Source organism: Toxorhynchites rutilus, chromosome 3 (genome assembly GCF_029784135.1).
Source record: "Toxorhynchites rutilus septentrionalis strain SRP chromosome 3, ASM2978413v1, whole genome shotgun sequence".
NCBI lineage: Eukaryota > Metazoa > Arthropoda > Insecta > Diptera > Culicidae > Toxorhynchites > Toxorhynchites rutilus.
In genome coordinates, this window is record NC_073746.1 from 144,329,652 (window position 1) to 144,401,740 (window position 72,089).

A 72,089-nucleotide genomic window follows, 5' to 3' on the forward strand; every position below is an offset into this window, starting at 1 on the left:
TAGTCTAAACCACAGACTAAAATTATGTCGCAGTTCAAAAGAAGTGTGGGACTGGTGTTGTCAGGTCATTCGAACACGAATCGGTGTAAAATGTAACAATTTGGAAGATATTCTCTCACGAAGGATATGTGCAAAATCCCAACAGCAGAAGTCAGCGTTATGGTTAACAGTGCGAGTAATTTCGTTTAATTTAAAGTATCCTGGTGCCAGTTTATTCATGTTTAAAAAACAGTTGAGAGAGATAAGATGGAACAACAGTAAAATTTTAGCAAAAGAATTTGGAAGTTACCTAAACATATGCTAATGCAATATTAATATTGTAGTAATTGTAGAAATTATACTGAAATCAATGTTATAAATAATGTGTTCAAAACGCTAGGATTTGTAGCAGATTATAAATTTAGCAAGAAGCAATATTGATTGTAAAATAATGAAATTAGATAAATAAAACCTTAAAAAAAAAAAAAAAAAAAAAAAAAAAAAAAAAAAAAAAAAAATTGGTTCTCAAATGGGGATCAACATAGGGTAGGAGCCTGCCTGTTGGTCTCAAATGTTCCTATCTCACGCCTCCACGAAGATCATATGACGACATTTTTAGATCGGGCGTGAACTGGAAACACACACCTGGTCTTGGCTCCGAGAACGGGTGTCGAAAGTGGCTAAGTGAGGGGGTGCGAGCGAGTCAGAGCGCTATATCTCTCCCGGGGAAGGCCTCCCGGGTCATGGAGGCCTTGCCAACCCGCTGTCTCCCGGGCAAAGGAGATACACCCAGACAATGGAGCTAAGGTCAAGACGAATACTACGAATGCGATCACCCGAGGAGGGTCCCCGAACTGGAGCTGGTCCTGGAACGGGCGTAAGAGCGAGCGGCCAGCGGCTGGAGGGCGATGTGCAAGAGCGGGCCACCAGCCGGGTTCAACCCGAAGAGCTACCGCCACACGGAAACAGCAGCCATCGACATCACCCAAGAAACGCTGCGCCTACGAGACGTGTTGCGACTGCCAGACGACAGTCGTCCACACTTGTGGGTACCACTAGGCGCCGGATCATGTGGACACACGAAATGAATGAATTCGTGATCCGCGCCTATTACATCTGCACTGCTTTGGAGACGGACATGAGCGGTCGCCCTCGAATACTAACAATGTTCGAGGAAGCGTATCCAGAGTTCGTCGGGAGGCTTGATCAGAACGCGATGAACGCGAGGCGTAGAGCGATAGTACGCAACAACATGCTCTCCCAAACGCAAATCGACGAGATCAAGCAGCAGGTGCAGAGAGAAATAAGCTCCAGGAACAACAGAGCAAGCGATGTGTCGAGACGAAGTTCAGTACGGCTGAGCAATTCATTCGCGAGTGGGGCACGCGAATCAGCACCAGTGGAGGCCACAGTACAACAACCCCCTGAGCCGGAAGACCCACAGCCAGATCAACAACTACTACGCGATCTGGTCTTCCACTACGACGAGGCGATCTCACAGTTCCGCGACACAGACCCATTGTCGCGCCCCAGGATCCCGAAGTTGCAGTATTCCCGCAGGCTGACAAGTGCAGTAAAGCTCATGAACGAGCACGTTCTTCCGCTGCACTTGGTTGATGCTGAGAACATGGAGGAGCTGCAACTGAAAGTTTACTGTGCTGCTGTGGCGACTGCCAAAAGTTTAGGATACCGTATTAGGCCAAGAGGCGGACTGCTCCAACATCTCCGTGAAAGGCGTGAGCCTCCATGGCGAAGGAGATTGGAGCAACGGATCCTAAACAAGCGCGCCGCAATTGGAAGACTGATGGCGTACAAAAGAGGCAGCAGATCGGCGAAATTATGTCGCCAAGTTGCTGTGATCGTGCGGCCTACTGAACTTCGCCAGCTGGGAGCTCACCAGCTGACGGAAAAACTCGACACACTGGTACAGCAATTGAGCGTCCTAACTAAACGGCTGAAACGTTACTCTGACTCTGCAAAGCGCCAGGAACAAAATCGGATGTTCAGAGATAACGAAAAAGCGTTCTACGACCACATTAGCGACGAGAAGCCCGACTACCGCGAAGGTTTGCCAGATATTAGCGATGTGACGAACTTCTGGGCTGGTATTTGGGAGACCCCAGTACAACATCGCGACGGGCAAATGTGGTTAAGACGGGAGGAGGAGAGTTGTGGTGAAATTGGAGAGATGCCAGCTATCATCGTCGAAGAGAACGATGTCCGCGAAGCCTCGCGGTACCTGAGGAACTGGGCAGCACCGGGCCCCGATGGTGTTCAGAACTTCTGGCACAAGAAGCTGACCGTCGCACATCAAAAGATAGCTGAGTGCTTCAACAAGGTGCTACGTGACCCACACAACCTCCCTGAATTCGCCACCCGTGGCGTCACATTCCTCCTCCCGAAAGACAGCAACACATTGAACCCATCAAAGTACAGGCCGATAACGTGCCTATCGAGTCTGTACAAGATATTAAGCAGCATCATAACCGCCAAAGTTTCTGCCCACTGCGAACAACACCATATCATCGTAGAAGAGCAGAAAGGATGCAGAAAAAATACGCATGGCTGCAAAGACCAGGCCATCATCGACGCAACCATAGTCGGCCAGGCGGTTTATAATCAGCGGAACCTAAGCATGGCCTATATCGATTACAGGAAGGCTTATGACTCCATACCTCACTCGTTTCTCGTCCGGGTATTGGAGCTCTACAAAATTGATCCCGTCGTCGTTAGGTTCCTGCAGCATGCGATGAGGCAGTGGAGCACGTCTCTGCACCTTAGTGATGGGGAAAATGTGTTGCAGTCTAGAACGCTGCAGATAAAGAGGGGGATATTCCAAGGCGACTCTTTCAGCCCGCTTTGGTTTTGTCTGGCACTGAACCCCCTCAGTAGGACGCTCAATAGAAACGGTCATGGCTATAAAATAAGGTATGGCGACGGCGCCCACGAAGAAGTGACCCATACCTTTTACATGGACGATCTCAAGGTCTACGCTGATTCACGTCAGCGTCTAGGTGTAGCTATCCGGGTTGTCGAAGACATAAGCAGGGACATCTGTATGGAGTTCGGCCTCGACAAGTGTCGCTGTGTCCACCTGCTGAAAGGACAACTTACCGAATCCGGAGGCTACGAGGTCTATGACGGCGAGTTTATAAGAGACATGGTTCGTGGCGAATCCTATAAATATCTTGGATTCCGACAGCTCACCGGGATTCGCCACTCCGACATCAAGACGGAGCTGCGAGACAAGTTCTTGAGTCGAGTGAACTGTGTCCTGAGGACTTTCCTCAACGCGGGGAACAAGGTACGCGCGATCAACACATTCGCGGTTCCCCTGCTGACCTTCAGTTTTGGTGTAGTCAAATGGAGCAAAACTGACCTAGAGGACCTTGAGAGGAGGATGAGGAAAGCATTCAAAGAGGCCGGAATGCACCATCCTCAATCGGCACTGGAGAGAGTTTCACTACCACGCAAAGAAGGGGGACTTGGAATCGTCGACATTTCTGCACTGTGTGTTGCCCAGGTACGACAACTGCGCGAGTACTTCGCAGAACGCGCCAACCAAAACGCGCTATACCGGGCTGTCTGCGCCGCCGACAGAGGATACAGCGCTCTGCACTTGGCGCAAGCGGAGTACCAACTCAACTGCAATCTGCAGACAGTGGAGGAGAAGATTGCAGCTTGGAAGCAGAAGGCAGTGCATGGTGCCCACCCCCATCAACTGGACCGGCCACACGTCGACAAGGCCGCATCTAATCTGTGGCTAACGCGTGGTGAACTCTCTTCAGTAGTAGAAGCCGACATGATAGCCATCCAGGACAGGATAATGCCGACGAGAAACTGCAGGCGGTACGTCTGGCATCAAGACGTTGATGACATTTGCCGGATGTGCCATCAACCAGGTGAAAACATAGAGCACATTATGGGAGGCTGTCCCGTTTTGGCCAACGCAGCCTACACCGAGCGCCACAACAACGTGGCCCGTATTGTTCATCGACAACTGGCGCTCCAATGTGCTCTACTGGAAGACAACGTACCAAACTACCGGTACCTGCCTGCACCTGTCCTGGAAAATGACCGTTTCAAGCTGTACTGGGATCGCACTGTTCTGACCGACCTCTCGATCCACCACAACCGCCCAGATATAATGGTTTACGACAAGAGCGACCGCAAAGTCACCATCATCGATGTCGCTATTCCACTGAACCAGAATCTGGAGGAGACCCACGGTCGCAAAATCTGCAAGTACCGACCATTGGCCGTGGAGCTCAAGGAACTGTGGGGGCTAAGGGAGGTCCCAAGAATTGTTCCAGTCGTTCTCTCTGGAACTGGAATTATCCCGAAGACACTTCTGGAAGCGCTAAAGGTGTTGAACATCGAGAAGGAATTGGCCGGCATCCAAAAGTCGGTCATCCTTAGCACCTGCGCGATTGTCCGACAATTCCTCGGTCAGGACTAAAACAGCACGAGCATGCAGATACGTGCATTCCGCAGAGCCTAGTCCCCCTTTGGCATTCAGAAGCCCGGGGGCAGGTGAAAATTCTGGCTAGGTTCGCCTAGTTAAGAAGTGAGATAAGTCTAAAAAAAAAAAAAAAAAAAAAGGTTCAGGTTCTCAAATGGGGATCAACATAGGGTAGGAGCCTGCCTGTTGGTCTCAAATGTTCCTATCTCACGCCTCCACGAAGATCATATGACGACATTTTTAGATCGGGCGTGAACTGGAAACACACACCTGGTCTTGGCTCCGAGAACGGGTGTCGAAAGTGGCTAAGTGAGGGGGTGCGAGCGAGTCAGAGCGCTATATCTCTCCCGGGGAAGGCCTCCCGGGTCATGGAGGCCTTGCCAACCCGCTGTCTCCCGGGCAAAGGAGATACACCCAATAAAATGGAGCTACGATCACGAAGAATAATTAGAATGCGATCACCCGAGGAGGGTCCCCGAACTGGAGCTGGTCCTGGAACGGGCGTAAGAGCGAGCGGCCAGCGGCTGGAGGGCGATGTGCAAGAGCGGGCCACCAGCCGGGTTCAACCCGAAGAGCTACCGCCACACGGAAACAGCAGCCATCGACATCACCCAAGAAACGCTGCGCCTACGAGACGTGTTGCGACTGCCAGACGACAGTCGTCCACACTTGTGGGTACCACTAGGCGCCGGATCATGTGGACACACGAAATGAATGAATTCGTGATCCGCGCCTATTACATCTGCACTGCTTTGGAGACGGACATGAGCGGTCGCCCTCGAATACTAACAATGTTCGAGGAAGCGTATCCAGAGTTCGTCGGGAGGCTTGATCAGAACGCGATGAACGCGAGGCGTAGAGCGATAGTACGCAACAACATGCTCTCCCAAACGCAAATCGACGAGATCAAGCAGCAGGTGCAGAGAGAAATAAGCTCCAGGAACAACAGAGCAAGCGATGTGTCGAGACGAAGTTCAGTACGGCTGAGCAATTCATTCGCGAGTGGGGCACGCGAATCAGCACCAGTGGAGGCCACAGTACTACAACCCCCTGAGCCGGAAGACCCACAGCCAGATCAACAACTACTACGCGATCTGGTCTTCCACTACGACGAGGCGATCTCACAGTTCCGCGACACAGACCCATTGTCGCGCCCCAGGATCCCGAAGTTGCAGCATTCCCGCAGGCTGACAAGTGCAGTAAAGCTCATGAACGAGCACGTTCTTCCGCTGCACTTGGTTGATGCTGAGAACATGGAGGAGCTGCAACTGAAAGTTTACTGTGCTGCTGTGGCGACCGCCAAAAGTTTAGGATACCGTATTAGGCCAAGAGGCGGACTGCTCCAACATCTCCGTGAAAGGCGTGAGCCTCCATGGCGAAGGAGATTGGAGCAACGGATCCTAAACAAGCGCGCCGCAATTGGAAGACTGATGGCGTACAAAAGAGGCAGCAGATCGGCGAAATTATGTCGCCAAGTTGCTGTGATCGTGCGGCCTACTGAACTTCGCCAGCTGGGAGCTCACCAGCTGACGGAAAAACTCGACACACTGGTACAGCAATTGAGCGTCCTAACTAAACGGCTGAAACGTTACTCTGACTCTGCAAAGCGCCAGGAACAAAATCGGATGTTCAGAGATAACGAAAAAGCGTTCTACGACCACATTAGCGACGAGAAGCCCGACTACCGCGAAGGTTTGCCAGATATTAGCGATGTGACGAACTTCTGGGCTGGTATTTGGGAGACCCCAGTACAACATCGCGACGGGCAAATGTGGTTAAGACGGGAGGAGGAGAGTTGTGGTGAAATTGGAGAGATGCCAGCTATCATCGTCGAAGAGAACGATGTCCGCGAAGCCTCGCGGTACCTGAGGAACTGGGCAGCACCGGGCCCCGATGGTGTTCAGAACTTCTGGCACAAGAAGCTGACCGTCGCACATCAAAAGATAGCTGAGTGCTTCAACAAGGTGCTACGTGACCCACACAACCTCCCTGAATTCGCCACCCGTGGCGTCACATTCCTCCTCCCGAAAGACAGCAACACATTGAACCCATCAAAGTACAGGCCGATAACGTGCCTATCGAGTCTGTACAAGATATTAAGCAGCATCATAACCGCCAAAGTTTCTGCCCACTGCGAACAACACCATATCATCGCAGAAGAGCAGAAAGGATGCAGAAAAAATACGCATGGCTGCAAAGACCAGGCCATCATCGACGCAACCATAGTCGGCCAGGCGGTTTATAATCAGCGGAACCTAAGCATGGCCTATATCGATTACAGGAAGGCTTATGACTCCATACCTCACTCGTTTCTCGTCCGGGTATTGGAGCTCTACAAAATTGATCCCGTCGTCGTTAGGTTCCTGCAGCATGCGATGAGGCAGTGGAGCACGTCTCTGCACCTTAGTGATGGGGAAAATGTGTTGCAGTCTAGAACGCTGCAGATAAAGAGGGGGATATTCCAAGGCGACTCTTTCAGCCCGCTTTGGTTTTCTCTGGCACTGAACCCCCTCAGTAGGACGCTCAATAGAAACGGTCATGGCTATAAAATAAGGTATGGCGACGGCGCCCACGAAGAAGTGACCCATACCTTTTACATGGACGATCTCAAGGTCTACGCTGATTCACGTCAGCGTCTAGGTGTAGCTATCCGAGTTGTCGAAGACATAAGCAGGGACATCTGTATGGAGTTCGGCCTCGACAAGTGTCGCTGTGTCCACCTGCTGAAAGGACAACTTACCGAATCCGGAGGCTACGAGGTCTATGACGGCGAGTTTATAAGAGACATGGTTCGTGGCGAATCCTATAAATATCTTGGATTCCGACAGCTCACCGGGATTCGCCACTCCGACATCAAGACGGAGCTGCGAGACAAGTTCTTGAGTCGAGTGAACTGTGTCCTGAGGACTTTCCTCAACGCGGGGAACAAGGTACGCGCGATCAACACATTCGCGGTTCCCCTGCTGACCTTCAGTTTTGGTGTAGTCAAATGGAGCAAAACTGACCTAGAGGACCTTGAGAGGAGGATGAGGAAAGCATTCAAAGAGGCCGGAATGCACCATCCTCAATCGGCACTGGAGAGAGTTTCACTACCACGCAAAGAAGGGGGACTTGGAATCGTCGACATTTCTGCACTGTGTGTTGCCCAGGTACGACAACTGCGCGAGTACTTCGCAGAACGCGCCAACCAAAACGCGCTATACCGGGCTGTCTGCGCCGCCGACAGAGGATACAGCGCTCTGCACTTGGCGCAAGCGGAGTACCAACTCAACTGCAATCTGCAGACAGTGGAGGAGAAGATTGCAGCTTGGAAGCAGAAGGCAGTGCATGGTGCCCACCCCCATCAACTGGATCGGCCACACGTCGACAAGGCCGCATCTAATCTGTGGCTAACGCGTGGTGAACTCTCTTCAGTAGTAGAAGCCGACATGATAGCCATCCAGGACAGGATAATGCCGACGAGAAACTGCAGGCGGTACGTCTGGCATCAAGACGTTGATGACATTTGCCGGATGTGCCATCAACCAGGTGAAAACATAGAACACATTATGGGAGGCTGTCCCGTTTTGGCCAACGCAGCCTACACCGAGCGCCACAACAACGTGGCCCGTATTGTTCATCGACAACTGGCGCTCCAATGTGCTCTACTGGAAGACAACGTACCAAACTACCGGTACCTGCCTGCACCTGTCCTGGAAAATGACCGTTTCAAGCTGTACTGGGATCGCACTGTTCTGACCGACCTCTCGATCCACCACAACCGGCCAGATATAATGGTTTACGACAAGAGCGACCGCAAAGTCACCATCATCGATGTCGCTATTCCACTGAACCAGAATCTGGAGGAGACCCACGGTCGCAAAATCTGCAAGTACCGACCATTGGCCGTGGAGCTCAAGGAACTGTGGGGGCTAAGGGAGGTCCCAAGAATTGTTCCAGTCGTTCTCTCTGGAACTGGAATTGTCCCGAAGACACTTCTGGAAGCGCTAAAGGTGTTGAATATGGAGAAGGAATTGGCCGGCATCCAAAAGTCGGTCATCCTTAGCACCTGCGCGATTGTCCGACAATTTCTCGGTCAGGACTGAAACAGCACGAGCATGCAGATACGTGCATTCCGCAGAGCCTAGTCCCCCTTTGGCATTCAGAAGCCCGGGGGCAGGTGAAAATTCTGGCTAGGTTCGCCTAGTTAAGAAGTGAGATAAGTCTGCCAAAATAAAAAAAAACACCATATCATCGCAGAAGAGCAGAAAGGATGCAGAAAAAATACGCATGGCTGCAAAGACCAGGCCATCATCGACGCAACCATAGTCGGCCAGGCGGTTTATAATCAGCGGAACCTAAGCATGGCCTATATCGATTACAGGAAGGCTTATGACTCCATACCTCACTCGTTTCTCGTCCGGGTATTGGAGCTCTACAAAATTGATCCCGTCGTCGTTAGGTTCCTGCAGCATGCGATGAGGCAGTGGAGCACGTCTCTGCACCTTAGTGATGGGGAAAATGTGTTGCAGTCTAGAACGCTGCAGATAAAGAGGGGGATATTCCAAGGCGACTCTTTCAGCCCGCTTTGGTTTTGTCTGGCACTGAACCCCCTCAGTAGGACGCTCAATAGAAACGGTCATGGCTATAAAATAAGGTATGGCGACGGCGCCCACGAAGAAGTGACCCATACCTTTTACATGGACGATCTCAAGGTCTACGCTGATTCACGTCAGCGTCTAGGTGTAGCTATCCGGGTTGTCGAAGACATAAGCAGGGACATCTGTATGGAGTTCGGCCTCGACAAGTGTCGCTGTGTCCACCTGCTGAAAGGACAACTTACCGAATCCGGAGGCTACGAGGTCTATGACGGCGAGTTTATAAGAGACATGGTTCGTGGCGAATCCTATAAATATCTTGGATTCCGACAGCTCACCGGGATTCGCCACTCCGACATCAAGACGGAGCTGCGAGACAAGTTCTTGAGTCGAGTGAACTGTGTCCTGAGGACTTTCCTCAACGCGGGGAACAAGGTACGCGCGATCAACACATTCGCGGTTCCCCTGCTGACCTTCAGTTTTGGTGTAGTCAAATGGAGCAAAACTGACCTAGAGGACCTTGAGAGGAGGATGAGGAAAGCATTCAAAGAGGCCGGAATGCACCATCCTCAATCGGCACTGGAGAGAGTTTCACTACCACGCAAAGAAGGGGGACTTGGAATCGTCGACATTTCTGCACTGTGTGTTGCCCAGGTACGACAACTGCGCGAGTACTTCGCAGAACGCGCCAACCAAAACGCGCTATACCGGGCTGTCTGCGCCGCCGACAGAGGATACAGCGCTCTGCACTTGGCGCAAGCGGAGTACCAACTCAACTGCAATCTGCAGACAGTGGAGGAGAAGATTGCAGCTTGGAAGCAGAAGGCAGTGCATGGTGCCCACCCCCATCAACTGGATCGGCCACACGTCGACAAGGCCGCATCTAATCTGTGGCTAACGCGTGGTGAACTCTCTTCAGTAGTAGAAGCCGACATGATAGCCATCCAGGACAGGATAATGCCGACGAGAAACTGCAGGCGGTACGTCTGGCATCAAGACGTTGATGACATTTGCCGGATGTGCCATCAACCAGGTGAAAACATAGAACACATTATGGGAGGCTGTCCCGTTTTGGCCAACGCAGCCTACACCGAGCGCCACAACAACGTGGCCCGTATTGTTCATCGACAACTGGCGCTCCAATGTGCTCTACTGGAAGACAACGTACCAAACTACCGGTACCTGCCTGCACCTGTCCTGGAAAATGACCGTTTCAAGCTGTACTGGGATCGCACTGTTCTGACCGACCTCTCGATCCACCACAACCGGCCAGATATAATGGTTTACGACAAGAGCGACCGCAAAGTCACCATCATCGATGTCGCTATTCCACTGAACCAGAATCTGGAGGAGACCCACGGTCGCAAAATCTGCAAGTACCGACCATTGGCCGTGGAGCTCAAGGAACTGTGGGGGCTAAGGGAGGTCCCAAGAATTGTTCCAGTCGTTCTCTCTGGAACTGGAATTATCCCGAAGACACTTCTGGAAGCGCTAAAGGTGTTGAATATGGAGAAGGAATTGGCCGGCATCCAAAAGTCGGTCATCCTTAGCACCTGCGCGATTGTCCGACAATTTCTCGGTCAGGACTAAAACAGCACGAGCATGCAGATACGTGCATTCCGCAGAGCCTAGTCCCCCTTTGGCATTCAGAAGCCCGGGGGCAGGTGAAAATTCTGGCTAGGTTCGCCTAGTTAAGAAGTGAGATAAGTCTGCCAAAAAAAAAAAAAAAAAAAGTTGGTTCATGGCCATGGCCTCCCGGGTCATGGAGGCCTTGCCAACCCGCTGTCTCCCGGGCAAAGGAGATACACCCAATAAAATGGAGCTACGATCACGAAGAATAATTAGAATGCGATCACCCGAGGAGGGTCCCCGAACTGGAGCTGGTCCTGGAACGGGCGTAAGAGCGAGCGGCCAGCGGCTGGAGGGCGATGTGCAAGAGCGGGCCACCAGCCGGGTTCAACCCGAAGAGCTACCGCCACACGGAAACAGCAGCCATCGACATCACCCAAGAAACGCTGCGCCTACGAGACGTGTTGCGACTGCCAGACGACAGTCGTCCACACTTGTGGGTACCACTAGGCGCCGGATCATGTGGACACACGAAATGAATGAATTCGTGATCCGCGCCTATTACATCTGCACTGCTTTGGAGACGGACATGAGCGGTCGCCCTCGAATACTAACAATGTTCGAGGAAGCGTATCCAGAGTTCGTCGGGAGGCTTGATCAGAACGCGATGAACGCGAGGCGTAGAGCGATAGTACGCAACAACATGCTCTCCCAAACGCAAATCGACGAGATCAAGCAGCAGGTGCAGAGAGAAATAAGCTCCAGGAACAACAGAGCAAGCGATGTGTCGAGACGAAGTTCAGTACGGCTGAGCAATTCATTCGCGAGTGGGGCACGCGAATCAGCACCAGTGGAGGCCACAGTACTACAACCCCCTGAGCCGGAAGACCCACAGCCAGATCAACAACTACTACGCGATCTGGTCTTCCACTACGACGAGGCGATCTCACAGTTCCGCGACACAGACCCATTGTCGCGCCCCAGGATCCCGAAGTTGCAGCATTCCCGCAGGCTGACAAGTGCAGTAAAGCTCATGAACGAGCACGTTCTTCCGCTGCACTTGGTTGATGCTGAGAACATGGAGGAGCTGCAACTGAAAGTTTACTGTGCTGCTGTGGCGACCGCCAAAAGTTTAGGATACCGTATTAGGCCAAGAGGCGGACTGCTCCAACATCTCCGTGAAAGGCGTGAGCCTCCATGGCGAAGGAGATTGGAGCAACGGATCCTAAACAAGCGCGCCGCAATTGGAAGACTGATGGCGTACAAAAGAGGCAGCAGATCGGCGAAATTATGTCGCCAAGTTGCTGTGATCGTGCGGCCTACTGAACTTCGCCAGCTGGGAGCTCACCAGCTGACGGAAAAACTCGACACACTGGTACAGCAATTGAGCGTCCTAACTAAACGGCTGAAACGTTACTCTGACTCTGCAAAGCGCCAGGAACAAAATCGGATGTTCAGAGATAACGAAAAAGCGTTCTACGACCACATTAGCGACGAGAAGCCCGACTACCGCGAAGGTTTGCCAGATATTAGCGATGTGACGAACTTCTGGGCTGGTATTTGGGAGACCCCAGTACAACATCGCGACGGGCAAATGTGGTTAAGACGGGAGGAGGAGAGTTGTGGTGAAATTGGAGAGATGCCAGCTATCATCGTCGAAGAGAACGATGTCCGCGAAGCCTCGCGGTACCTGAGGAACTGGGCAGCACCGGGCCCCGATGGTGTTCAGAACTTCTGGCACAAGAAGCTGACCGTCGCACATCAAAAGATAGCTGAGTGCTTCAACAAGGTGCTACGTGACCCACACAACCTCCCTGAATTCGCCACCCGTGGCGTCACATTCCTCCTCCCGAAAGACAGCAACACATTGAACCCATCAAAGTACAGGCCGATAACGTGCCTATCGAGTCTGTACAAGATATTAAGCAGCATCATAACCGCCAAAGTTTCTGCCCACTGCGAACAACACCATATCATCGCAGAAGAGCAGAAAGGATGCAGAAAAAATACGCATGGCTGCAAAGACCAGGCCATCATCGACGCAACCATAGTCGGCCAGGCGGTTTATAATCAGCGGAACCTAAGCATGGCCTATATCGATTACAGGAAGGCTTATGACTCCATACCTCACTCGTTTCTCGTCCGGGTATTGGAGCTCTACAAAATTGATCCCGTCGTCGTTAGGTTCCTGCAGCATGCGATGAGGCAGTGGAGCACGTCTCTGCACCTTAGTGATGGGGAAAATGTGTTGCAGTCTAGAACGCTGCAGATAAAGAGGGGGATATTCCAAGGCGACTCTTTCAGCCCGCTTTGGTTTTGTCTGGCACTGAACCCCCTCAGTAGGACGCTCAATAGAAACGGTCATGGCTATAAAATAAGGTATGGCGACGGCGCCCACGAAGAAGTGACCCATACCTTTTACATGGACGATCTCAAGGTCTACGCTGATTCACGTCAGCGTCTAGGTGTAGCTATCCGGGTTGTCGAAGACATAAGCAGGGACATCTGTATGGAGTTCGGCCTCGATAAGTGTCGCTGTGTCCACCTGCTGAAAGGACAACTTACCGAATCCGGAGGCTACGAGGTCTATGACGGCGAGTTTATAAGAGACATGGTTCGTGGCGAATCCTATAAATATCTTGGATTCCGACAGCTCACCGGGATTCGCCACTCCGACATCAAGACGGAGCTGCGAGACAAGTTCTTGAGTCGAGTGAACTGTGTCCTGAGGACTTTCCTCAACGCGGGGAACAAGGTACGCGCGATCAACACATTCGCGGTTCCCCTGCTGACCTTCAGTTTTGGTGTAGTCAAATGGAGCAAAACTGACCTAGAGGACCTTGAGAGGAGGATGAGGAAAGCATTCAAAGAGGCCGGAATGCACCATCCTCAATCGGCACTGGAGAGAGTTTCACTACCACGCAAAGAAGGGGGACTTGGAATCGTCGACATTTCTGCACTGTGTGTTGCCCAGGTACGACAACTGCGCGAGTACTTCGCAGAACGCGCCAACCAAAACGCGCTATACCGGGCTGTCTGCGCCGCCGACAGAGGATACAGCGCTCTGCACTTGGCGCAAGCGGAGTACCAACTCAACTGCAATCTGCAGACAGTGGAGGAGAAGATTGCAGCTTGGAAGCAGAAGGCAGTGCATGGTGCCCACCCCCATCAACTGGATCGGCCACACGTCGACAAGGCCGCATCTAATCTGTGGCTAACGCGTGGTGAACTCTCTTCAGTAGTAGAAGCCGACATGATAGCCATCCAGGACAGGATAATGCCGACGAGAAACTGCAGGCGGTACGTCTGGCATCAAGACGTTGATGACATTTGCCGGATGTGCCATCAACCAGGTGAAAACATAGAACACATTATGGGAGGCTGTCCCGTTTTGGCCAACGCAGCCTACACCGAGCGCCACAACAACGTGGCCCGTATTGTTCATCGACAACTGGCGCTCCAATGTGCTCTACTGGAAGACAACGTACCAAACTACCGGTACCTGCCTGCACCTGTCCTGGAAAATGACCGTTTCAAGCTGTACTGGGATCGCACTGTTCTGACCGACCTCTCGATCCACCACAACCGCCCAGATATAATGGTTTACGACAAGAGCGACCGCAAAGTCACCATCATCGATGTCGCTATTCCACTGAACCAGAATCTGGAGGAGACCCACGGTCGCAAAATCTGCAAGTACCGACCATTGGCCGTGGAGCTCAAGGAACTGTGGGGGCTAAGGGAGGTCCCAAGAATTGTTCCAGTCGTTCTCTCTGGAACTGGAATTGTCCCGAAGACACTTCTGGAAGCGCTAAAGGTGTTGAATATGGAGAAGGAATTGGCCGGCATCCAAAAGTCGGTCATCCTTAGCACCTGCGCGATTGTCCGACAATTTCTCGGTCAGGACTGAAACAGCACGAGCATGCAGATACGTGCATTCCGCAGAGCCTAGTCCCCCTTTGGCATTCAGAAGCCCGGGGGCAGGTGAAAATTCTGGCTAGGTTCGCCTAGTTAAGAAGTGAGATAAGTCTGAAAAAAAAAAAAAAAAAAAAAAAAAAAAAATCATATAATAATTCCAAAAGAACATTCTTTACATCAGAAATGGCCTTTGACTTAATTGGTTTCATTTTGAGATATTTTGAAAATTTGTCAAGTGAGGATATAAAAAGGAAATTGGCATTGTAACAAAATATATCGAGATGTATGATCTCGCCAGGATAATTAGGGATTGGAGTTCTTACGGGGATAAATTTCTGAGGTTGTCGTTCATATTTTTCCATTTTGCAAATTTCACAAGTTCTTATATATTTCTGGAAAAGTTTATGTATTCCTGGGAAAAAGTATTTCTTTATGAGTTGAAGTGAGTTTTCCTTTGCATTCCGATGAGCGAAATTATGCACATCCTTGATTGTTTCTAACTGTTGTTCTTCATCTTGAATATCTTCTACTTTTGTTTGCGAAAATCTCACTTTCAAAATTTTTGAATTATAGTTTGTTTTATAAATTTCTTGTATAATTCCCATGGTTCGTTCATCTGTCATAATTCCGTTCAATATTCCTGGGTTGAGAAATTGTTGTAGTTTGTCCTTTAGAAAGTTTATATCAAAATTTGGTTCAACAAAAGTGTGTCTGTTGTATTTTTCAAAAAGAACATTAAATTCATAGGATGAATTAGGCCCAATCTGAAAAATTAATTGGTTCCGAAAAACGTTAATGGGAGCCTCAGTTGAGGGTATATAGGAACTGTCATCTTCTTCTGCCGAATGTTGAGTAGGGGTTAATGAATTTATTTGGATGCGTGAAAGTGCGTCAGCTACTACGTTGGATTTCCCTGGTTTATAGAACATTTCATAATCATGTTCCTCAAGGAAAGCTTTCCATCGTTTTAGCTTTGCATTATTGTTTTTGGGTGATAATGTGAATGTGAGTGGGAGATGATCTGTGTAAATTTTTAGTTTTGCTCCGTAGATAAAATTCCTTAAGTTGTGAAGAGCCCATACGACTCCAAGCATCTCTTTTTCGTTTGTTGCGTAGTTTTCTTCGGTCCTGGAAAGAGTTCGAGAAATAAATGTTATTGGTCGTTCGCCGTCCTGGAATTGCTGTGATAACACTGCTCCTATTGCTTTATCTGATGCGTCTGTGGTGAGAATGAAGGTTTTTTCAAAATCTGGAAATGTTAAAACGTCTTTAGAAGATAAAATTTCTTTAAGAGTATTAAATGAATTTCGTGCATCATCATCTAGATTGATGATTGTGTTTTTTGACTGATTTTTCAGAATTTGGCGATGGCCATCCTCCCCTCTTAAAAGTTTTGTAAGGGGTTTTGCGATTTTAGCATAATCTCTTACAAAACGTCTATAATATCCAGACAGTCCTAGAAATGCGCGTAAATCTTTCAGAGTTTTTGGTTCAGGGTATTTACGAATACATTCAACCTTCTTATCGTTTGGTTTTAGACCTTCTTTTGAAACAATAAAGCCAAGAAATTCGACTTCGGTCCTTAAAAATTCTGATTTGTCAGGTTGAATTTTGAAATTAGCTTCTCTTAATGTTTCCAAAATTGTTCTTAAATTTTTCAAATGTTCATCAAGTGTTTTACCGAATATTATGATGTCATCTATATAGACATGACATATTTTTCCTAAGTGTTCTCTTAAAACGTCATCCATTACTCTTTGGAAGATTGCTGGTGCATTCTTTAAGCCAAAGGGTAAACGAATGAATTCATATTTTCCATTATTAACTGAAAAAGCTGTTTTTTCTATATCTTTTTCAGACATTGGGATTTGATGAAATCCTGATGCCAAATCCAATGTGGTAAAAAATTTGTTTTCTCCTAAGTTAGATAGGACTGTGGATGTATCCGGAATTGGATATCTGTCACTAATTGTTTTTGAATTTAATTTTCGGTAATCTATAACCATTCTGTATTTCTTTTCTTTAGAAGCATCCTGTTTCTTTGGTACTATCCAAACTGGTGAGTTGTAAGGGGATCGTGATGGTCTAATAATTCCATCATGTAAAAGTTTTTCTAATTGTTTATTAACTTCAGATTTTAAAGCTTGAGGATAAGGATAAGTTTTGCTATAGACTGCATTTTCGTCAGTAGTTCTGATATCGGCTTTGACCTTTGTAGTAAATGGTAATTTTTCATCCGGAGGTTGAAATAAATCTTGAAAATCTTTTAAAACTTTTCCGAGTCTGTCTTTTTGTTGCTTGTCTAGGTGATCATCTCGAATATTTATTTTGTTGATTTCCTGTAGTTTGTATTGGAGTAGAGGAATAATGAATTTGTTTTCTAAAATTAATTTTTCATTTGAAGTATCTATTACTGCTTTCAATTCTTTTAATGTGTCGTGTCCTATGATTGCATCAAAAGATTTTAATTCATTTAAATGAAAGAATTTAATCAAAACATTAGAATATGGTTTGAATAATTTTCCGCTGGAATATTTATTAATTTTTATATCTCCGCCTACTGAAGATACATAAAAAGGTTTTTTTATTTTGTGGCTGATACTTGCGTATCGAGGGTGAATGAAATTTTTGTTTGATCCTGTGTCAATTAGAATTTTTAGTGGTTCTTTTGCCTTACCAAAATAAAGAAAGTATGGTAGGGCAGATTTTAATCTAAAAAATTTAGTTCTGCTTTTTCTATGTCTTCTTCTTCAGGTGTTTCCCGTTCTTGTGTGTCAATTGTTTTCATATATCGTTCATATTGAGATGATTCTTCGGTTTGTTCCTCTTCATTATATTCGTTATCTATGCATGGATAATCGTGATCATTGGGATTAATTTCAACGAAATTTTGGGGATCTTCATATTGGCCGGTTTTAATGTTGAAGAGTCTTGGTCTCTTCATTGGGTTTACCTGAGTTGTATTTTGAGGTCTATTGCCGTAATTTATTTGTCTAGTCCTAATGGATGGATCTACTTCCATAGGTTCTGGTGGAGGTTGTCGGAAAGGATTTCTGGGAGGTAATTGTGGTTTTGGTTGAAAGGAATGTTGCGGAAATTGTTGGAAATTTGGTTTTGGAGCATTCCATTGAAATGGGGGCCTAAAATTATTGTTGTTATTAATAAAGGGCTGGGGTTTGAAATTGTGATTTCTGAAATTTTGAATGGGATTTGGTTTTAACATACGTGGTGGTAATTTTAGAGGATTAATTGGAATTAAATTTCTGGGTGCTGCTGTATGTTCAAAATGTTTTGGTTTAGTTAGCATTTTTCTGCATTCTACGTTTTGGAATGCGATACAATAACTGTATGCACTTGCTAAAGAAGTTGGTTCATAATTTCGGATGAATTTATAAATGTCTCCATCAAGCCCTCTTATGAATGCATCTATTGCCTTTTTATTGTAAGATTCTATTAAAGCTTTTGAAGCTTCTGGGTGACTAAATCTGTGATCTGTTTTGATTTGATTTGCTATTAGTGATAGCAATCTGTTTACTTCGTCGTAATAAATTTCTAAAGAGTTTCCTCTTTGTTGTACGGTCATTAATTGATAATCGAGTGTTTCAAGATCACGCTTTTCACCATAATAAGTGACAAGTGTTTTCTTGATCATCGTCCAGTTGATACCAATGTTGGAAGCGACTAAAGCGTCATTTGCTTCTCCTCTAATTTTCCGTCTGATAGTTTTGCATACCATGTGGAATTTATTTTGCAATTCAACACTATGGTTTGCAGTAGTATTATATAATTGGATTAGACTGTCAACATCACTGATCCAGTTATTTAATTCACTTGGATCGCCTGTGAATATTGGCAAGTCTTTGACTAAATCGGGAATTTTCTCAAAAGTATCTGGGTTTACGGGAGAACCGTCTTGTTTTGTGAAAAATAGGGGTGGATCACTGTAATCAGGAATATTTTGTGGAGCGGAAGCGGCTTCCAGAGCGGCAATCCTGCTCAGTAGTTGGTTAACGTCGAATTGTTCCATATTATTTATTCTTAATTGATTAAATGCTTCTAGCAGGTTATCCAGTTTAAAAAAATTATTGAATGTTAAAAAATGTTGATAAAATAAATGTTTATTTTAATATAAAAATAAATGTTTGTTTTAAAAATATTTGTTTCACAAAAAGTTTTATCCTAAAAATATTGTTGGAAAATTATCAAAAAATTTTAACCTTACCTGAAAAAGAATTAGTATATATATTTTTTTTAAATAATATGATTATTTTCAATGAATATTTTGGAAATTACCTTTATTTTTTTCTGAAATTAATTGTTTTGTTATTTTATTTGATTAATTAATTGTCACACTATATTTTGGAATTATACAATTATTTGCACTACTTGTATTTGAATCTTTGTTAAATTATTCACTTTATTTCACTTTGTGATATTTCTGTTTTTGTTTTTAGTACTTACATGTAAATCCTGAACATCTTGTGGGAACACCACAAGACTGCGGAACAACGTACTTTCGGATGTCAATCCTCTTTCAGTGACGTCTCGAAAAGCTTCGGTGCGCGTGTCCAGTACTTTTGTCTCGATGTCCTATTATCACCTTTTGATTTATCCAACCGCTGGCGGGTTCAGCGAGACTGGTTGGTCGGGATCCTTGAAGTGTCTTCCTTCCTTCCCAGTGTGGCGGCAAATTCCTGTTCGGTCCACAAGCGAGCTCCTAACTGTTGTGGCTACTGAGGGGCTCTTCCACACGGCTGCAGAGGTCCTGCGGTCCAGAGAGGCTTCGTGCGTTCGGATATTTTTTTCGGATAGTGTGGGTGGTAACTCTATCGTTCACCCTATCACTTCACTTGTCTCACTTCCTTGGCACTACTTTCACTTGGCAAGGTCCCTATTCGGGCGCCAGTTAATCTTAAACACTAAACTTTACTTAAAAAAAACAATTTCTTCTTTTCGAGCACACGATGTGCATCTATTCACTATTCAAATTTAACTCTAACCTTACATTCATTGTCCCTGCTTATATATATCAATGATTTGTGTTTACAACATCTTGAATGTGGGAATGTTTATTCATGGCATCAGCGTGATGCTGATATCGATTCTTGTGAACGGTTGATTGTTTATTCTTGGTCTCCGGGTGGTCCGATAAGTTGTGATTGTTGATGATGATGCAGCTGGATGGTGATTCGGATGTTTATATTCCGCTTATCGGCTATGCGGTCTCGATTTGTGCTAACTGTGCTAACTTATGTTCATTAAACTCACACCGCATTACAATAATGCATACAGGTTCTTTCAGATTAAACGCTCACGCAACAAGTTTTAATAACTTTTACAAAAGTGAGCCGATTTTTATGTTTAAAAACGAAAATAAAGCTTATTTTCGGATATTTTCGATGTGACCACCCCTTTTTTCTTCATGCACAACTCTAACATTACGACTTCGATGCTGTTGAAAATCCGAGTTATTTCTTCTTTAAGTTCCTTCAAATTTTGTGGCTTATTAACATAGCAACGGTCCTTCACGTACCCCCAGAGGATGTTATTTACGACGAGAAATATTGAAATTCTTACCATAAGAGGAAGAGAGTTTCATTAAGACTTCGGTTGCTCGAGTAATACGATAAAAATACTAAAAATACACGTTCTTGTAAATTGTACATCTTGAGACTAAAAATCATCCGATCAGACTGAACGAGTAGAAGTGGGGAATGCAGTGTTACCATCGACGGAGCGAAAAAAAAATTATGAGGAACTATTCGATATATTGCGTGAGCGTTTAATTTGAAAGACCCAATATAAATTTATAGAAGGGAAAATAAGTCAATATTTAATAAAATTTAAAAAAATGACAAACAATGCATTTGTTAGTTTATTTTCTCGATCTAGTTTAACAACACTGTTGGAATTTTTTTAACTTTCAGAATAGACAAAATTGATGCTTTTCAAAAAATTGAATGTTCAATGATTGTTCACAGTGCATTTATTAGTTTTCTCGATTTAGTTTAATAATATACCAACAATTCCCGATTGACAATATTGAAACTTTTGGAATTTTATAAATAGACGCTTGTGTTGGACGTATCATTATAAAAATAATCTCAACTAAAATAATCATATTTAAATCATAATGAAGTGATAATGAAACTGGCTTTTCAGGCAGCCACCATCGTATGAAGAATATCTGAATATGAAAATCGGAACAGTCGTTCGCTATTCATGCAAGTACGACATTTCATCAAGCTGATTCTCAAGTTTTTAAATATGCCCTGAGGTTTTTGGAATGAGGTCATACTTATCATCGTTTTATAATTATTTTATTTGAAGACGCATAGATGCAATAGCCCATACACTGTTCCATAGTAACTAAAATGACGTGGATCAAATATCCACCGATTCCATTACCTTTCTCGCCCTTATTCATAAAAATGTACATGCATAAAAACATTTTTAGGAAAAATCCAAATCACGTTCTGGAGTTAGTTTTGATGTCGTAAATATGTTGGGTTACATTAAGTATTTCAAATCGCGTGAAATTTAAAACGCACAAAACTATCTGTTTAGTGAATACAAATCGTATGCTTTCAAACCGTGTATTTTATTTAAAAAACTCGTCAATAGCATCTTCATTACAAGGTTCGAAATCCTACAAAGAAGCGGAAATTTTTTCACTTATTGCAAGTTACTAAACCCGCGAATCAGAGCCCATTGTAAAATTCATGAGCTATTACCTAATGGCCTAATAGTTTTTATCTAGTGATAACACTACAACATCATTAGTCTTCCACTATTGGCCTTCACTCCCACAAAGTGATCGTGCACTCATGATTTATTGATCATCATCGAGGCTGCACAACTGATGTTTTTTTGTTCTTCTCTTGTTTTTCGTTTAATTTTCATCTGCCAAACTTCGACATGTGTTGGAGTTGTTCGATATCATCGAAAATGATAACGGAAATAGTATTTTTATGGTGAGATCAAGATGAAGAAATTCGCTATATATATGGTCGTTGGGTGCAGAAAATGGACATCATTCACTAGTGATTGTTCACCAGCTTTGGTAGCCAGCAGACGGAATAAGTGCGCTCGGGACCAGCATGAAGGTTTGTTTAATTTGTTTAATTGAAAAGACTGGGTTGATATAATTGTCGTGATAATAATTTGCTTTTGATTTTTCGCAGGGATTTGTGGTGATTTCAATGGCATTGGCCATTGCATTCGGAGCAGCCATACCGAAGCCAGTAAAGGAACTAAATGGGGAATTGGATTCTGTACTGGTGCAAAAATATCGACTGGGTCATTATGCACATCGATTTAGTCAACCAGAACTTTTGGGAGGATTTAAGCCTTCGTTTGGTGTGAGTGATTTTAAAGTTTCGGACAATGCAGAACATCTCCAGCATCTCATCTTTCAGCATAAGCTGCAAGATTGGGATGATGAAAAGTTTACTAGTTCACTTCAAGATTGGAAAATTGAAAAGCCACATCAAGTTGATATAGAAAAGCATACTATCATTGAAAAGAAGGTTCCAGTCCATGTAGATCGCTTGGTTCCTTATCCAGTCAAAGTTCCATATCCAGTGGAGATCGAAAAGAAGGTTCCTGTGTTCTATGAGAAGAAAGTTCACGTCGATCGTCCAGTTCCATATGCAGTTGAAGTAGAAAAGAAAGTACCAGTATACGTTGAGAAGAAAGTTCATGTAGATCGCCCGGTACCATACCCAGTGAAGGTCCCTTACCCGGTTGAGGTTGAAAAGAAGGTTCCCGTGTACATCGAAAAAGAAGTTCACGTTGATCGACCCGTCCCATACCCAGTCGAAGTGGAGAAGAAAGTTCCAGTCGTCGTCGAGAAGAAAGTCCACGTGCACGTCGATCGATTTGTTCCAGTGGAAGTCAAGGTTCCAGTAGTCCACAAGGTGGAAGTTGAAGTTCCAAAGCCATACACCGTTAAGATCCCCAAACCTTATCCAGTGTACATTGAGAAGGAAGTCATCAAACAAGTCGACCGTCCAGTGCCTGTTGAAGTTGAGAAGGAGGTTCCCGTTCCAGTGGTACACAAGGTTGAGGTTCCAAAACCTTATGTCGTTTATGTCGAAAAACAACAACATCAAGAGCATGAAGATGAGCAACAGTTGATTACGCTAAAGCACAAGCAGAACGTTTACCAAAGTGAAAATGATCATCATCAGCATCAACAGCAGGAGGAAAATAATGCCCATGCTGTTGCAGAGCAGCTTGTTCAGAGCAAAGATGAACATGATACCGCAGCTGAGCACTACTACCAGCAGCTTCATCACGAGCATCACGAACAGGAGCATAAGGAGCAAGAACATCGTGAACATGAGGAGCACCAGCAAGAAGTGAACCACCATGATCACGATGGTCAACAGTTGCAGCACCAATATGAGCAACACGATTACAGTTCGTCTCACCAGAAACGTGAATCGAAGCCAGAATGATAGTTTGGAAGACTGTTGATTGTAGAAATAAGTAGCTAATCTGTTGTCATATGCCTAGTCGAAACTGTTGTGTTTGACAAAGAATATTGAAAACATAAACTAATACGTGAATATCTATGATGTGTCTTCAATTTCGTCGTCCACATTCCCTACCTCCGTTTCAATGCAAAATGTCCGACTTCGCAATGGAGTTCCACTCCTTTTCTGGCCCTGCAGTGCAATGCTCGTGAAAAATGTGCTCTCGTCCCATTGTGGTTGATCCATTACTAACGCATCAACATCCTGCTATTTCTCCAGAAGTAATAATTCAATCCGCGATCTGGAATACGCGCGCGCCAGGGTATGCAAATGAATGCCATTCCTCGCATTCCAGCGTGCAAACAAACAAAAAAGACCAGCCAAAAGAATGGTCAGCCACAATCGGTGCCACTGCAAGAATGCCAATTTCGGGGCAATAAATTTATGTGGAAATGTGGAAAACAGAGCGATAAAGGGAGCCATAATAATTGCTGAGAATGGAGAAGGAACGCATAACCACTATCCTGCAGTTACTACTACACCATGTTGTGCCGTAAAAAGTTAGTGGGATCTGAATGTGGAACGGTTAGAGAGAACCAAAATATGGTGCTTTATAATGACCGGTTTCAGATGTATTACAAGGACGAAAATAGTCTGCCGGCTCGTACAAATAGCCGACATGGAATAATTTTTATGAATTGGAGGAAATACTTATTCATATCTAGTGTTGCAACAACGATGAGCCAGTGTGGAAAAAAAACATTCGTTTGCCAAAAAACCATGGCTATTTTTTTTATTTTTTTTTTATCCAAAATATATATTTTTATTAAGGCTCATATGGCGTCAACCTGACGGGGCCGGGAGTTCAATATTTCGACAATGTTTGCCTTATAACTATGTTAGTAATATGTAACCGATTACTCGTGGTTGGCTCGAGGTTAGTATTACAAGTGTTTTCGTAATTGTGATGTTGCTGTCTCCAATGCTCTGTACCTGTGCCCGACACGGGATACTTCCTATTGGGATGCAGCTGTCCATTAATCAGCAACGCCCCCTAGTCTGTACCCCATATCTAGCGTGGTGCGTCTTCTCGACTCGAGGAATCCAGGATAGAATGGTCACTAGCCGGCGCAAACATCAGCTCGTGTAGAGTTGTCATGAGCGGTACAACCTTTGGCTCTTGTTGAATGATCAGTGGACTGCACAACCTTTGGCCCGTGTATCTGTAAAGAGTGTGTGTATGTATTGCCACGACTAAGTAAAAGTTTATAGATCGGATAGGAGGGATATGAAACGGGGACACAACGAAGGAAACATCATTAAACGTTGACATCGGCGTTTCTGAGGAACAGGTATAGATGAAGCAGAAGATCAGGATCACGGCTACCTAAGATATCCCGGACGGGGATATCCGATTGTCTGCCTTTTGCTCTCAGTGCTCTAGAGAGCTGAGAGCGAGCAGCATGGAACCGGATACACGACCAGACAATATGCTCGATGTCGTGGTAGCCATCGCCACAATCACAAAGATTGTTTGCTGCGAGCCCAATGCGATAGAGATGCGCGTTTAGGTTGTAGTGATTGGACATAAGCCGAGATATCACGCGAATGAAATCACGACCTACATTCAATCCCTTGAACCACGGCTATTTGTTATGATGCATTTGGTTTTGATTTTTGTTCTGGTTTGGATTACAGAATACAACGTATGTTGTTACTATCCATGTTCTTTTCGATATGAATTAAAGATGTTTGAAATTAATTTCATTCAAAATTCAAGAAAATTAAAGTGTACAGAAATATTGTTCTAGAAAAACATGAACTTCAATACAATGTCAATGAAAGTTATGATATAGAACCAGTAACGATCATTACAATATACACTCGACAGAAATAAATAACGGAGCTGAATGCAACATCGAAAGTCTTAGTTATATTTCGAAGACCGCAAATTTGTGATATTAGAACACATATAAAGGGTGTGTCACATCAAATTGCATCACGGAAAAAACGCTGTAGAAATTTAATTTTTAGGAATTATATCTTCAGCTTTCGCTTATAATCAGATAAGAGTGTATAGATCACGTTGGCCCATGGCCATGCTTCACTGTCAATTTTTCGTAAATTTGGAAAAATGTCGTCGAACGAAAAAGAGCGTCGTGAATTAATCCTGTGCACTCATTTCGAGAATCCGGAGTTGTCACATCGGGACATCTGTAAGATGCTGGGAATCGTCCAATCCACGGTCAGCAGAGTACTAAAACGATACTTCGAGAACCTAACCATCGACCGGAAGGTGAAGAACGGCAAAAATGGATGCTCCGTCTGTGAAAAAGATCACAAGCGCGTAGTTAAGCAGTTTAGACGTGATCCGAGAAGTTCGGTCCGGGATGTCGCCAATAAGCTGAATTTGTCAAGTTCATTCGTCCAGCGGACCAAGCAGCGGGAGGGTCTGCGTACATACAAGGTTCAGAAGGCTCCTAAGCGCGACGAAAGGCAAAACATGGTGGGGAAGACGCGAGTCCGGAAGCTGTACACCGAAATGCTGACGAAGCCGCATTGTCTGGTAATGGACGACGAAACCTACGTCAAAGCGGACTTTCGTCAGCTGCCGGGTCTGTTGTTCTTCTCCGCAGAGGACAAATTCAGCGTTCCGGAGGAGATTCGCAAGCAGAAACTATCCAAGTTTGCCAAAAAGTACATGGTGTGGCGAGCGATCTGCTCTTGCGGAAAGCGGAGTGCCCCCTTCGTGATGACCGGTACGGTAAACAGGCAGGTTTACCTTAAGCAGTGCCTACAGAAGCGCTTACTACCACTATTGAAGCAGCACGAGGGCCCGACCATCTTCTGGCCGGATCTCGCTTCGTGCCACTATTCAAAGGACGTTTTGGAGTGGTACGAAGCCAACGGGGTCACCTTCGTGCCAAAGGAAATGAACCCGCCCAACGCGCCGGAGCTTCGCCCAATAGAGAAATATTGGGCGATTATGAAGCAGGCCCTCCGGAAGAACCCAAAAGTTGTCAAATCGGAGGCGGACTTCAAGAGAAAATGGATTTCTGTTCAAAAAAAACTACAACCTGACGTTGTACAGAACCTTATGGACGGGGTAAAGAGGAAGGTGCGAGCATACGGGCTTGGGCTCGAAGTATGAATAAAAAGAAAATGCCAAAAGTTGTTTAATAGTTTTTATTTTACTGTCTAAAATTTTCAAAAGGACCGGTCTACTGGGCGAATTTCTACAGCGTTTTTTCTGTGATGCAATTTGATGTGACACACCCTTTAGTTTAAATACGAAACCGGTTTTTTTTCACGGAATGTACACGTTTATTTTTCACGAATGGTTTGAAATATTTCATTCGAAGCAATGGTCATTGGAAGCTGCACTTTTCCCATAGAGACAATTTTAATTTTGGGGTGGTACGAAAACTCAACCCTTTTTTCCCAAAACTGACTTTTTTTTGAATTCATTACTTTTGATCTGTTGGACCGATTCAGATGTATGACATATCAAATTGACGCTAATAAGCTAGTCGTCTTCGAAAAAAAACATGTACAAATAATTCGGATTTTGTTTCGTAATCATTAATTGTATTCATTTACCAAAGTTCACATGGTTTCGGGGCGCTATTTTTTTATATTTTTTCTTGAAGGCGGAAAAACCTTTTTTTACATAACAGCATTTCCAAATGAAATCGGCCAATGACAAAACATGAGTATTTTTGAATCAAATGAATGTTGAATTTGTTGTTTGTTTGGGTTGGAGTAAATATGAGCAATTGGGAATTTTTTAATTCAAGTGTAACTTTTGAAAAGGGCGTATAGATTTTTGTACGAGAAATCTTATAATTTTCAACAACTTTTTCAATCACATCATTATGGTTAAAATATATGTTTAGGAGTTACGTTCAAAAACATTTGAAGACATGTGGGTTTGAATGTTTTTCAACGTAACTCCTAAACATAAATTTTTACCATGATGAAATATTTGGAAAAGTTGTGTAAAAATTATAAGCAAATTCATAAAATTTCATGAACGTGACGGTATTACACGACAAACATATTAAAAGAGTATATTTACCATAAAAAAGACAATAAGCCAATGAACCAGTCTTCTTCAAAAACATACTACAGGTCCTACAAAATCGGTTTTGTATCCGTAATTATTGATTGTATTTGTTTTTTATAGTTATCATGGTCTCGGGCGCTTTATTTTTTTCGTATTTTTTTCTTGAAAGCTAAGGATTTATAAAATAACATATCCAAGCGTTATTTTTTGTTCTTGAGTTTTGATTTTCCAAAATTAACCGATGGTCCGAAAAATCAATTTTTACTTATACAATTTTTACACCGAATATCCGGCAAGCTTCGAGGCCGGATAGCTGGATATCCGGAGGCCGGATAGTCGGCTCTTTATTTGCGAATACGAGTCTGAGAGAAACTGCGTGTGTGCATTAAGCAAATGAAGGATTGCATTTTAGGAAGTAATAAAAGTTTTACATAAAAAGTAATCAACTATGATTAAATTTTCCGTATATAATGAATAGTCTTAATAGAGTATCAAGTTTTTTGCAAGGAATATTGAACAGATTTTTGTTTTGAAATAATTTTAATACCAGTCGAGAAAAAGTAAGTACTACGAATTCAAATAAGCAAAGAACATCAATCAATTATTTAATTCAAGATTATAAAACTTGAAACTGTTTTCAGGGATGAAAATCTGAGAGCGAGTCCACTTGCTTCACTACAAATCAAATTTAACGAAGCAAAAGAGACGAAACTGAATTAAGCCTTACAAGCGAAGCTCACGACACCTTTTGGGACTGTTCCAACGAAGAGGCAAACGAAAATGATGGTTAGCATTGCGTTAGTTAGCATAAAATATGGGAAAGTTAGATCTGATAAAATGTTCTTTACTGACGGTTCATACATAAACGGGTCCACTGGCTTCGGCATCTTCAATGAAAATTCCAGTGCCTCTTTCAAACTCAAAGATCCTTGTTCCGTGTATGTCGCAGAAATGGGTGCGATATACTATGCTCTAGGGATCATTGAAACACTGCCCATCGACCATTATTTTATTTTTTCAGACAGTCTCAGCTCAATAGAGGCAATCCGCTCAATGAAAGTTGATAAACGCTCATCTTATTTCCTAACAAGAATAAGACATCTATTGAGTGTTTTGGTCGAAAAATTATTCAAGATTACCTTAGCATGGGTTCCCTCTCATTGCTCGATACCGGGCAATGAGAAAGCGGACTCGCTAGCTAAGGTGGGCGCTTCAGAAGGCACACTTTTTGAAATGCAAATTGCCTATAATGATTTTTTTCACATTCCTCGTCAGGACACACTCATTAGTTGGCAGCGCATGTGGAGTGAAGATGAGTTCGGTCGTTGGTTACACACGATTATCCCTAAGGTCTCGACGAGTGCATGGTTTAAGGGATTGAATGTAGGTCGTGATTTCATTCGCGTGATATCTCGGCTTATGTCCAATCACTACAACCTAAACGCGCATCTCTATCGCATTGGGCTCGCAGCAAACAATCTTTGTGATTGTGGCGATGGCTACCACGACATCGAGCATGTTGTCTGGTCGTGTATCCGGTTCCATGCTGCTCGCTCTCAGCTCTCTAGAGCACTGAGAGCAAAAGGCAGACAATCGGATATCCCCGTCCGGGATATCTTAGGTAGCCGGGATCCTGATCTTCTGCTTCATCTATACCTGTTCCTCAGAAACGCCGATGTCAACGTTTAATGATGTTTCCTTCGTTGTGTCCCCGTTTCATATCCCTCCTAGCGATCGATAAACTTTTACTTAGTCGCGGCAATACATACACACACTCTTTACAGATGCACGGGCCAAATGTTGTGCAGTCCACTGATCATTCAACAAGAGCCAAAGGTTGTACCGCTCATGACAACTCTACACGAACTGATGATTGTGCCGGCTAGTGACCATTCTATCCTGGATTCCTCGAGTCGAGAAAGACGCACCACGCTAGATATGGGGTACAGACTAGGGAGCGTTGCTGATTAATGGTCAGCTGCATCCCAATAGGAAGTAGCCCGTGTCGGGCACACGTATAGAGCATCGAAGACTGCAACATACCAATTATGAGAACACTTGTAATACTAACCTCGAGCCAACCGCGAGTAATCGGTTACATATTACTAACATAGTTGTAAGACAAAATTTGTCAAAATATTGGACTCCCGGCCCCGTCAGGCTAACGCCACATGTGCCTTAATAAAAAATATATTTTGGGAAAAACAAAAAAAATTGCGTTCAGGAAAAAATTCCCATTGCTAACGAAATCGACTGTTATGTGAAAATACTTCGAATCAATCGCAATCACGTTCCTTACATTTGATGGTCTTTGGACTCTAAGCAGTACCCCAATTGACAAGGTTTGTTAGAGTATAACATATCCGAATATATTATTTTGTTTTCGAGCTATGATTTTTCAAAGTTAACATGTTTTCAGTTTTCGTTCAATATTTCTAAGCGACAATTCTGAATCCAATTTTTGCGCAAGTGTGGTATTTTTTTCAACAAAGACCAACTCATTGCACAGTGGTGAATCGCTGGCTATCGGACAAAAAACGAAATTGGCATCAGCTGTTTCGTAGCATTTTTCCTTTCTTATTATAATATCCAAGTGTTTGAATCCCACATTTGAGCGCAATATCATCAAATCTGATTTTTTATGACTTTTCAAAGCTTGGCATGTTGATGGTTTTTGCAAATTTTTGAAAGAAAGTACATGACTTTGAATCGCTCTGCAGCTTCAGGGGGTGTTCTAGTGTAGAGACACGAATTTCGGACGTTTTTCCGAGTTCCATAAAAATAGAATAAAGAGTATTGTTACTATCCATTATATCACTATTTGTTCATCTATCTTTTAACAATAAAACGAAAATTGAACGGAGAAAAAATATTCATAACTAGAATAGTTGAAAATTGATGAAGTGAGAAGTTCATTGTTATGGTCGTAACAGGTTAGATACCGCATCACTAAAATGGCTACTACTCGGTAAATAATAGGATTATCGATAAGTCCTTTCTCGGTTATACTTCTAAATGCCTAAACTACAGAAATATGAAAGATTTTACTTTTTTTTTCATATTTCTAGACTAGAATACTCCCCTAAATCAAAAAGATAATAATCCATTCATTAAAATTTTCATATCACAGTAATCTGTAGAGGATGAAAAAAATTGGAAATTTGGGCTGAAGATCGCAAAATTTATCATTCAAAAGTTATAAAAAGTGTGTGATTGAAAAAGGAATAAATTATAATTGTTTTGATTTGTTTTTTTTATTAACTGTATTGTATTAATTTGTAATCTAATAAAAATCTTTTATATTTATAGCAGAATTTGTTGATTTGAGGGGTCGTACAGAAACTACGTGATCTTTTCAAGTTTGTGAGTTTGCTTGTGCTCAAAGATCATAAAATTATATAGAAAAGCATAAAATCCCAAAAAAAAATTAATAACATGCTTTATGGACGGACCCAAATAAAAATGGATGCTAGATTCGTATTCAGCATCCCGAAATTATGTAAATACCATGTTTTTTCGCATTTCACGACACTTTTTTGACGTAGAACTACGTCTTTCATTAAGGGTGCCAAATCAAAAAACAGGTCACGTTTTTATGAAATAAAGTTAACGTTAATAATTATTTTTGCCGCGAACTGATTTTGGCGATTTACATACTAAACGAATCGGAAATTCCCTAAGATTTGTTTTATATGCTGTACATTAGAATCTCCTGGTTTGTAAATGGTTAAAATACAAGAAAACTTTAAGCGTTTCCATTTTCCCATACATTTATTCTGTCCATTTGTGTGCTTTCCCGAACAGAGCTGTCAATAACGAGCAACTTATCGACGAGCAGCGAAGAGGAAATCGTAGGATTTAAAGTCTCCGTGAACAAAGGAAAAGAAGAACAATGAAGGGGAATACTTGCCTAGAGTATAAACAGTGGTTCTCGCTGAGGCAAACTTTCATTCGGCATCGTGCTGTTGAGCAATCCAGTTAACTTTGCTTTCGCTGCGCTTCGATCAGGGATTAGACCTCACCAGTGGTAATCTAACATGGATATCGTCGTGTGCTTTTTTCAGTTCATTTTTGGCGTTATTCGTATTGTGTGTTTTTCTTTCCGCGTCATAAATTGGACGCATCGCGTAGTGTGTGAAGAGCACGAAGAAGAGGAAGGCTGACTCGAACACTGCAAAAAGCGAACGCATTGCCAGGGACAATCAAATTTCGAGGCAAGCGTCATCTAGTGAAGCACGCGATGTTGGTGCAGTGAAAAGCGCTCGCACTGAACCGAGCCTTCGCGAGTGTGACACCGCATCGAACAACAGCGAAGTAGGCGACTTCAGCGCGTCGGTCGAAAATGTAAACGCCTTTACTCAGGCAGCAACCAAAATCAAGCTCCCCCCGCTGGTGGTGAAGGCGGGTGCTCTTGACAAACTCATCAGCGAATTCGCATCGATGGGTATTACACCGAAGTACAAGCTGTGTGGCATAATTCAGTCTTTTTCCAAGCAGTTAACATTATTTGTTTTTCGTCATCTTAAGGGCTTCGTTGGTGCCTTGAATGAATGCTAATCTTGATCATAATAAAGCAATGCTACTGTTTCCGAGGTTGTTGATATTAACAAAAAGAGTTTATTTCCCTTGTTTAGACACCAAGAAAGTAAATTTCGTTCGGGAATGTTGTATGTGATTAGGTTTCGCTTGCCAGTAGAAAAACTTCCTTCACTAAGGGTGGTGGCGCTTATCTCGAGCATGAGAAAGTGATGAAACTTTTTTCGAAGCCATTAATATAAACAGAATCGTTTCTTTTGAGAATAACGCAAAATGATTTATTTATTTATTTAGCCACCAATATATGGCTCGGTATGCGTGCTATGGCGAACGCTTGTTTGGCGCTTGATTTACGTTGTACAAACGATGCCTAGAGGTGCAATTCCACTGAGACAATACAAAATAACATGTAGCTCGATATTTGATACTTGTGTTGTCATTGTTGTTGTTTCCTCGTGGTGCCAACGATATATTGATGTAATTATGAGATGTGGAATAATGGTGCTGGTGCAACATGTATATAATCGTCTGTAGTCGAGTCTATGTCAATTGCGAAAAAGGCCACCGGAATAGCGTTCGATGTAAATTTTCAATGCATTGACATGAAATTAATTGCGACATATGATCGCTAGTGTATTGTTCTGCGAGGGCAAGAATGAACAGAATGACATCAATCAATTATCGTCAACTGATTCTACAATGAAAAAACATTTCAGAGATTATTCTACTAAGCAGTTGTTTCTAAAATTTCACAGCCCTATAGAATAATATTCGAAGGTATAAACAAGCGCGTAGTTCTACGTCAACAATGCGGTCGTATCTTGGACACAACCTCCTATAATTTTTTTGCTTGGCCCCACTGTGCATTGCCTCCAAATTGATGTATCGATCATCAGAATCGGTTCAGTAGTTCAAAAGTTAATTTTTTTTTTTTAATTTAATTTTTGAAAAAAGTTTAACACGGAAAGGCTGTTTCATGTAGAATAGCATATAGATTCAGTTTCTGATGTTACTTTTCTTAAATGGTTAGGACTTCGCAAAGTATTTAAATTTCATAAATTTTTTAAAACTCATAATTTTTAAATTTTAATTTAGTGAGTCCAGCATGACACTGTGCAATATAAAAAATATGCAATATACAAAATATCGTAGGGGAGTTGTTTTGAGATATAAAGTATTTTAATGTTAAATAAATTTTCTAATAAGATTTTTTAAGAGTGTATTTAAAGTGTTATTAAAGTGCATTAATTTCCCTACAACTTTACTAAACATCATATTTTAAACAGACATCAGGATTTCGTGTTGAGATTTTTTTTAAATAAATTTTGTTTTCGATGAAAAATTCAAATTTTCAATTTTTTTTTCTGTATAAAAAAAATCTCGCTGCACTAGAAATATTGTTTTGATTTTTGCATAACCAAAGGCGCAATGAAGTGATTTTACAAGACAGCGGCAAACAGTGTTATTGGGGTTAACGGGCAGTGGCAACTATATTGTCACCATTTTCTTCAACTGTTTCAATAGTTAATTTTGTACCAAAGGTAAATATGTGTTCTACCTCATGTAAGGATTATTTTCTCTGAAGTTGAATTCGATATACAATTTCCACGACCTTATGAAGGGTTAATAGTTGATCTTCCAAATATTCTGTTCACCACTGATTAGGTAGTGACAATAAATTTATTCAGCCTCAAATTAGTAATCAGCTATTTCGACCAGCTTTTGTACATACACAACTAAACAGTGCTCAGTGATTTTCTCCTTTCAACAGCCAGATCGACCCCAACGGAGCAATCCAGCCTCAGTCACGCCTCAGTCACGCCTCTTCGATTTGTTGTAGCACTTGCAAGTGCTACAACAGGCATTCGGCCGCAATCGCAAAAAGTAATAAAACCGACTGCTATGAATCAAAACTTTTATTGGACAACCACCCACCAAAAGCTCTATTCAGTCGCTCCCGCTATCACGAGCTTGCGGTATGCGCTGTTGGTCGTTACGGCCCTTTTTTAGTGCTCGGAAACGTCATTTCATTCCAGTATTCGCCTATTTCTTTCACTATACTTGCGCTCCGAATTCGCAGCCTTTTATTACCACCCTCACACACACACCCACTGTCTACAACCGTACATCACATTTCCGTATTCGCAAAACTCGTCCTCTCACTGACAGAAGTTGTATGCTGAAAAGTTCTCTGTTCTCAGTCAAATTTCCAGCAGAGAGGGGAAGTTCCCCACACCCCCGTTAGTGGTTTGTTATTCATTAACTATATCCAAACCTACTTTCCTTTCGATGTCATCGAAAGCATTGTAAAACAGATGTATGACTGTCGTATATAATTCAACAAACAAAAATTTTATTCATAAAAACCTCCATTAAAACACCGAATCTTTCGCGCTTTCGGATTCAGCGGGGGATCAACACCATCATTTTGGTGTTTTTTTTCATTCTCCCACGAAACGAGATTTTTATGCTGTGCAACATTGCACCGGATTGTTATTCGCGTTTGCACCCATTTTTTTGCTGCCTTCTTTCTTTTCATTTTTACCAGCAAACGCTGTTCCGTCGGTTATTAGATTCTGTTTTCCCTCTTATAAATTATGAATTCATTGTTGGTTAGAAACAGTATTTAGCGTATATTTCATTGCTACGGTCCCGGAAGAATCATTCTCCGTCTTTTGTTACGTTCAGGATAGTGAAAAAAAAACAAAAAGCGCTGCGCGACTGCGCGTTATTTAACTACTTTTTAGCACGCTGGTCTAGTGCTGAAAACCACGAGGTAGGTTATTTATTTCCCTTCAACAATCGCGACGTTTTAAAATTGCTGATTCTGCGATAACGAAAGAGTCACCGTACGTACGTACATGAGCAAATTTGGCACAAGCGTGTTTCTAAACAAAATTTTATTGTCTGAAGGGACGAAACTTAAAGTGCATACCGTTTTGTCTCATATTCCGAACAGTCTCAAATTCCGAACACTTCATTTTTAAATGTAAATTTACTATAACTCAATGTTATAAATGATTGAATAATAAAGGCCCAGACATTCTTTGGGGTATATCCTAGACTTTAACATCGTTCACAGGTATCGATACAGCCTATAATTTATAATATTAAACATTTGCAAAGAAAATGACAATCAAAACCAAAGATAAAATGTTATCGATAGCAAATTCCGCAAAAAAACAAGCATCGTTAATTTTTCAATTTTTGTACTTCTTTCAACTATTTTGTTTGTCTTTTTTCATGTTAAGTGCTAGAAAAGGTATGAATCTACAGTAAATGGATGAAAACAATGATATTTTATGCATAAATACTCATTAAAATTAGTATTGATGTAGTGTTCGGAATTTGAATCAAGTTTCGACGCATGATTCAAATTCCGAACACTTGATTTTAAATGTAAATTTACTAAACTTTAATGTTATAAATAATTGTATAATAAAAGCCTTAACATTGTTTGGGTTATAGGCTTCATTTTAACATCATTCACAGGTATCGGTGCAGCCTATAACTTATAATATCAAGCATTTGCAAAAAAAGTGACAATCGAAAGCAACGATAAAATGTTTGCGTTAGCAAATTTCGTAAAAAACAAGCATCGTTAATTTTTCAATTTTTGTACTTACTTTTCCAACTATTTGTTTCTTGTTTTCATGTTAAGTGCTAGAGACGGTAAGAATCTACAATAAATGAATGAAATAAAATGATATTTTCTACAGAAATCTTCATTAAAATTAGTGTTTGGAATATTAATCAAGTTTCTACGCATGATTCAAATTGAGAACACATCATTTTTAAATGTGAATTTAATGAACTTTAATGTTATAAACAATTTAATATTCAAAACCCTGACATTCTTTAGGTTATAGACTTCATTTTAACGTCATTTACAGGTATCGATACCCTTGGTCCCGAAACCATGTAAACTATAAGAAACAAATACAATCAAATATTACCAAAGCAAAATCCAATTTTTTTTTGCGAGCATAACATTTTTCCAAAAAAGACTAGCTAATTGATTTTTATTTGATATATCGATCTTATGAATCGGTTCAGTAGTTTAAAAGTTATGAGTTTTGTTTTAAATGCATTTTTGCTGTTCGGAATTTGAGACAAAAGTGTTCGGAATATGAGTCAGTGACAAAAATGGTGTTCGGAATTTGAGACAAATGTGATTAGTGTAATTTTCAGTTTTTCACCATGAAAACATATTTGTAAATCAATTTTTTTTTTGTAGTCAAATGAAAAAGAAGGCTCTATTGTATCCAAAAATTAAATGAATTTCGCGAAAAAGTACCATTTTGAGTGATGAGACACAGTTTAAATGCCATCATTTAAGCCATCAAAGCTTAAGTGTTCGGAATTTGAGACAAAACGGTATATGGTACGCATTGCCATTTATACTATTCTTCGGATTCTGGAGTCGTCCCAATCAATCTAAAGTATGATTTGCACAAGTCATTTCACTTAGTATTGAGTTAGCGGGGGATCAACACCATCATCCATTTATTCGCGTGTTAAAACTCAAATAACTGACACATAGGACAAACTGTTAATTTCACAAAAGCGCTCAGAGTAGTCGGGTCTGCAATGTTTTGACAGCAGATTGTAAGGAAAGTCTTCTTTCATCAGGGAGAGTTTCTATACGATTTGATTTGAGATGAATAGATACACGAATAAGACGGCTACTAAGGGTGGTCCAACCGAGTGTTAAAAGACTATTGCGAGGAAAGTAAAATCGGATTCTTGCTCGATGTTCAAAAAAATTTTTAATTGAGCCTGTAAAAATAAACAAATTCATAAAAAAAATAAAAATCCTGTATTTTGCTTGTATTATGCTTTCATTCCATCAAAACTCTCTCCATATAGGGCTAATTTTTTGCGTTCAAATTCAACTGAATCGATTATGAGTGTATCCACATAGTCTACTATCACAATTGTTTATTAATATGTTCTTAAAGATGATTTCTACTTCCTAATGTTTGCGCTGTTTGATATGCACCGTCACGTCGACAGGCTTCTCAACGTAGACCTTTTCTTTGACTAATACGGGATAAGGTTTCTCAACAGGTACGGGATATGGTTTAGGAACGGGTATGTATTCCTTGTGAATGACTGGAACCTTCTTCTCTACCTTGTACGGAACTGGCACTGGTCGATCGACTGGAACATGAACTGTTTTCTCGATAAATACAGGAACCTTCTGATTAATAATCACTGGGATCTTCTTCTCCACAGGAACTGGTACTGGGACGGGCACTTTTACGTGCTTCTCGACTTCTACTGGGTAAGGAACTGGAATCTTCTTGGTGATGGTCTTAGTCACATGAACGTCCTCCCAAATGTCACGCTTATCAATTGCTTTACTTTGCTTTTCCGAATCCACAGGTGCACCGGCCGAAAAGGCAATTGATGCCAATAAAATTATGGAAAACTAAATAATAGAAAGAAGAATTTGTATAGTATCTTGGTTGTCAATAAGCCTTCTAGAACTCACCTTCATTTTAAATCACAATTTGCTAAGGGGCCACACGTGTTGACTGAGAAAGGAACACCGAACCACTGTTGAAACCTGTGGAAACAGCCTCGCCTTTTATAATAGATCATTTGACATAATCATTGAAACTGTTTTATCACGAATCGTGAACATATCTTATAAACAATTCATAAAGTCCAAAGCAGGCCACACAGCCGCGTTCAACCATTGACCCCAAAGTGCAGATTTGACCACATAAGCAAGCATCAGTGTGTAACATTGCAACATGTTCAACGTTGAATGCTATGTATTAACACATGCTCAATCGAGTTTATTCGAGCATCTGTGAGCAGTGAGATAAGCTAGCTTTAGGGTATATGGACAAACTGTTGTATACAAGCATGTTAAGGATACATTATCAAATATTTTCAAGGTCATTTTAACTTATACTTGTTATACACTTTAATTATTCAATCCCTATTTTTCAATCGGCTGGAAATAATCTTGAGCAAAAAAACTTGCAAAACAGTGCCATCTTCCGTTGCGCAATAATTGACTGCATTGTTTTGAAAAACTAGGTGGAAATACTGGTTGATTGGTCGTTTCCATTATAATTTGTTAGACTGGCTGTGGCGTTGTCCTCAATTAGCTGAATTTCTACCAAAACTTCACAATGTAAACCAATGTATAAGTAAAACTGAGTTGTATTATACAGACGTTTGTGTGAAACGACTCCAGAAAACTAGTGAAAATTACATCTCGATAATACTCATGCTTCACTGCTGATTAGTGGATTTTCAGCAGAAAGCAGTTTTGTTACACTGTGATTTAAAACATGCATCTGTTATATGATGTAATGCAGATGTTAAGTATGATCGAACACAACACAAACTCGAAGTTATATGGGTTTTTCGATTCAACGGATGTAAAGAATAACATTACGACGTTCAAGGTAGGCTGGGTATTTAGACGCAGTGTGAAAAATAAATTCTTCGCCAACAGAGTGCGAAGTAGAAAATTTTAGGTGATTTTTTGAAACGCTGTGGCTTCGTAAAAAAAAATCTAATGATTGACATCGTTCAGATTAATTTCAGCGGTATTCGATTTTCTATGGAATCTTGGTGTCTCTAACAATTTCTTGCTTTCCGAAACCTTCCGAAATTTATTAGTCGATGTCAGATGCTGATAACATGTTCCGAGCAAATATGGATAAATACGGCTACTTCTTTGGTGATTCTGGCCGTTCTTGTAATGTCCAACGAAACTGATCAATGCACTCCAACAATTCCACCCTTTTCTTCCCCTTCATTGTTAATTCGGGTCCGGAAAGTCTTTCCTAGCTTGATTTTCTTATCCCTTATGATTTTGTGATTATGATTATGATTTTGTCTAGCTTGATTTTCTTATGACGAATTCTCTTTCCAGTAGCAAATTCGTAATCGTTGAATTTTTAAAAAGCCTTCTGAGTGACTTTTTCATCTAGGCTGTTCCTTCAGCAGCAAGAAAAATAATCTGTGCATTGTTTCAGGTCACAACGTTACCCACAGATCTAAGGCTATTCTACCCTAGATTCCTCGAGTCAAGAGAGATGCACTACGATTGATATGAGGTACAGACTAGGGGGGCGTCGCTGATCAATGGTCAGTTGCACCCCAATAGGAAGTATCCCGTGTCGGCCACACATACATAGTACTGGAGACTGCAACATCCCAATTATGAGAAACCTCGAGCCAACCGCGAGTAATCGCTTACATATTACTAACATAGTTGTTAGACAAAAATTGTCAAAATATTGGACTCCCGGCCCCGTCAGGCTAACGCCACATGTGCTTTAATATATATATTTAAAAATGGATTTCTATCTGTCTGTCTGTCTGATTCTTATGGACTCGGACACTACTGAACCGATCGACATGAAAATTGGTATGTAAAGGTTTTTGGGGCCGGGGAAGGTTTTTGTGATAGTTTGAGACCCCTCCCCCTCTCTAAAAGGGGGCTGCCATACAAATGAAACACAAATTTCTGCATTACTCGAGAATTAATCACGCAAATGGAACGAAATGTGGCATGTGGAGGTTTTAGGGTGCAATAAATGTTTCTATGGGGGTTAGACACTCCACCCTCTCTCTAAGGGGGGGGCTGCCATACAAATGAAACACAAATTTCCACATCACTCGAGAATTAATCAAGCAAATGCAACCAAAATAGACATCTGGAGGTTTTAGGGTGCAATGAATGTTTCTATGGTGGTTAGACACTCCACCCCCCTCTCTAAAGGAGGGCTGCCAAACAAATGAAACACAAATTTATGCATTACTCGAGAATTAATCAAGCAAATGCAACCAAATTAGGCATTTGGAGGTTTTAGGGTGCAATAAATGTTTCTATGCTGGTTAAACACTCCACCCTCTCTCTAAGGGGGGGCTGCTATACAAATGATACACAAATTTCTACATCACTCTAGAATTAATCAAGCAAATGCAACCGAATGCATCTGGAGGTTTCAGGGTGCAGTAAATGTTTCTATGGTGGTTGGACACTCCACCCTCCTCTCTAAGGGGGGCTGCCATACAAATGAAACACAAATTTATGCATTAATTAATTAAGCAAACGAAACCAACTTAGGTATTTGGAGGTTTTAGGGCGCAATAAATGTTTTCATGGTGGTTAGACACTCCACCCCCCTATCTAAGGGGGGGCTGCCATACAAATGAAACACAAATTTCTGCATTACTCGAGAATTATTCAAGCAAACGTAACCAAATTTGGTATTTGGAGGTTTTAGGGTGCAATAAATGATTCTATGGTGGTTAGATCCTTCTCCTCCCTCTCTTAGGGTGGGCTGTCATACAAATGAAAAACAAATTTATGAATAATTCGAAAACTAATCAAGCAAATGGAGCCAAATTTGGCATGTGAAGATTTTAGGAGGCACGAAACGTTTCTATGGTCAATATACACTCCTCCCCCCCCCTCCCCCTCTAAAGAGAAAAAGAGAGAGGGGTCTGTGTCCGAAAATAATCTGATATTATAATGATGAGTTTTGGTAGAAGTACTATGATTTTTTTAGTAAAAGGTAAATTCAACGGGGTCAATTAGAAGACCAATCAATGAACAGTTCTGCAATTGGACTTATGAACTAGCGTTTAGTAAGAAAACGTGAATGTTTGAAGGTATTGATTACAAAAAACAAATTTTGGGCGGGACGAAGTTTGCCGGGTCAGCTAATAAAGTATGAATTTTGGGAAAAAAACAGCAATAACAAATAGTTGTCTCATTTTATATCCGCAAAATTTAAAACTTTCTGATTGAAAAGTTCAATTGACTCGAGCGGTAGAACAAAGTTTAGGAATAGCATAATCGGTTCAGTCATAGGATCATTCAAATGAGTCAATATACGATTAGCGGATTTATTATGGTCATACTTTATTTGGAACGAAAAGAATAGTTTAAGCTCTTCAAATCGCTCAAGATTTAGTTTAACAACCGCCTCCAACGAAAGCCATCTTTTTTAAAATCGTTCGTTCAACTTTTTTATAAATCATGGTATCTATGGATGCGCTGTAAAAAATTCAACATTTAAAATTGAATTTTAAAAAATCTCTAAATTTTGTATTTTTGCTGAAAATCTGTAATTCTTTATACACAGATTCTGTATCTGAAATTCGGCGAAAAATCTGTAATATACAGAATATGCCGTATATGTGGCAGGCTGGGGCGTTGTCCAAAATTGCGAACGGCACTTCATGAAATCGAAACAAATCAGCAACCTTTTTCCCATCTAAAACGAAAAGAAAACAAGAATGGTTCTTTCACATGAACTTTTTCGTGGTGAAATTTTTCACAACCTGATACACTTCTCTTCTTCTTCAATGGCACTAACGTTCCTAGAGGAACTTCGCCGTCTCAACGTAGTATTACTTGCGTCATTTTTATTAGTACTTAGTTGAGATTTCTATGCCAAATAACACGCCTTGAATGCATTCTGAGTGGCCAGCTCTAGAGAATACGCGTGATCACAGTGCAAGTCGGAGGAAATTTCATTGACGAAAAATTCCCCCGACCAGAACGGGAATCGAACCCGAACACCCGGCATGTTAGTTATGACGCTAACCACTCGGCCACGGGAGCACAACCTGATACACCCAATCATTGAATAAAGGTGAAAAGCTTTGAAGCTTAAAGCCTCTATAAAACAAACAAAGCCGAATCACTAACGGCTGACGTTCATATAAAACGTAAGCCTCTATAAAACAAACAAAGCCGAATCACTAACGGCTGACGTTCATTAGATTTTTTTTTCGAAACGATATAATTATCATGGTCACGGATGTTATTCCTTAGATGGTGACACCCGGGGCAGACCGCCCCTCTCGACCACCGTACACTACGCCACTGCGTTTAGCAATTTTTTGAGCCGACCGATCAAAGTTTGGAGTAAATTAGAGCAGCACTTTATTGCAAATTGTACCAGGAGTAGAAAATGCTATGCGTACCCTCGAAATGAACGATTCATAACTTTTTTTTTCATGAGTTTGTGATTATGGCAACAATGGGTTTTCAGATGGAATGAACACTCATTTAAAATTAAAGTGTAAAAGTAAAACCTCTTTTTTAAACAAGTGGTAAATCTTATACGAAAATTGTGCCTGAAGATGACTTTACATTAAAATTATAAGTTTTAGTGGGAATAATGAAAAATTTATGGTTGTTAGAGCTAATTAGGTAGTTTAGAAAAAAAAACCGTATCAAAATTGTAGACATTTATTTTTTTCTTTTGCGATCGCATTGATTGATTATCATATTATTCATCAGAGCACAACGTAAGAAATAACACTCACGATTTTTTATCGAAAAATCGAAAAATCCTACTTGAGAATTTTTTCTTCTAATTTTGTCGCGCAGATACCTCGTACAGTTGGTTTAGTGTTTAATATGTTTCTTAGTTGAAAAAACACTTTTTTTTCAATTTCCGTCTGGTGAAATTTACGTTGAAGAAAATCGCCATTTCTATTGCATCCGGTTTAAAAAAAAGGATTTCGAACCCGTACCTCAAAGTTTTACCCCGTCTAAATGTCGAAGTAAGTCAATCCGCCCCCTATCGATAGTTTTAGTTAGGGTTGAGACTACATGCTTCAGTAAAAGTTCAAATTTTTGCAATTTGAATCTGTCTCCGGACCTTTGTACATTTGTCATCGCGGATGAAAATTGTTATTTTGGGTAGCTGCCGCCTTATAAAGAAGGTTTGCAAAAATCAAAGAAGATCGGGTCAGAATCGACTGTTATTCGGATAATTTTACGTAGAATTGCTCCATATCTGAACATGTCTTTGTTTCACAGACACAATGAAGAGCATCCATTAACTTATTAACTATACTACATGAAGGAACCTTTTGAATTTTTATTGGTGCCCCATGTATCTATCAGTGTATTGAAAGAACTCATTACAACAAAAAAACTTTCTAACAATTTCCTTCAAGAAAGGTTCTTTATAAATCTTTCCAAGTATAGTAAGCAAAAACTTTTAGATAAAATGTAGCCGGAGAACATCTAGCAATAGCGTGACAGCTGCATTGAAAATTTTCAGACCAAACTCCGCTCTCGATACGACCAAATAAAAATATTCGAGAACAAATACCTTACATTGGCGGTTTTCCCACAAGTGAAACCCCATACGGCGGCGAAAAATTGCGTCAAACGCAGTTATAGTTTTTTTTGTTAAACAAAAATGATGAAATTAGTGCTCTTGCCGCCATGGAAAAAGAGCCACTATTCACTGATATGGAAGTGATGTTTTTGTTTGTAGTGTTTGCGCTTTTTTCCGTCCAATTGACGGCTTTATAGACTGCTGATCGGAATTGTATGGTGGGGCCTTTTTGTTGGAAATTCATACAAAAAAAAAGAGTGCAATGTGTATAAAGTTGATTAAGCCACAATAACTCTATGGGCCCATTGAAATGGAATGATTTGGTTTTCAGTGCATTAAACGCGTTGAGTTTTCTATGGTCGTTCGAACGTACGAGAACGTTTTAAATTTATGTTTATAACTCGATTTGGTGACGTTTTCAAAATAGCATAAATAACTTGACAACAATTGATGGAGATCACGAAATATGATCCATGTGTGGAGCTTTTCAGAAATGATAGTAAGCTTAGCATTATACAGAGATGGTGTCCGCTTTCGCTGTACTTGGAATATTTTCTTGTGCAGGGAACAATAATGTAATACATTTCATACTCCGACTCTCGTATTGTGCAAATAATTGGATCATGATATAGAGCAGGGGTTCTCAAACTATTTTGGGCAAAATAAGCTTTCTCCGGAATGAAGTCATACCTCAGACCAAATTTAGGATTTAATTTTTTTTTTTAAAACTTATATTTGGGATTTTTTCTTACTAAATATTTATCAATTTAGAAACATTGCAGTTAGTTCAATGAGTATACTTAACCATATTTTATCATCATATTCAACAAAATAAATAGACAAAAATGTTGATAAATGTCAAGTGTAATAAATAATTAAATAATACATAATTAATACATATTACTTAAAAACTATAAAAACATTAAATTCATAAACCAATCTATCAGCAACTACCAAAACTTCAAAATACGGTTCAATATTGGTTAATTAAAGCCTTTAATCTCCACGTTCGTTGATTTTCAAATAGTTCCTTCGGTTTCGGGTTGTTTGTAATCACATTGAAGCCATTTTTGATAAGGTATCATGATGGAAAAACGAGGAGATATTTTTTAGCGATGTCCCACAACGCAGGATACTGTGTTGAAACGTCGTAACCAGAACTTATGACAACCTTGGTTGTACTCCTGCTTGAGCTCCTCATCTATGCTGATGATAATCAACTTTACTTCCATTATCACCTTGGCTGTGATATACATAGTATAGTCATAAACACTAGTACATGAGTAAACGAATTCTACACGTAAACAGTAATACAACCATTCCAAACCGATATACTGCCGTAATATCGCATTGTGACGCAAGCGTCTGAGGCAAGAATTTTCAGTACGAGACATTTTGTAAAATTGCATGTATTATCAGAATACGCGTATATTACGGAAATCTGATCTGTACAAAATACGAGGGTTGTTCAAAAAATAAGTTTCACTGCATCAGAAATCGCGGAAAAATGAAGTTAGGACAAAAAACAAGGTGATTTTCGTAATCTACGTTTTACTTTGTATTTTTCTACATAATCGCCGTAACGTTCGAGGCATTTTTCATAGCGTGACACGAGTTTTTCTATTCCGAGCGCGAAGTGCGTAGCGTCCAACTTTTTGAAGTACGATGTAACTGCGTCACGAATTATCGAATCGTCGAAACGCCTGTTCCATCACCGTACTATTGTGAAGTTTTGGACCGATTAAGAACAAGTGGCCAGGTTTATTGACGAAAGAAGTGTTCCTCATCCACGATGCGCGGCCTCATTCTGCTCGCGTAACTCAAGCAATTGGAAAAATTGAGATGGACTGTATCCTCCTTACTCCCCAGACCTCGCCCCTAGCGACTATCACTTATTCCCGGTGATGAAACAGGCGTTCGGCGGTCAACGATTCGATAATTCGTGACGCAGTTACATCGTACTTCAAAAAGTTGGACGCTACGCACTTCGCGCTCGGAATAGAAAAACTCGTGTCACGCTATGAAAAATGCCTCGAACGTTACGGCGATTATGTAGAAAAATAGAAAGTAAAACGTAGATTACGAAAATCACCTTGTTTTTTGTTCTAACTTTATTTTTCCGCGATTTCTGCGGCACTGAATCTTATTTGTTGAACGGACCTCGTATGTACTGTTGATGGAAAAACATTGCCACCGGCTTGATTTTTGAAAAAATGCAGTTTTATTCAAGCTATGCCACTAACGCCAGTTTGTTGTAGAAACAGCAAATCTTTGTCCCTTGATGCCTGCAGAAAAAAGACGCAGGAAAGGAAGTCTTGTAATTAACAATTAAATTGTTGGGTATTTAGTTCTAATCTTGATGTGCTAATGTGAGAACAGCAATACACTTCAATCTAGGATAAATAAAGACCTGCAAAATATTAGTCAAAGAATGGAATGTAGGAAATTATTTTGGTTTTCATTAAAAATTATCAAAGAATTTCTTGGAAAAAAATTACATTGAAAAAAAAAATATTTTGAAAATTAAAATTCATTTTTCTCGAAAACATATGCTTTTAAAATTGTGTAAAAAATAGATATCAATAGCCCTTAAAATTTCCAACAAGTTTTCCACACATCGGATGACGGTCACATTTACATGGAAAAAGTTTTTCGAACAACAACTTTTTCATGTTTTTCTTCGAAAAATTACTATTAATGTTCAATTCGTTACATTTTTATGTAAAAATTACCTCATTTTAAATGTTCTGCTATCTTTTCTCTATTTAGTAACATGTCAAGAACATGTCACACAAAAATATTACGAGCAAAACATAATTTTTTTCAGGGGTCTTCATACAAACAAAACTTATACTCCAAAAACTATAAAAGATATAAAGTTGATGTCTTCCACAAAAGTTTATATTTTAACAATATCTAAAACTTTGTCGAATCCATTATATCGCTATCTTGACTTTAAACAAAATTAAGATAAGTTGTATTTTTTTCAAAAAAAACGTGAAAAAGTTTTTGTTCGAAAAACTGTAAAAGTGCCCATCTTTCGATGTATGGACGACTTGTTGGAAATTGTAAGGGCTATTCATATATATATTTTGGGAATTTAAAAAAAATACGTTTGGGAATTTTAAAAAAATACGTTTTCCAAAAAAATTTTGGTATTTTTTTCAACAATTTTCTACTTTTAGTTATAAACTTTTTTAAAAATTTAGTGAAAAAAATTGGCTTGTTCCAAAAAGTAGTCTAATTCTTTTTCGAATATTTCAAGTATGCAAAGTTGCTTAAATGACCTATGTCTTTACACCCACAACGTTTCACTACTACACTGCGTTTCACAACTATAGAACCGCTCATTTTTTATAAGTTTCCAGAGATGTGTAAGAAGTCGGTTGGATTGAAGTATATCGTGTGTGATATAACAACAATCTTCATTCAAAAGACTGACCATTTGAACTTTATTGTTGTGTTCAGGGGCGAAACATTCAAAAAACAAAGAAATTCCAGCGTTTCATAACTTTACAACCAGATGGAAAAACTCTCACTCCTTTAAAAAATTAAGGTCAATTTCACATGAATTACAATAAGTTTCTAATTCATAGGTCATCTTTAGTTCTCAATCAGTTCAAATAACCCATTTGGGGTGGTTTTGACCAAGCTGCGCCATGTTGTAGTGTGTATCTTGTTCTACGCAGAGGATACTGCTCTTTAAAGCTCTTCAAATCATTCATGCTGATGTAAGCTGCATCTACTATTGGTACGATCACTCCTCATATGTTCTTGATAGGGTTTTGATCTGGTAAACAAGCTGACCAGTCCAGAATCTGAAGCCCCTATCCAATAAACCATACCTTGACTTTCCGGATGTTATGAATTGATGCCAAATTACCCAATTTTCACGGTGTTTTCGATGCAAAAACAGAAGTAAATGATTCTGAAGTACTTAATTGCACTTCTAACTGTACTTCGGTGTTGATGAAAAGCTATCTGAACCAGGCCGTTTTGAAAATATTTTCCTCAAACCATCAAACTGCCGCCTGCAAAATTACGAGTTGAAGAATTAAATGACACGTTCCGTAAGTCCTTCCAGTATGAAGAAATTCTATTCAAGTTGTATTTCATTTTATCAGAAAAGTTCTCCTGGAATCGAGAAATCCATTAGATTAGCTTCCACATTAGTTTTTGGACCTGCAGCTTCAGAGATGAGATTTTTATGGTTTGGGGAGAAATTTATCAAAAAATCCTGCTTTAGATAGCTTACAACCAACACGAATGAACAGACAGAAGTGCAAAGAAGCAATTCAGATTCATTTACTGCTATTTTTGCATTAAAAACAACTTGATAATCGGGTAATTTGGCATCAATTCATAAAATCCGGAAAGTCATGACATGGTTTGATGAATAAAGGCTTCAGATTCTGGACAAGCTGACCATTGTTTACTAGATCAAAACCCTATCAAGAACTTATGAGGAGTGATCGTATGAATAGTAACGGGTGTTAAATAAAAAATGAGAATTTTTTCAATACCTTTCAGTAACTCCAATAAAGAGCGTAAAATTTTCTTTCTCCAAGAAAATTGCTCTTTGGGCTCCCTAGAAACAGTAGGCGTGTTTGGTTTTGCTAGTTTGAATTTAGTCAAAGCAAAGATGGCGAGCACGTGCTCCGCGAACGCATTGTACGGTTCTACGAAACGCATTTCCAGCCAGGAAAAAAGTTCACGGTGGCACATTTTAAGGAAGAAAATGTATCTGTCAGTACGGTATATCGTATCCTGGGTTCCCTGAACGTAGAGCGGAAGGTCGGAAGTGGTCGTCCGGTGACGATAATGACGAAGCAGAGGAAGACATCGTTAAAGAAGCTGTTTGACAACAAGGTTGCAACCAGCCTGCGTGACGCCGGTCGGAAATATGGCTGCTCCCACGTATTGATCCATCGGACCCTCAAGATGGATGGAATCGTCTGTAGGAAGAAGACGAGGTCGCCGGAGTACACGGAGGAGCAGATTGAGACGGTTAAATCACAGTGTCGATGGATGACCAAAAAATACCGCGGGACGTCTTTCGTTCTGGACGACGAAAGCTATTTTCCGCTGTCCAAAACGCATATTCCAGGAAATGATAATTACTACTCCAGCGACAAGTCATTCACACCGCCTGAAGTGAAATACAAGTTCAAGCACAAGAAAGAAGGCATGTGACTTTTATTATGGCAAACGTTCATTACGGAAGATGTTGTTATGTGAAATTTGCTGTCCCTGCTCGTTCATCCTACGCTATCAGAACAGATCAAAAAATCACATCGCATCACAATCAAATAACGTCACATCATAGTGGAAATGGCGCTTGTGCCACTCCGTTTTCAAGCTTTTACGGGGCTATTTTTTCACATTTCTGTAAAACTTCACAGTTGTTTGAAAGGCTATTATTTTCGTTTTTGAGATATTCAATGTTAACCGGTAGTCCGGTAGTCCGAAAAATCATTTCTCCCCTTTTATTCAAAAATTAAATTCACATTTATATCCTTATTTTACTAACTTAAATTTAGGTCGCGCTAGAATCTTAGGCGCATGTTTCTGTGGTTTTGACTCTGCGCGTACCTTGCTAAATAACAAACAGAACGAAATTGAACATCATACGCGGAAATAACTAAATAAATCAGGGTGCTTCACTGAGTGCTCTTCGAACTCAAATGTTCTTGAGGAACTATACAAATTGTGAAGAAAATATTGAAAGAAAAAAGGAATTGAGACGTCTGAAGACTGATGAACATAAAATCAATGAATAAATCGTAGTTGTCCCTAAGAAAAGGAAACTTTCAACGCAAGGGCCTGTAGCCTGTGGCGTATGAGAAGGGCAAGTTTACAAACGATATATCAAATCACAAATTAGTTTTACAGCAAACAACTTGATGCAAAAGGTCTGGGAGTAGAAATTTGGCTATACGGACTTGGGCAACAATGTTTTGGTTTATATGGTATGTTTTGGTATAAACATTTATACTAGAAAAATCCACGTTTATTCGTGCTAAATCAGCAAAATACTCTAAACGAGAGCATAATTGTGGAACAGTTGACAAACTATACTAGTATAGCAAAACTGAAGATCAAAAATTGAAACACAAATTGACCACGTTTTGCTCGAAATGTTTACGGGTTTAATAAATTACAGAACCCATCTTAACGTTAACCCCTTATCTTGTAATATTAAGCCACACACGTGGTTTGTAGATTGGGCTAAAAACGATAACATCGAATCCAACTCGTGTTGTCTTCGCACATTTTAGGACTCCGAAACACTCAGCACAGCAGTGAAATGTCTTGATGCGTGATCGCAACATCGTTCGAGTTTAGTCCGCAATGTTGAAAATTGAATTATAGAATGAAGGGTTTACTGGAACTGTATCATAATCTGATAACTGCGTTGAAATAACCGTGAATTCATTCTTCAAACGTAAACAATTACGTCGTTCAGTTGACAATTATCAAAGTTATACAATAATTCAATTAACAAGATTAACGCTCCCTCTGCTATACGAATCAGAAAATTTGAACCACTCCTCATTTGTTCAACCAGTATACAACTGATAGTATTTCCGTCAATTCAATTAACTATACAGTCAGCAGATACCAATCGTTTACGAAAGCGCCTATTGGAAAATAATTTAATCTTAAAAATCGCAGGGGAGCGAACCGACAGTCTGTTGAACCGAACAAAGAGAAGTGATGATAATCAACAGTTCAGCGGTGTGCAATCGCTTGCATTTTGCAATGGAATAATAAGTTATAATAGCTGCTGGATTGCATGATCGACATCTGCAAATTGGCTCAATCAGAGATGAGATCAATCAATCTTCGAATTGATAATTTTTATTTTGAATTTATTTTCTCACTTTCGTTGCAGTATTTACATCAAGATGTTGAATCTGATCGACTAGAGTTGCGTAAATGTTAATTAATTTGTAGAAGTACTTTTTTCTATTATTTGTGATCACTATCGATATGATAATTAATTTTCACAGAACTTGAATGAGGAGCTTCCTTCTTGGCTTCTGATTGAGACGATTCAGAGTACTGCGGCTGTTGATCGTAAGAACTCTGCCCATGATGCTGATGATTGTTATAATCATTCAGTGAATTATCCCCATCGTAGTTCTCTCCATCATCGCGAGCTTCTTGTTTCTCTACATAGACAGGTTTTTCAATGTAGACTGGATAGGGCTGGGGAACTTCAACATTGTGCACCACAGCAACAGGGACCTTTTTCTCGACTTCGACGGCAACAGGTCGATCGATGTGTTTGATGACTTGTTTCTCGATGTAAACCGGATATGGCTTGGGTACGTGAACCGCGAACGGCTTTGGCACTGGAACTTCAATTTTTTTGACAACCGGAACTTTCACCTCGACATGTACCGGTACTTTTCTCTCAATCACAACTGGAACTTTCTTCTCCACGTAAACTGGAACCTGCTTTTCTACATGTACAGGATATGGAACGGGACGATCAACAAGTACCCTTTTCTCGACGTAAACCGGAACTTTTTTTTCAACTTCCACGGGATATGGAATTTTCACCGGGTACGGAATCGGACGATCAATGTGGATTGGTACCTTCTTTTCAATGATAACAGGAATCCGTTTCTCCACCGCTACAGGATAAGGTACAGGCCGATCGATATGAATTGGTACTCTCTTCTCGACAATCACATGTTTCACACCGTCGACTGGAGTATCTTCAGTTATGTGGGAATCCTCGTTCAAGTTGTGTCCGAAAGTGCGTCGTGTCGCACCTACATCATATCCAAACGATGGCTCGAAACCACTGTGTAACTCAGGTGCGGATACAATTCCAAAATCTTCAATGACACGCTTTTCCTGAACTTTAACACTCTCCTCAGCCACCATATCTTGTTCCGGTTTCGTATCGTCCGATGACTTCACAGCAACCACTCCGTGCACGGTCAGTCCCACTAGAAAAACTAAATACAACTAAAAAATGAAACAAAGTTTAAGATATAACAAGTTCGTAATCACTAGATTGCATCTTTTCTTCTCGGTACCTCCATCGCAGTTTTCGCTTCTTCCACCGATTACTCGCCAAAGCCAAACACAGCCAACGATCGAAGGCAAATGATGTGCACCATTATTTTGCGCATCCAATTTATAAGACGATCACAACTTTCCACCCAAATTGTGCCAACATCGCATACAGCCGTCTGATTTCATGTTTTCGGATGACCATGTGAAAACGATACAACCGAGCCAACCAAACCAAAACATTACGCTCGGTTAAACAACGCTGGGTGCAAGTTACTCCCAAGGGTTCCAACATAAATCTTTGTGGGTTCCATTCAGAAGGCAGCACAACTGTTTAAAATTCAAAGTATATATAGCAAAAAGTAATTGTGTAAACTTCCGTAAACCTTCTATGCACTCCAGTTGTAAATATGGTGTTGATCCTGATTGAATTTAAAGATGCCAATTGGAGAAGACACAAGCTAGTGATATTCAATTATGTTTTTGCAATCATATACACGCCTAAATAGAAATACAAATACATATAATACACATATGAGATGTATATTATATGAGTATTACAACATTTTGAAGTAGCTCTGATAAACTTTTTTTTCGAATGGATAAATTGCGCCTCCGAACGATGAAGCAATGTCCGTGGTTTCATTTCTTTGTTTTGATCGGCTGGTAATCTATTGCATATTTTGCAGCGGCCGGCTGCACAATATTTATCAGTAACATGCTGATGGTATCGTGAAAAGCTTTTTATCACGTGAATGATAGCGTGAATCATCTTCATAAAGTATATGTTTATATACGCTCGGATGATAACTAGTCGAACCAGAAGGCCAACAGTTATTTTCTATGCATTCATTTCCATCTTGCCAATGTGTTCATTTTATCATGATACAATCTTGGTTCATTCCACTTCACAACAATTTTTCCGCGTACGCGCAAAATTTCAGCATACCCTCCGTACCATACAAAATATGTAGAGAGTTGTGTTGCTCCGTGAATCCTCCGTGAATGAAAAACGCCATGTTCATGGCTCTGCCAACGATACACAAGCCAAAAGGGGACAGTAATCCTGTGACAGTCATTATGTCGCACCCACTGAGGGGAGGAATGTTTCCTATGTTGTCGCATATTAAACAGGGGAAATGGAAACCGGGGAAGATATGCAACCAAAAGCGGCGAATGTCGCTCGTGTCGCTGTGACTAAAAAAACTGAATGAACGCGATACGCTTCACATCTAGAGCACACGGTAGAAAATGAATGAAATAATCTTACATCGAAACCATTGAGATTTATTTGACGCAGAATGAAACTGAAAAAAACGATGTCATGACTCATGAAACTGATCTGTTTAGTTGATTTGCTTACGCATACTTATCACGATAAATAGGGTAAATGATCTTGGTTTGTCCGATTTGAGGTGTTTTTACGCAACTAGTAAATGCAAATCGATTTTTCCCCATGAAAATCACATATAATCTAAACGAGTTTGGGTTGGTTGGAAAGCCCCAAGTCTCTAGTTGCTAATACTACCATAAGGTGTTGAAATTATTAATTTTTTTATGTTTTTTAACGATTTTCCTCAAAGAGGAATTATGATCATGGTTTGACCACCTCTGATCATGGTTTGCCCAAAAAATGATCATGGTTTGTCCGGCTTTATAAATCACCATTTTTGAATGAAAACATTCGAATTCTCAAGTGGATGTTGCATTTATCATTACTTGAGTTTACTGTCATCATATTGGTCCATTCATAATTTAGGCTTTCTTCGGAATATTGCATTTTCTTGGACATTTTCTGCATTTTAAAAGTGTTCTCCTCAACACACTCAATATAAAGAAACTTTATTCCTGCCATACGCGAAGGACACAATAAACAAACTGCAGCGCGCCAAGCGGTAGCCATAGAAATCATGCAGACAAAACAACATTAGGGGCTGTCCACATACCACGTGGACAACTTTAGGGGGGGGTAGGGGTTACGAAAATGACCACGATTGTCCACGTTGGGGGGGGGGGATTAAGGTGTTATAGCCAATATCCACGTGGATACGTGAAATAAATATTTGAGAAAAACCAATCACATCTATATTTAAAAATCAACACGAAATCTGTTTTTCATTTGCAAGAACTTTCAAATTTTCCTTCGTGCTTGTTCTGCATATTTAACAATAAAAAAGGTTGAGCTGCCTGACTTTTTTTTCAAATACTTGAAGATGCTTAAAATTAAATTGCTACGGAAGTAAATAGTCTAGCAATTTGGTGTCAGAGAAATAATCACAAAGCAGTTTGTGAAGATTTATCAGGTTGATCAAGAGCTTCTCGATAAGTTACCAAATATCCTATGTACAGTGTTGGAAAGAAAAAAGTAAACAGCATTACGCAAAATACTTTTTCATGATTTTGTTTTTGAAAATGAACGTATTTCTTACAATGGAAATTGTGTAAATAAGCCATTTTTTTTTTTATCTCACTTATTTATTAGGCTCATTAGCATTTTAGCTGTAACAGAGCCGGGTTTTAATCGTGTACATGTACATATGTTTATGTTTCTATAAATTGTAAATTACACAGTAGTTAGTAGTAGCCATTTTAGGCGTTAAGTATTCTGTTCCATTACATTATGGTAAATCACACAGTAGTAGCCATTTAGGCGTAAGGGTATTCTTTCTGTTCTTCCATTGTTCAGCAGACCGGACAGCGAAGACAGTTGATATTGATCATTGTTGAGCTATTTATAGAACAGCAGCCCGATGTGTCTTGCAGAGCAGAGCATTGTATGGATGAATCGATCTCATTTCGACCGTGGATCGATTTCCATTGTGATGATGGTTGCGTGGACGTAGTTATTCTATAACAACACAAAGATGGTCAATTGAGGGCCCTGAGTTTGAACTCACGATCGATCGCTTGGTAAGCGAACGCGTAACCAAGTGGCTACGAAGACCCCCTAAATAAGCCATTGTTAGTATTCATTTTCAAATTTATATAAAACTCCAACTAATTGGATTTTTCATCCAGTATTGTGCATAGATGTTCAATGGAGTTGGGGTCTGGGGACTGGGATGTCCACTCAAGCATTTTAATTTTTTTGGACTGAAAATAGCGTTTCGAAACCTTCGAGGTGTGCTTGGGATCATTGTCCTGTTGGAAAATACAGCCTCATTTTCCTGAGTGACGGCTTTAAGTTCTCCTCAAAGACATTGACATAAGACTCAGCAGTCTTCTTTACATCGATCTTGACGAGATTGTCCACCCCATTCCAAGTAAACAGCCCCACACAAGCAGTGATCCTCCACTTGCTTGCTGTTGCTTGAGTAGGCTGCATAGCTCAGACATCAGGCTGCCATTTCTTTGTGTCTTTTAACCTCAAACTTACTAATCGGTTCAAACAATCTTCTTCCAAAAGTCAGTATGGCTGGAGCTCCTGGTCGTGGACCGTCAGAGGATTTTTTTCATTTTAATATAACATGCAAAATTCATACCCTAGTTGCAAATCATGACTATGTACCAAAATTGTATAAAAATTTCAAAATAGTGATAATATTTATCAAGATACACAGTTGCATGTTAACCCTTTGCGGTCGTATTCAATTCGGATATGAGTGCCATACTGGTTGGAATTATTTTTCCTTGAAAGAACAGTTATGCATAATTTGTATGACAATGAAATATAAACAAAATTTTGTCAATTCGTTGTGAACTTTACATGTGTATCTACTGAATAATGTGTTTTGAAATGCTGTTTTTATATAAAACAATATATTCTAAAACTCTCGTCCGTAAAAAAGATTTTTTGTGGCTAAAAACAGACATACGAACGCGAAGATTTAATTTTTCACTTGCATTACTTTTTCCAAAAATGTATACTTTCGCGATGAATTAAAATTCAAGCAATTTGAAAAAAAATAAAAATTTCTTTACAAAATTAACAACAAATTTCGCACGAATTACAACGACTTTATAATTCGTAGGCCATCCTTAGTTTCCAATCTATCCAAACAACGTATTCGGCCAAGGTACGGCATGTGGAAATTCAAATCTCGCTCCACGCAGAGGTAGCCGCTTGTTTAAGCTCAATAAAACTCACATGCTGCCTATTCTTTGGCAGTTCTATTCTTCTATTCTTCGTGCGATCAATCTACATAAGTTATCGATTGTGGTTGGAACTGGTAAAAAAGCAGGATAGTCCAGAATCGAAACCCCAGTCCTATAAACCATGTAAAGGACTTCTGACTTTTTTTAAATGATGCTTTATTCTGTTGGAATAGCACGGTGGTTTCGATGCAAAAACGGCAGCAAATGATTCAGGAATACTTCCTTAACTCCCATTGACATTATTTGTTTTAAAGAGGCTTTAAACTTTTCAGTTCATACGCCTCTAAATCCTTGACTCCTAACTTTTTATTCGTGTGAGTGGAAAAGTCATTTGAAACAGTCTTTTCTGATAAACAAAATCTAACATGAAATAAATTTGAAATGGAACAAGGGTGCAATCGAGGTGTTTACTTGGTAATTTTTATTAAAAAAATATTCAGGAATGTCCACGTGGACAACAGGGGGAGGGGTCTGGTCAATATCCACCTTTGTCAACGAAGAGGGAGGGGGAGTCTAAAATCGTGCTTTTTGTGTCCACGTGGTATGTGGACAGACCCGCATTGAACTGGATAACTCATGATCAGAATAGAGTTCATCAAAGTGCGTTAATTTAATGGTTTTGCTATGTAAATCTGTTACAAATGGTGTGCAAGAATGATGTTTACAATATTTGTAAGTGTTATAATCCAGAAAAGGGCTGAATACGTGCGAAATAATCATCAGGTGATCGATTAAAAGTTAGCTCGAATGAGGGGCGCCTTGACACCAAAAGATGGTGTATTTTATAATCCTTTAAAAAATATGATTCCGTAGAAATATACTATAAAACTACTGTAATTCATGAAAAAGACTATTTTATTTATACGTTTTGAAACACTCGGATACTTGATTTGACAAAGGTGTGCTTAATTAGAGCATTCAAAAAAATGGACAAACCATGATCATATTTTCGACTGGACAAACCAAAATCATTTACCTTATATTGTTTTTAAATTTTCCCGAGTGTTGGCAAAATAAGCTATGATAAGTCAAATAATTCTACCGGTAGATTTAGCTTTTTGACCTCGATGAAAAGAAAAGCAGGTGTCGAAAATGTTGATTTTTGCCTCCTAGGTATTTTATTTCTAATTTCAAAACTAATAAAACATTAAATAACTCAAAAATACAATTAACATAGCTTTGTTGAGCAGAAAAAGTTCTATCGAATGAATACTTACCCTTTTCCAAACAGCAAACAAATAGTTGTAAAATAACAGAAATATAAAAACGCTATGAACTCATTCTCCAACCCAATATAAAGTCTTTCTATTCGAAACTTCGAAAACTTCTCATTCTGTGTAGGTCAATTAAATATCTGATTCCTAAAAGATAATTTTGAAATCTTGCGTCGTGCTTAACGGTAAGGGAATTGGGGGTAAAATAGTCACCCTAAGTAGGGTTACCACCTGTCCTGATTTAGCAGGACGTGATTTTGAGATCTACGAGGGCGGTCCGATAAGTACTTAGCCTCACCGTCCGATGGTGTCAGTATCGCAAGAGAGATTACTTATCGTGTAGTACATTCCCGTAAACGGCTACTGTCAAAATTTCAGCCGAATCGGACTCGTAGTTTTGTTTTGACCGAGTGTGGAAGCGGGCGTGTCCACGGATTTAAGAAATATGGAAAAAAATGGAAATTCCGCCTTCGTCACGGCCAAATTGGTCGAATTACACTACGAACTGCTTCCCCATTCACCGTATTCTCAAGATGTGGTCCGGCGCGCATTTTTTTGTTTCCAAACTTGAAGTTGGAGCATCGCTGGGTCAAGAGGATCGAGCTAAAAGGAGACTATGTTGAGAAATAAATCGCCACTTTTCGAAAATTTTTGTTTTTTTTTTTTTGTAGGCTAAGTACTTATCGGACTGCCCTCGTATTTGGGGCGTCCTGATTCATTTTTCATAATCAAGCTTTTGTTTTCTTCAGAAATTCAATTTTGTTGCAGAATCAGACTTATATTCAGTGTATTCTGTTTTTGAGTAAAACCATTTTTATTGAAGACTAAAGTTTTGTGAGCGTATAGATAGGCTTTTTATTAATTTGTACTGTATTTTGAGTATACAGAAAACTCTTATATTCCTTAATATTCCACTATGATTATTTTCAATGATTTTATTCTAATGAACATCTGATGAATGAATTGTGATTTACATTGTTGTAAGATCAGAGTTTCAACATAACTGTCTTCAACATACAATCGATATTGATAGCTCCGTTGCACAACTTTAAAAATGTCTTCATATTTACACGACTTGTGTAGGAAAATTGAAGAATTTTTGTGATTTCGTCGGTGAACATGATGCTTAATTGCTTGAGCAGGGTAACACACTATTCCTTTCTCTTGGACCTTTTATCGAGAGGATTCTTACTATTTTTGATGGATTGCGCTCTTGTTTTTTTTCACAAAAAAGTGTCCTGTTGTACTACGGGATTCAACTGAAAACCAACGCTTAAAACTATGGTTACTTTTAACCAGAGACTTCAGTTGGTGACCTTTCAAATATGTATTCGTCTTGTTGAAATAGACGATGTATCTGCCACTGATATTGCCATTAATTTTGATGATTTTATTAGAATTCTTATCAGCGTCAAATCGTCTTCATCTCGATTATCCCCAAGGTTAGCCTCACACCATGGTTCAAAGGGACTTCATTCGCAACTTCTGCCGACTCATATCCAATCACTGTTAGATCACTGTCGTTAGACGCGCTGTTATTTCGTATCAATCTTACCAGCAACAATCTCTGCGTTTGTGGTCAAGACTAACACGACATTGAGCATGTTGTTTGGTCGCGCGAAGTGCATCTTGTAACCAGATCCAATTGAGAAAACTCTATTCGGGTCCGAGGGAAACAATCCATTGTGCCGGTACGGGATGTGTTGGTTCGGTTAGACCAAATCTATCTATTCCACAAAACTATCGATCTCCGTGTGTAAACATCAAAATTGTGCAAATCTCCTTATGTCCCCTCCTCTCTATGATAAAAATATGTCACCCTACTAACTAACTCGTCTGCGTTTAATCGACTTCCCACCCTATTAACCGTAGAATAAGCAAATTGTAAATATACTATAGAATTAAAAATGGATTTAGAATTTGGCTTAATCAATTTTATATAACTGAGCCTGTAAGAATGAACGATTTATAAAAAAACAGAGAACTCTTCAACAAAAAAGGAAAGAAGTTTTTCTGACTAGTGAGGAGCAAAGTGGTCTTGAAAGTTTAATTAATTCAAAAGGAAAATAGTCAACGAAATATATTTAAACTGTGGATAATTTTACAATACTGCGTTAGAGTACGAGGTCTGTTAAAAAAAATATCGCGACTTTGAATTTACGCGGGTTAAGTATATTCGATTCTAGATTTTTTGTGGCATTATGTTGGTACTCATGCCTCTGACTTATGCTGACATCTTTTTCTATGCCAACAACAATTTTGGATTCCTCCCAAAAAAGATAGACCAGCTTTAAAACGTTATGGAAGCGTGATTATTATTCATGATTAAACAACAAGCCATAAATTATTTCCAATGTCGATTTTAACGTAGGACTACGTCTTTCATTAAGGATGCCAAATCAGAAAACAGGTCACGTTTTTATGAAATAAAGTCAACGTTGATAACTATTTTTGCTGCGAACGGCTATCAACGAATTTCAACCAATCGAATTGGAAATTTCTAAGATTTGTTTGATATACTATACATAACAATCCCATAGTCTGTATATGGTTTGAATTGATGAAAATTGGAAGCATTCCCACTTCCCCATACATTTGTTCCGTCAATTTATGTGCATTCCCGAACAGAGCTGTCAATAACGGGCAACTTATGCAACCACTAGAATAGAAACAACGAAGTGGGATAGCCAAGTGAATATTTGCGAAGTAAATCCCACCCTTGCATAGTAGGTAAGCTGTCGCTAGCGTATAAGTATTACATCTCCTCTGAGGAAAATTCTCAGAATTTTTCTGTGTCCAAAATAACAAAGGCCGCTTATTCTGCTCGTTTTGTGTTTTATGTTTCCCCTAGAGTTGTGAACGCTAGTGAAAATTTGTTTTCATGGTTTCGTTGTTTTAGTTGCGCTAAACATAGAACTTGTTCTTTTTCTGTACATCTGAATAGCACACCTGCGATACATTTAGTTGCCATTCGTATTGACGAATTAAGCAAAACTTAATCAACTCATGCGACACCTACATTAGAGCTCAGAACCACACAAGTGATGATGTTTGTTTATTTCACGCACTTAAAAGCATGGTTCGGTCGTGATTATTAATTTTATTTCCATTTAGATTCATTTCAACCATTAAATATCGTCATGTAACCAAACGTTGGGTTACAATGACAAATTTCGTGGAAAGGCAAACCGTCGGTTTGGACCATACCAATATTGTACAACAACATTTTGTAAAGTATTTGTTCGTGCTGTCTTGCCATTTGAGAAATTTACAGTCCATGTCCACATCTTGTGTTTGACTTAATGTTATTTCTCATATGACAATAAAAATACGTAGTATTGGGAGTCTGTGAATTACGGTCGTAGAAAAGATGACGTATGAGTCCAATTTTTGTAATAAATCAAATAAACAGTTAATCGTAGACCCCCAGGTTGGTGTTTCACAAAGAATTATTTTTTTGTTAGTTAGCTTTGTTGTATTTATTTAGTAGTAAAAAAAATATATTTATTTACACATTTATTTATTTACTCAGTTGTTTATTTATTTATTTATTTATTTATTTATACATTCAAAGCTTATTTACACTTGCTTGTTTTGTTTATTCAGTTCATCGTTTATTTATCTATTTATTCATTTATGCGGAAACATGTGTTAGTTTTAGTGTCAAGGTATAGCATGCTACCTTAAATTTTTAGATGATAGGCGTGACACCAACCGAAACCAATTGATTTAAGCTGTGTAGTCGCTGTGCTGTCCTAGTCATCATCTTGACTATCGTCGTCGCAGCGAAAGAGAGATGGCTGGGGCGAATTGGAAATGATCCTTGATGGGAAAATACCAGGGAACCTGAATAGGGTCGAGAGATTCAATTGTTGGAAGGAATTTGAAAAAGAAGAAAAAGCGTTGAGAGGAGAAAATTAGGGAGAATCGATGAGTCTTCGCGAAGATCTGGAAGTGCACGGTCGCAAGGGATATCACTGCGAATTATTTTTTAAAGTAAAATCCCGCAACCTAAAAGGGATCTAATTATCCGTGCAAATGAGCTAGTTACGCAAATTTGCTAGGCTCCTAAGAAGTGTTACCGGAACCGGAAAAGAGTGGATTTTCACGAGTTATTTGGTGCGAACAAATCCTCAGTCGATATCGACCCTATGGTCTATCAGTAATACCGGCCATCATCATATCCGGCCGTGGATCGTGAAAGTTTTGTTTTTCGTCGTTTGATTGTCCCGCAGTTCTGTATTTCGTTCAAGTCGTCCCGTTCCTGTTATTGCCAGTTCCAGCCATCGTCCCGGAAGTCGATCAACGCAGCGATCGGCCGCAACGATGCCGGTGAACTCGAGCCATAAAAACCAAAAATTGTAAATAAAAAAACAGAAGTACATGTAAAACACTTATTTCTTAAGTGTGAATTGTGTGGCCATCCAGACCGCGGTATTTTTTTGTATTTCGTTAGATTTTGTTTCTGTCGTAAATCTTTTTTTTCGCCATTCCGTCAGTGATTTTGCAACGTGCCTTTCCACCATATAGTCCGTCATTTTGTATCCATCTTTGTATTGTGTCCGCGTCACGAGTTAGGCCTTCTACACATTGGGCAACCGCAACCAGATCTATATTGGTGATGTCAATCGCATCTCCAACTCAGCTCTACACATTGAGGAAACTCAAACGGGATGAAATCGTTAAGTTTTCATCCGCCATCATGAACTGCATAACCACTGGTAGTGATGCCGTTTCATTATCAATTGAATGAAATCATAGATTTTACGTGTCACGAACGAATTTAGGGAACAAAAGTAATTAGTTTTGCAAATAGTATCAAATTGAATGCATGCGCAACTTTTTAAAACTCTACAATTGAATCAAAATGGACCCTTTGAAATACAATTTGCACTATAACAGAAAAATCTGTTTGTATGGCATTCCTAGATGTACTTCTTCCAAATTTGCTACAGCCAGAGATGACAGGTTTCAAAACATGTCTTCATTTTGAAGAAATTTAACTTATTATGGAGACATTTGACTTCGTGAAGACATTTTGAAGACATTATAAAGTATGTGAAGACATTTCAGTATGATAGCATATGTAGATTTTTGGGAAATATTATTTTCATAAAACTGGGCGAAAAAAATGTAAGACTTTTGTCTTAGTGCCATCCGCTCCCTTTTTATCAGTGTCATATGCTTACTTTTGTCTTTAGTGATCAATGTAGACTTTTATCTCGGTGTCATTCCCTCGCTTGATTTTCACGGCCACTTCACAATCGAAGGTTTCCGGTTGCACATCGTTTCACAATAATTAGCCAAAACTTCAAAGCTGAAACAAACAAATTGAGTTCTTTATTATAAAAATTGACAAATGAGAGTTACGCATTCTCCTTTTGACGTGTATGCTACTAACCGGAGTATATGGGGATGAAATGAAAACCTCAACACAGAACATGCAGTAAAAAATGAAAGATTCCGAATGCTTTTAATTTAAACATTTCTTAATAGATCGGAAAGATGTTTGCATCAATTGATAGGAAATATTTCTACGCGTCTATCACAAATAATAAAATGCTATTTTCCATGAGATAAACAATTGAATAACTATAAAATGTCAAGCGTTATCTAAACACTCTAACTGCCAAGTTTCAGTTAGCCCGATTTACGGTTTCCCCAACACAGACTTCAAAATCAATGTGCCTGGGGGAATCCGCTTTGCAAATACATGCAAGTAGAGGGTGTTTTCGTTCACACCAAAATGTATTTCCCTAACAAGGACTTCATATTTAATGTACCTGGAGGAATACGCTTCGCAAATACATGTAAGTAGGGGGTATTTTTGTTCCCACCGAAATGTGTTGGATTTCAAAACAAAGATACTTGGGGAAATCCACATTGCAAATATATGCAAACTGAGAGTACTTTTGTACTCGTTTGTCTTTGTGCAGGCCGGAATATGTTTCCCTAAAACGTACTTCCACGTCATCCTACTCCGGTTTTCAGTAAAAAAAATTATAGGAGGTTGTGTTCATGATACGACCGCATTGTTGACGTAGAACTACGCTGTTATTTTATATAAGTCGCTTGTTTATACCTTCGGATATTATTCTATAATGCTTTGGGGCACCTTAACGTCTGCTTCGCTATAACGTCAGTTTAATGCATTGATGCATTCTCAAAGGCAGCCCTTATGATGACGAAAAACAAACAATGTTAACTGCTTGGAAAAAGACTTAATTGTGCCATACAGCTTGTACTCTGTTGTAACACCCATCGATGCGAATTCGCTGATGAGTTTGTCAAGAGCGACCGCCTTCACCATCAGCGGGGGGTGCTTGATTTTCGTTGCTGCCTGGGTAACGGCGTTTACATTTTCGACCGATGCGCCGAAATCGCCTACTTCGCTGTTGTTCGATGCGGTGTCACACTCGCGAAGGCTCGGTTCAGTGCGAGCACTTTTCACTGCATCAACATCGCGTGAATCAGATGACGCTTGCCTCGAAATGTTATTGCTTCTGGCAATGCGTTTGTTTTTTGCAGGGCTCGAGCCTGCCTTCCTCTTCTTCTTGCTCATCACACACTATGCGAAGCGTCCATTTTATGATGCGGAAAGAAAAACACACGATACGAATAACGCGAAAAACGAACAGAAAAAGCAAACGACGATATCCAAGTTGGATTACCACTGGTGGGGTCCAATCTTAGATCGAAGCGCAGCGAAAGCAAAGTGAACTGGATTGCTCAACAGTCCGATGCCGAATGAAAGCTTGCCTTTTCTTCCTTTCTTTGTTTTTAAGAGGCTTTAAACTTTGCAGTTCATTCGCCTCTAAAGTTTGCCTCAGCGAGATCCACTGTTTATACTCTAGGCAAGTATTCCCCTTCATTCTTCTACTTTTCCTTTGTTCACGGTGACTTTAAATCCGACGATTTCCGCTCCGTTGGTCGTCGATAAGTTGCTCATTATTGACAGCTCTATTCGGGAAAGCACGCAAATGGACAGAACAAATGTATGGGAAAATGGAAACGCTTAAAGTTTTAATGAATTTTAACCATTTATAAACCAGAGGATTCTAATGTATAGCATATTAAACAAATCTTACGGAATTTCCGATTCGTTTAGTATGTAAATCGCCAAAATTCGTTCGCGGCAAAAATAGTTATTATTGTTAACTTTATTTCATAAAAACGTGACCTGTTTTCTGATTTGGCCCCCTTAATGAAAGACGTAGCTCTACGTCAATATTCCCTGTTTTCGAAAAAAAGTCGTTCACAAGGAACAGATGTTGAACGGTTCTGTTTCACTTGAAGCTTGCTGACTGCATTGTCGAAATCTTCCCATAACGTGGAATTGCCAATGGTTGAACGTTCTCCCGCATTCTCTGTACTCGATGCTGTGACGGAAGCAGTGGATACGTTTCGAATTTTTCTCGTTATCGCTTGATATGTTGATCTGAATAGGCCATCATCCTCGAATCCTTGCTGTTCAAATCGTGGGTCAAGGATTACCGACTGCAACACAAGCTATTTCGATTCCCAAGCAACGAAATGTTTCGCGAACACATTCATCAGCTCATCACACTTTTTGTTTATATAGTAATGGGAAGATTTGGGGTAGCCGCATATTGATGAACTTTCTTTTTTAATATTTTAAAAAGTAGCGCACTCTTCGACAGATACGTATTTTTGATGTAAGACTACGTATAACCGGAATATATGGGGGATAAAATAAAAACCTAAACACAGAACATGCAGAAAAAATAAAGTTTTCGAATGCTTATAACTGGAACATTTCTAAACAGATTGAAAAGATGTTTGCATCAATTGATAGGAAATATTTCTACGTATCTATCACAATTAATAAAATGTTATTCTTCCTGAGATAGGCAATTGAATAACTGTACAATTTCAAGCTCTATCTTAACGCCCTAACTGCCCGGTTTTGATTGGCCCGATTTACTGTTTACCCAACAAAGCCATCAAAACCGAGGTGCCTTACATTACATAACGTTTGTCCAAATACTTTACTTACGAAGCAAATATGTTGAATTCATTTGAATCCGATTTTTTTTCATTCAATCAATTAATCAATACAAACAAATGATTACTAAGCCGACGGTAGTCCCACGTCAACCTTGCGGTTATCATAGATTTTACCCACCCTTTTTTTGGCATTTAAATCTTTCTATTCCACTTTCATGGAACATTTATCACATTATTTCTAAACTCATAAAATTTAGTTCGTGATCGCACAATATGTATGTTCACATTTATTGAAATAAACTTCAAAACCTCAAGGTAAGTTTAATAAATGCTCTATACCGTACAACAATTAAGTGCAACCGTGGCCGAGTGGTTAGCACCTCACATTATCATGCCGGGTGTTCGGGTTCGATTCCCGTTCTGGCCGGGGGATTTTTCGTCAGAAAAATTTCCTTCGACTTGCACCGTGGTCACACGTATTCTAGAGCTTGCCCCTCGGAATACATTCAAGGCGTGTTATTTGGCTTAAGGGGGTATTCTAGTGTAGAGACACGAATTTCGGACGTTTTTTCGAACTCCGTAAAAATAAAACAAAGAATATTTTTACTATCCATTATATCATTATTCGTTTATCTATCTTTCAACAATAAAACAAAAATAGGACGGAAAAAAAATATTCATAATTAGAATAGTTACATGCTGGTGAAGTGAGGGTGTTCAAAAAAAAGTTGTGCCATGGCGTACACGATTCCAGTTCTTCTGGTTATCTGAAACAAAAAAATCGAACAGATTCTGAATCAGTAAAGATGTCGCTATGGCATGAACCTCGGACAAGTCAAAAACATGGGTTTTAACAAAATGGCGGCCGTTTGAAAACAAAAATGCTGTTTAAAACGTTTTTTTTGCGTTTACCGATTTTTTAAAAATAGTAAAATTAAAAAGTTATAATTTTTTATTGGTTCATGCAATAGAGAGATGTATGCAGATTATTTTCATATAAATTTGACATAAATCGGTTCAGTAGAACTTGAGATATCGTGTACGCCAGTTAGAAAAAAACTAGTTCCGAGAGAAACGCGTTTGAAGTTCATTGTGATGGCCGTAACAGGTTAGATACCACATCACTAAGATGGCTCTAACTAGGTAAATAATAGGATTTTCGATAAGTCCTTTCTAGAGTATATTCTTGAATGCCTAAACTACAGAAATATGGTAAAAAAAAAATCGATTTTTTCAGATTTCTAGACTAGAATACCCCCTTAAGAAATCTCAATAAGTATTAATAAATGACGCTAGTTAATGCATACGTTGAGACGGCAAAAGTTCCACAGGGAACGTTAACGCCATTCAAGAAGATATAAAACAATTATTATAAACCTTGAATAATTTATCAATCTTACATTGTTCAAAATTATGTTATGAATTTTAGCCTCCTTCAATATGATTGTTGCTTACCATGTGAATACATCTGAAAAAATTCCCTGGCATCCATGATTGAAACTCAACGAAAGCAGAAATTGATATGTCAACAGCAATTGAACAAAAAAGATTGCCAACACACATCGCGCGCGACTCGACATGCTAGGTTGAATCGAAAAACTTGGTTCGACCTAAGTTGCCAGTTGCCCAGTGTGCATGGTTCCATTTGATTACACATGCTCTCAACTTTATTTCGACATTCGTTAAGTTGGTTTCCAACCTAGGTTTCCTATTGTGTAGATGGCCTTACAGTTTAGAGTTTCCCCAAAGATCAAACGACCCAAGCTGCTCTTGAAAGAACCAGCTACAAGCAAAGTAATCACTATCAATCAGTAAATGGTTAGAAAATTAGAGTTTTTATATTTACAAAGGTTTCAACACGCGGTTTGACCAAAGTCATAGATAATCTTCGAAAATTTTGAGTTTGATAATGCATACAAATTATGAATACTGTGGATAATGGCGATTAGATCGATATCATATTAAGTTGGCTAATATCATCGATTATGTAGGGACCGAAAGTTACAACACTTATACCAAGCCATTCTCATAACATACATATCATATTGTGAAATGATGATTTTCGTATTCTTATCATTTTACTCGCTGGGCCATGTGGTTGTAAATCTAACGTAAATTCGTCAATTTGCTCTCGTGAGCATCGGCTCTGTTCTGATGCACCGACCGAGAGGCAAGAAACGATTTTTCATAAACGGTCATTCTCGCGATGTTTCATTTTCATCGTTGTAACTGTGTGCATCTGTTAAGCCGCATTTCCATTGGGTCAACAATGTACAACACTGTTGTTTCCTATTGTTGATTGAACACAGGTTTGCAGCGTGTGATACAACGTTCAATTAAAGTCGCATGCGAAATTTGTTTATCGAGGTCGAATGCGCCTTGTCCTTCATGCATGTAGCATACACCCAGGTTTTGACGTAGGATTACGTCTATCGAGAACATATTGGGGTACAAATTGAAAATCGAATATCGAGCACATCTTAAAAACTGTCCAATTTTAAACGCCTATTGCTCAGTCATTTCATGAGGGATTGATGAAATTTTAGCGTGAATCATTTTCGGCACTCCATAACAATTTTCTATATTGAAGAAAATAATATATGTCATGAAACTAACTATCGAAAAATTGAAAAATCTCAACCCCTATCCTAACGTAAATACCCACTTTTGATTGGTGGAAGTTGACGACACATGCGGCGGGTCCCTAACAGAGACATCAAAACCAAGCTGCCTAGGGGAAATCGGCATTGTAAATACATGAAAGAAGGAAGAACTTTTGTTCCAACCGAAATGTGTTTCCTAACAGAGACATCAAAACCAAGCTGCCTAGGGGAAATCGGCATTGTAAATACATGAAAGAAGGAAGAACTTTTGTTCCAACCGAAATGTGTTTCCTAACAGAGACATCTAAACCAAGTTGCCTGGGAGAAATAAACATTGCAATTACATGGATGTAGGGGGAACTTTCGTTCCTACCGAAATGTATTCCCTAACAGAGACATCAAGCTGCCTAAGGAAAATTGGCATTGCAAATATATAAAAGTAGGGGGAACTTTTGTTCCTACCAAAATGTATTCCCTAACAGAGACATCAAAACCAAGCTGTCTGGGGAAAAACGGCATTGCAAATATATATAAGTAGGGGGAACTTTCGTTCCTACCGAAATCAGTCAGTCTGGTCAGTTTAGTCTAGAGACAGTGTGTTTTGCGTTAGCCAGTCTCGCATCCCACAAAGTCATTGGGAGCTGTCTGCAATAAATGAGCGAGGCAGAAGGCAGCCGAGCGAGCAGACTTCCTGTGCGCGCTTAAATTTCGAGAGCCGGGTATACGGGTAGACGGAGATTTTGACGTGGGACTACGTCTAACCGGAATATATGGAGGGTAAAATGAAAACCTAAACACAGAACATGCAAGAAAAAATGAAAGATTTCGAATGCTTATAGCTCGAACATTTCGTACTGGATAGGAGAGATGTTTGCATCACTTGATAGGGAATATTTCTACGCATCTATCGCAACTAACAAAATGTTGTTTTTCATTAGATAAACAATTGAATAACTGTAAAATATTAGGCGTTATCTAAACGCCCTAACTGCATCGTTTTGATTGGCCCGATTTACGGTTTCCCTAACACAGCCATCAAAACCAAGCAGCCTAGGGGAAATCGGCATTGCAAATTCATACAAATCGGGGGTATTTTTGTTCCGATTGAAATGTGTTTCCCTAACACAGACTTCAAAACCGAGGTTTCTGGGGAAATCGGCTCTGCAAATAAATGCAAACTGCGAGTACTTTTGTCCTCGCTTGCCTTTGTGCAGAGTGGAATATGTCTGTCCTAACATGATCTTCTAAACTTAGGAACCTGGGAAAATCGTGCAGACACTAGCAGCGAATGAACTTCCCAGTTTCAAGCAAATTCGAGATTCGAGAAGTATGTACACTTTTGGGATGTAAACTTCAGAGGGAAATGTAAAATAAAATAATCGTTTGATAATTTTTTTTTGTCTTTATTGGAAAGATTTTCAGCCTTAGGCTGGTTCATCAAACGTTTGATAATTCTTCCGTACATATATTTTGTTCTAGTCATCATACCAAACGTAAAAGGTCCGTCATTAAATTTACTTGTAACGAAGAACAATCAATCACAATAAATGAATTGACTTTACACGGCATTTGTTCATTTTTTTCACTCACAGAGCAAATATATTGAACTCAATTGAATTTGGAAACTGTTTCATTCAATCAAGAATTTAATCAATACAAACGAATGATTGCTAAGCTAAGGTAGTTCCACGTGAACCTTGCGGTTATATCATATATAACCCACTATTTTTTTCTCCCTCACAACTCTTCCATGTACGAGCTATGAGACCGGGCTTTAGCACGCGAGCTTGGGATTGGCTCTTTCTCTTCTATTACGTAAAATGTTGTGATGTGTTCAAAAATGCCTCGTTGCGTTTCGATGCAAACGATGCACATGTGTTGGGTACACGGAGAGATGCTCGTGCCTTAGTGCTCGCGAGACTTTCTCGTGCAACTACCTCAAAGTGACATTTGGTCAGGCCTTCTGAGATCTCACACAGCACGTAGAAGAGACAATGTGCTTTGCCCTATTCAGCCTCGTATCTCACACAATCATTGCGAGCTGTGTGCAACAAATGAATGAATTGATTGGATGACTTTAGCAGCGATATTTATGTGAAACGGTTCTTCATCACTAATTGCTCTACGTGCCATATTACGAAGATTAAAATTTTAACACCAGAAGCACAACTTCCTCCGACAGCACCAAATGTCACTCTGAGACAGGTACACGAGAAAGTCTCGCGAGCACTAATGCGCGAGCTTCTCTTACATGCATGCAACACATGTGTATCGCTCATGTTGAGGTCAATGTAGCCACATTGAAATCTGTATTTCCGAGCTAAAAAAATATTTTTTATCTGTAGAGAAAATAGAAAATCTGTATTGGAATCTGTATTGCGTTAGATTCAGAAAATCTGTATTCATCGCTTGCACATGAAGGGGTTGTGGAAGTCTGAACACCTCTCAATATTTTACGAAAGAAAAGTGAAAGAACCAATCCCAAGTCCGTTTGCTAAAGCTCGATATCATCGATTGCACGTGGAAGGGTTGTGCGGAACAGAAAATCGATACTCGTTTCTCGAAAATAAAGCGCGCGCACAGGAAGTCTGGTTGCGTCGATGTTAAGACTGTGTGCGACGTGCTTCTATACCGCAAACTACATTTTGTGAAAAAAGACGGGTGGGTAATGTCGGGGACATAACCGGAGTGACATAGGACTATACAAAGGGGACAGCTTTTGTTAAATATATATTTTAAATATATTGTTTTATTGTCTTCTTCTACGTGAACACCTACCTATCTACCTGAAAAATGGATTAGTTTACTGTTTACTCTTTATGAATATGTTGATGGTTCTGAAAAGAACCTTTGGTGTTGTGTTTTTGTTATCACTCGATATTCCCATCTTGTTCGGTTAAACCTTCCTGTTTAGTTATTGCGTTTGCTACTCGCCACAGCTTTCACAGTTGGAAAATTTCTTCCCATCCAGCTTGTGACATGTTGTTCAGTAAATTACATTTAATGGGACGTGCCGGTGAAACACTTTGCCACTCACTGAAATTAATTGTTGCCTTGATGAGCGCCGAACCGAAGCTGCTCTGTTCTTGATGCATGTTTTCTGATTGTCGTGAGCAGCTTTGCAAGCCAACTCGAACACTCCGATGGCCGAAACTCTATAATCGCTGTTAGGTATACTGGTGCTCCGGCACCAATCCGTTCGGCCTAGTTACCCTTGCGGAGCAATTGGCGGATACACCTACGGGGAACTGCACACCTGCACGATTCGGGACTGTGGGACTTTGCCTTTCCCTTAACTTGTCCTCCTTTGTTACGTCCACGATGCCGATGCCGTACAACCACACGGGTTTACGGTTTGAAAGAAAATAAGATATTTTTTTGGGGTCCGCGTGTTTTATACTCTAGCGGTACACACTCACAGGATAGAGACAAATCGGTAGACTCAGCCAGAGGGGCGAGTCCAACGAGACGAACGAATGAGCGTTAAAAGGGAGCGATGGCAAAAAAATACATCAACATACTGATTTTAACCTCCGACCGAGAAGGTCACGTTTTTTTCAGCTCGGCAGTTTGGCGTTTTGGACAGCGGACTAGGACGTCTCCCCCTGGCGATTCCGAAGGAGTTAACTTTAATTATTTTTAAGTGGCAGCAGAAGGAGAAGCAGATAGCAACGGCTAGTTTCGACCGTTAGGAGCGGGCGCTTGCCGGCAAACCGGAAAAGCGCGCGCTTTTGCGGCGTCACCGACGCCACGCCCCCTTTTCCCTTTGGGCAGTGGTGCCAGTTTCTCTTCTAGTATCGTAGTGATTTCTAACATAAACAAAAAAACTAAAAAGAAAACACGCATTACGGACGGTGAAGTGACTGAAGGAAAACAAATTCAAAAATTTATTCCCCTAAATTGTTCGCGATTATTGGTGGTTTTTGTAAGAGCTCTATAAAAAAAGTGACAGTGTTTTTCTAGATAATATCCCAAAGTGAAAAGCCCTCATAAGTGTTCTCTCCTTTAAATAATAAATCGATCTGTCGGCTATACCTAGGGGGTAGCCGACAACAGCATGGCTTCCAGTAGCTCCGGGCCTCCGGGAGGCCGGGCTACAAATTTGTACGAGGGTAAACCTACCCAACGTACTGCTCCAAGGTGGGCCGACCCACTGAACGGCGACCTACAGATCCTGTTACTTCGTGCCACAGGAGAGAACGTGATCCCGACTAACCCGTTCGTCGTGAGTAAGACGATCGCCAACGCTGTAGGAAAGAAATACTACACAGCGCGACCGCAACGGGACGACAAAAAGAGGACGCAGTATATCCTTACGGCCAAGGACGAGGATATAATTGGTAAGCTCCTTTTAATCAACAAATTGATCGATGAAACCCCTATCGAAGTAATTTACCACCCTACTCTAAATCAACGCAAATGCGTTGTTACTTGCCGTGATGTCATTGACATCAAAGAACCTGAACTAATTACAGAGCTTTCCGATCAAGGTGTGATCGATGTCAAGCGAATCACCAGGAAGGAGAATAACATTGTTATCCCAACCGCTACTCTCATTTTGACAATTCGTGGAACTGTTGTTCCCGATTTTATTAACTTCGGATTTATTCGGGCTGGGACTAGAAATTTCTATCCCAACCCAATGCAATGTTTCAAATGCTATAAATTTGGACATACGAGCAAGCGATGCAAACGCGAGAACCCGCTTTGCCGAAAATGTGGACAGGAACATCCAGAACAAAAGGATGGAATTAAAACCTGCAACGCTTCAGCATTTTGCTTGAATTGCCAAGGGGACCATTCCTCTTCGAACAGGAAATGCCCCGTATGGCAATCTGAAAACAATATAACCAAAATCAGAATCGACTATGGTATCTCCTATAAAGAGGCGAAAGAAAAGTTCAACGGTCAAAATAACGGACCAACTTTTGCAAGTGTTCTGCAAGACAGACTCTCCAACTTGCAAAAGCCAACACCCAGCTGCAATTGCAAATGTAACTGCGCCTCGGCCGCTTCGGCCTCTTCTAGCCGCGAAAGCACACCCCCAATTGACACTACAATCGATACTCAATGACAGAGTCGACAACTGATAGCTCAACAACTGAATCCGAAAACGAATCAGTCATTTCAATGGACACTTCTGATGTTCCAAACAAAAATAAAAATAAAAGAAAGATTGCGAAAGGTTCATCTTCAGATTCAGATCAAAAATCCGAAGATGAAACCCTAACTGACAAAGACAAGAAAAGAACAAGAAATGAACAAAAACAGACACCAACAACAAATAACAATACAACCCCAACAGAAAACAACAACAGCAACAACAACACACATCAAACAAAAAACAACAATAACAACAACAGCAACGCACATTCAACAAAAAACAACACAAACGCAACAAACACTTCAAAGACTTCTACACCAAACAAAAACAACACCAATACCTCAATGAAAGCTTCTCTTTCCAA

General features: G+C 40.3%; 3 protein-coding genes across 3 annotated transcripts; 1 reads left to right on the forward strand and 2 right to left on the reverse strand.

The window, feature by feature from the left end:
- Window positions 1–21,537: 21,537 nt before the first annotated feature.
- LOC129779855 (involucrin-like) lies at window positions 21,538–22,997 on the forward strand. Its single transcript, XM_055787597.1, has 2 exons — window positions 21,538–21,611; window positions 21,690–22,997. Exons 1-2 carry the CDS (start codon window positions 21,606–21,608, stop codon window positions 22,965–22,967), a joined length of 1,284 nt encoding a protein of 427 aa, XP_055643572.1. The 5' UTR covers window positions 21,538–21,605; the 3' UTR covers window positions 22,968–22,997.
- A 13,565-nt stretch (window positions 22,998–36,562) lies between these two features.
- Window positions 36,563–37,090, reverse strand: LOC129773539 (zinc finger protein 512B-like). The gene is made up of 2 exons (XM_055777153.1): window positions 37,085–37,090; window positions 36,563–37,021 (listed from the first exon to the last, which is right to left on the reverse strand). Exons 1-2 carry the CDS (start codon window positions 37,088–37,090, stop codon window positions 36,563–36,565), a joined length of 465 nt encoding a protein of 154 aa, XP_055633128.1.
- Window positions 37,091–49,628: 12,538 nt separating this feature from the next.
- On the reverse strand, window positions 49,629–50,823 carry LOC129777032 (titin-like). The gene is made up of 2 exons (XM_055783080.1): window positions 50,765–50,823; window positions 49,629–50,693 (listed from the first exon to the last, which is right to left on the reverse strand). The coding sequence occupies exons 1-2, from the start codon at window positions 50,768–50,770 to the stop codon at window positions 49,683–49,685; spliced, it is 1,017 nt and encodes a 338-aa protein (XP_055639055.1). The 5' UTR covers window positions 50,771–50,823; the 3' UTR covers window positions 49,629–49,682.
- Between the last annotated feature and the right edge of the window lie 21,266 nt (window positions 50,824–72,089).